Genomic DNA, 72,089 nt, shown 5'->3' with positions numbered 1-72,089 from the left:
TTGGAATGTGCCTCATGTTGAAGAACTACTTTTTAAAGCCTCAATGTGACCAAAATTGCCATTATTACAGACATTTTCTCCTATTCAGAAGCTTCTATTTCGACCAATTTCAGGCATTAAAGTGACTCTAAACACACTTGTTTTTGTTCCAAAAGTGATAATTTACATGGAATAGTCATTTGCAGTCAAAAAATTAAACATTAAAAAATTTCCATTTCTGACCATCTGGAGAAATTTCGACAGGTCACGGGTCATCGTTTTTCATCAGAAAATTGATTTTTTGGACTGTTGAAAAATTGATTCAAAATGTCATTTGGAATGTGCCTCATGTTGAAGAACTACTTTTTAAAGCCTCAATGTGACCAAAATTGCCATTATTACAGACTTTTTCTCCTATTCAGAAGCTTCTATTTCGACCAATTTAAGGCATTAAAGTGACTCTAAACACACTTGTTTTTGTTCCAAAAGTGATACTTTACATGGAATAGTCATTTGCAGTCGAAAAATTAAACATTAAAAAATTTCCATTTCTGACCATCTGGAGAAATTTCGACAGGTCACGGGTCATCGTTTTTCATCAGAAAATTGATTTTTTGGACTGTTGAAAAATTGATTCAAAATGTCATTTGGATTGTGCCTCATGTTGAAGAACTACTTTTTAAAGCCTCAATTTGACCAAAATTGCCATTATTACAGACTTTTTCTCCTATTCAGAAGCTTCTATTTCGACCAATTTAAGGCATTAAAGTGACTCTAAACACACTTGTTTTTGTTCCAAAAGTGATACTTTACATGGAATAGTCATTTGCAGTCGAAAAATTAAACATTAAAAAATTTCCATTTCTGACCATCTGGAGAAATTTCGACAGGTCACGGGTCATCGTTTTTCATCAGAAAATTGATTTTTTGGACTGTTGAAAAATTGATTCAAAATGTCATTTGGATTGTGCCTCATTTTGAATAACTACTTTTTAAAGCCTCAATGTGACCAAAATTGCCTTATTACAGACATTTTCTCCTATTCAGAAGCTTCTATTTCGACCAATTTCAGGCATTAAAGTGACTCTAAACACACTTGTTTTTGTTCCAAATTGATAATTTACATGGAATAGTCATTTGCAGTCGAAAAATTAAACATTAAAAAATTTTCATTTCTGACCATCTGGAGAAATTTCGACAGGTCACGGGTCATCATTTTTCATCAGAAAATTGATTTTTTGGACTGTTGAAAAATTGATTCAAAATGTCATTTGGAATGTGCCTCATGTTGAAGAACTACTTTTTAAAGCCTCAATGTGACCAAAATTGCCATTATTACAGACTTTTTCTCCTATTCAGAAGCTTCTATTTCGACCAATTTCAGGCATTAAAGTGACTCTAAACACACTTGTTTTTGTTCCAAAAGTGATAATTTACATGGAATAGTCATTTGCAGTCAAAAAATTAAACATTAAAAAATTTCCATTTCTGACCATCTGGAGAAATTTCGACAGGTCACGGGTCATCATTTTTCATCAGAAAATTGATTTTTTGGACTGTAGAAAAATTGATTCAAAATGTCATTTGCAATGTGCCTCATGTTGAAGAACTACTTTTTAAAGCCTCAATGTGACCAAAATTACCATTATTACAGACTTTTTCTCCTATTCAGAAGCTTCTATTTCGACAATTTCAGGCTTTAAAGTGACTCTAAACACACTTGTTTTTGTTCCAAAAGTGATAATTTACATGGAATAGTCATTTGCAGTAAAAAAATTAAACTTTAAAAAATTTCCATTTCTGATCATCTGGAGAAATTTCGACAGGTCACGGGTCATCGTTTTTCATCAGAAAATTGATTTTTTGGACTGTTGAAAAATTGATTCAAAATGTCATTTGGAATGTGCCTCATGTTGAAGAACTACTTTTTAAAGCCTCAATGTGACCAAAATTGCCATTATTACAGACTTTTTCTCCTATTCAGAAGCTTCTATTTCGACCAATTTCAGGCATTAAAGTGACTCTAAACACACTTGTTTTTGTTCCAAAAGTGATAATTTACATGGAATAGTCATTTGCAGTCGAAAAATTAAACATTAAAAAATTTCCATTTCTGACCATCTGGAGAAATTTCGACAGGTCACGGGTCATCGTTTTTCATCAGAAAATTTATTTTTTGGACTGTTGAAAAATTGATTCAAAATGTCATTTGGAATGTGCCTCATGTTGAAGAACTGCTTTTTAAAGCCCCAATGTGACGAAAATTGCCATTATTACAGACTTTTTCTCCTATTCAGAAGCTTCTATTTCGACCAATTTAAGGCATTACAGTGACTCTAAACACACTTGTTTTTGTTCCAAAAGTGATAATTTACATGGAATAGTCATTTGCAGTCAAAAAATTAAACATAAAAAAATTTCCATTTCTGACCATCTGGGGAAATTTCGACAGGTCCCGGGTCATCGTTTTTCATCAGAAAATTGATTTTTTGGACTGTAGAAAAATTGATTCAAAATGTCATTTGGATTGTGCCTCATTTTGAATAACTACTTTTTAAAGCCTCAATGTGACCAAAATTGCCTTATTACAGACATTTTCTCCTATTCAGAAGCTTCTATTTCGACCAATTTCAGGCATTAAAGTGACTCTAAACACACTTGTTTTTGTTCCAAAAGTGATAATTTACATGGAATAGTCATTTGCAGTAAAAAAATTAAACTTTAAAAAAATTCCATTTCTGACCATCTGGAGAAATTTCGACAGGTCACGGGTCATCGTTTTTCAACAGAAAATTGATTTTTTGGACTGTAGAAAAATTGATTCAAAATGTCTTTTGGAATGTGCCTCATGTTGAATAACTACTTTTTAAAGCCTCAATGTGACCAAAATTGCCATTATTACAGACATTTTCTCCTATTCAGAAGCTTCTATTTCGACCAATTTCAGGCATTAAAGTGACTCTAAACACACTTGTTTTTGTTCCAAAAGTGATAATTTACATGGAATAGTCATTTGCAGTAAAAAAATTAAACATTAAAAAATTTCCATTTCTGACCATCTGGAGAAATTTCGACAGGTCACGGGTCATCGTTTTTCATCAGAAAATTGATTTTTTTGGACTGTTGAAAAATGTATTCAAAATGTCATTTGGAATGTGCCTCATGTTGAAGAACTACTTTTTAAAGCCTCAATGTGACCAAAATTGCCATTATTACAGACTTTTTCTCCTATTCAGAAGCTTCTATTTCGACCAATTTCAGGCATTAAAGTGACTCTAAACACACTTGTTTTTGTTCCAAAAGTGATAATTTACATGGAATAGTCATTTGCAGTCGAAAAATTAAACATTAAAAAATTTCCATTTCTGACCATCTGGAGAAATTTCGACAGGTCACGGGTCATCGTTTTTCATCAGAAAATTGATTTTTTGGACTGTTGAAAAATTGATTCAAAATGTCTTTTGGAATGTGCCTCATGTTGAAGAACTACTTTTTAAAGCCTCAATGTGACCAAAATTGCCATTATTACAGACATTTTCTCCTATTCAGAAGCTTCTATTTCGACCAATTTCAGGCATTAAAGTGACTCTAAACACACTTGTTTTTGTTCCAAAAGTGATAATTTACATGGAATAGTCATTTGCAGTCAAAAAATTAAACATTAAAAAATTTCCATTTCTGACCATCTGGAGAAATTTCGACAGGTCACGGGTCATCGTTTTTCATCAGAAAATTGATTTTTTGGACTGTTGAAAAATTGATTCAAAATGTCATTTGGAATGTGCCTCATGTTGAAGAACTACTTTTTAAAGCCTCAATGTGACCAAAATTGCCATTATTACAGACTTGTTCTCCTATTCAGAAGCTTCTATTTCGACCAATTTAAGGCATTAAAGTGACTCTAAACACACTTGTTTTTGTTCCAAAAGTGATACTTTACATGGATAGTCATTTGCAGTCGAAAAATTAAACATTAAAAAATTTCCATTTCTGACCATCTGGAGAAATTTCGACAGGTCACGGGTCATCGTTTTTCATCAGAAAATTGATTTTTTGGACTGTTGAAAAATTGATTCAAAATGTCATTTGGATTGTGCCTCATTTTGAATAACTACTTTTTAAAGCCTCAATGTGACCAAAATTGCCTTATTACAGACATTTTCTCCTATTCAGAAGCTTCAATTTCGACCAATTTCAGGCATTAAAGTGACTCTAAACACACTTGTTTTTGTTCCAAAAGTGATAATTTACATGGAATAGTCATTTGCAGTCGAAAAATTAAACATTAAAAAATTTCCATTTCTGACCATCTGGAGAAATTTCGACAGGTCACGGGTCATCATTTTTCATCAGAAAATTGATTTTTTGGACTGTTGAAAAATTGATTCAAAATGTCATTTGGAATGTGCCTCATGTTGAAGAACTACTTTTTAAAGCCTCAATGTGACCAAAATTGCCATTATTACAGACTTTTTCTCCTATTCAGAAGCTTCTATTTCGACCAATTTAAGGCATTACAGTGACTCTAAACACACTCGTTTTTGTTCCAAAAGTGATAATTTACATGGAATAGTCATTTGCAGTCGAAAAATTAAACATTAAAAAATTTCCATTTCTGACCATCTGGAGAAATTTCGACAGGTCACGCACGGGTCATCGTTTTTCATCAGAAAATTGATTTTTTGGACTGTTGAAAAATTGATTCAAAATGTCATTTGCAATGTGCCTCATGTTGAAGAACTACTTTTTAAAACCTCAATGTGACCAAAATTACCATTATTACAGACTTTTTCTCCTATTCAGAAGCTTCTATTTCGACCAATTTCAGGCATTAAAGTGACTCTAAACACACTTGTTTTTGTTCCAAAAGTGATAATTTACATGGAATAGTCATTTGCAGTCGAAAAATTAAACATTAAAAAATTTCCATTTCTGACCATCTGGAGAAATTTCGACAGGTCACGGGTCATCGTTTTTCATCAGAAAATTGATTTTTTGGACTGTTGAAAAATTGATTCAAAATGTCATTTGGAATGTGCCTCATGTTGAAGAACTACTTTTTAAAGCCTCAATGTGACCAAAATTGCCATTATTACAGACTTTTTCTCCTTTTCAGAAGCTTCTATTTCGACCAATTTCAGGCATTAAAGTGACTCTAAACACACTTGTTTTTGTTCCAAAAGTGATAATTTACATGGAATAGTCATTTGCAGTCGAAAAATTTAACATTAAAAAATTTCCATTTCTGACCATCTGGAGAAATTTCGACAGGTCACGGGTCATCGTTTTTCATCAGAAAATTGATTTTTTGGACTGTTGAAAAATTGTTTCAAAATGTCATTTGGATTCTGCCTCATTTTGAATAACTACTTTTTAAAGCCTCAATGTGACCAAAATTGCCTTATTACAGACATTTTCTCCTATTCAGAAGCTTCTTTTTCGACCAATTTCAGGCATTAAAGTGACTCTAAACACACTTGTTTTTGTTCCAAAAGTGATAATTTACATGGAATAGTCATTTGCAGTCAAAAAATTAAACATTAAAAAATTTCCATTTCTGACCATCTGGAGAAATTTCGACAGGTCACGGGTCATCGTTTTTCATCAGAAAATTGATTTTTTGGACTGTTGAAAAATTGATTCAAAATGTCATTTGGATTGTGCCTCATTTTGAATAACTACTTTTTAAAGCCTCAATGTGACCAAAATTGCCTTATTACAGACATTTTCTCCTATTCAGAAGCTTCTATTTTGACCAATTTCAGGCATTAAAGTGACTCTAAACACACTTGTTTTTGTTCCAAAAGTGATAATTTACATGGAATAGTCATTTGCAGTCAAAAAATTAAACATAAAAAAAATTCCATTTCTGACCATCTGGAGAAATTTCGACAGGTCCCGGGTCATCGTTTTTCATCAGAAAATTGATTTTTTGGACTGTAGAAAAATTGATTCAAAATGTCATTTGGATTGTGCCTCATTTTGAATAACTACTTTTTAAAGCCTCAATGTGACCAAAATTCCCTTATTAGAGACATTTTCTCCTATTCAGAAGCTTCTATTTCGACCAATTTCAGGCATTAAAGTGACTCTAAACACACTTGTTTTTGTTCCAAAAGTGATAATTTACATGGAATAGTCATTTGCAGTCAAAAAATTCAACAATAAAAAATTTCCATTTCTGACCATCTGGAGAAATTTCGACAGGTCACGGGTCATCATTTTTCATCAGAAAATTGATTTTTTGGACTGTTGAAAAATTGATTCAAAATGTCATTTGGAATGTGCCTCATGTTGAAGAACTACTTTTTAAAGCCTCTATGTGACCAAAATTGCCATTATTACAGACTTTTTCTCCTATTCAGAAGCTTCTATTTTGACCAATTTCAGGCATTAAAGTGACTCTAAACACACTTGTTTTTGTCCCAAAAGTGATAATTTACATGGAATAGTCATTTGCAGTCGAAAAATTTAACATTAAAAAATTTCCATTTCTGACCATCTGGAGAAATTTCGACAGGTCACGGGTCATCGTTTTTCATCAGAAAATTGATTTTTTGGACTGTTGAAAAATTGTTTCAAAATGTCATTTGGATTCTGCCTCATTTTGAATAACTACTTTTTAAAGCCTCAATGTGACCAAAATTGCCTTATTACAGACATTTTCTCCTATTCAGAAGCTTCTTTTTCGACCAATTTCAGGCATTAAAGTGACTCTAAACACACTTGTTTTTGTTCCAAAAGTGATAATTTACATGGAATAGTCATTTGCAGTCAAAAAATTAAACATTAAAAAATTTCCATTTCTGACCATCTGGAGAAATTTCGACAGGTCACGGGTCATCATTTTTCATCAGAAAATTGATTTTTTGGACTGTAGAAAAATTGATTCAAAATGTCATTTGCAATGTGCCTCATGTTGAAGAACTACTTTTTAAAGCCTCAATGTGACCAAAATTACCATTATTACAGACTTTTTCTCCTATTCAGAAGCTTCTATTTCGACAATTTCAGGCTTTAAAGTGACTCTAAACACACTTGTTTTTGTTCCAAAAGTGATAATTTACATGGAATAGTCATTTGCAGTAAAAAAATTAAACTTTAAAAAATTTCCATTTCTGACCATCTGGAGAAATTTCGACAGGTCACGGGTCATCGTTTTTCATCAGAGGACTGTTGAAAAATTGATTCAAAATGTCATTTGGAATGTGCCTCATGTTGAAGAACTACTTTTTAAAGCCTCAATGTGACCAAAATTGCCATTATTACAGACTTTTTCTCCTATTCAGAAGCTTCTATTTCGACCAATTTCAGGCATTAAAGTGACTCTAAACACACTTGTTTTTGTTCCAAAAGTGATAATTTACATGGAATAGTCATTTGCAGTCAAAAAATTAAACATTAAAAAATTTCCATTTCTGACCATCTGGAGAAATTTCGACAGGTCACGGGTCATCGTTTTTCATCAGAAAATTGATTTTTTGGACTGTTGAAAAATTGATTCAAAATGTCATTTGGATTGTGCCTCATTTTGAATAACTACTTTTTAAAGCCTCAATGTGACCAAAATTGCCTTATTACAGACATTTTCTCCTATTCAGAAGCTTCTATTTTGACCAATTTCAGGCATTAAAGTGACTCTAAACACACTTGTTTTTGTTCCAAAAGTGATAATTTACATGGAATAGTCATTTGCAGTCAAAAAATTAAACATAAAAAAAATTCCATTTCTGACCATCTGGAGAAATTTCGACAGGTCCCGGGTCATCGTTTTTCATCAGAAAATTGATTTTTTGGACTGTAGAAAAATTGATTCAAAATGTCATTTGGATTGTGCCTCATTTTGAATAACTACTTTTTAAAGCCTCAATGTGACCAAAATTGCCTTATTAGAGACATTTTCTCCTATTCAGAAGCTTCTATTTCGACCAATTTCAGGCATTAAAGTGACTCTAAACACACTTGTTTTTGTTCCAAAAGTGATAATTTACATGGAATAGTCATTTGCAGTCAAAAAATTCAACATTAAAAAATTTCCATTTCTGACCATCTGGAGAAATTTCGACAGGTCACGGGTCATCATTTTTCATCAGAAAATTGATTTTTTGGACTGTTGAAAGATTGATTCAAAATGTCATTTGGAATGTGCCTCATGTTGAAGAACTACTTTTTAAAGCCTCAATGTGACCAAAATTGCCATTATTACAGACATTTTCTCCTATTCAGAAGCTTCTATTTTGACCAATTTCAGGCATTAAAGTGACTCTAAACACACTTGTTTTTGTTCCAAAAGTGATAATTTACATGGAATAGTCATTTGCAGTAAAAAAATTAAACATTAAAAAATTTCCATTTCTGACCATCTGGAGAAATTTCGACAGGTCCCGGGTCATCGTTTTTCATCAGAAAATTGTTTTTTTGGACTGTTGAAAAATTGATTCAAAATGTCATTTGGAATGTGCCTCATGTTGAAGAACTACTTTTTAAAGCCTCAATGTGACCAAAATTGCCATTATTACAGACTTTTTCTCCTATTCAGAAGCTTCTACTTCGACCAATTTCAGGCATTAAAGTGACTCTAAACACACTTGTTTTTGTTCCAAAAGTGATAATTTACATGGAATAGTCATTTGCAGTCAAAAAATTAAACATTAAAAAATTTCCATTTCTGACCATCTGGAGAAATTTCGACAGGTCACGGGTCATCATTTTTCATCAGAAAATTGATTTTTTGGACTGTAGAAAAATTGATTCAAAATGTCATTTGCAATGTGCCTCATGTTGAAGAACTACTTTTTAAAGCCTCAATGTGACCAAAATTACCATTATTACAGACTTTTTCTCCTATTCAGAAGCTTCTATTTCGACAATTTCAGGCTTTAAAGTGACTCTAAACACACTTGTTTTTGTTCCAAAAGTGATAATTTACATGGAATAGTCATTTGCAGTAAAAAAATTAAACTTTAAAAAATTTCCATTTCTGATCATCTGGAGAAATTTCGACAGGTCACGGGTCATCGTTTTTCATCAGAAAATTGATTTTTTGGACTGTTGAAAAATTGATTCAAAATGTCATTTGGAATGTGCCTCATGTTGAAGAACTACTTTTTAAAGCCTCAATGTGACCAAAATTGCCATTATTACAGACTTTTTCTCCTATTCAGAAGCTTCTATTTCGACCAATTTCAGGCATTAAAGTGACTCTAAACACACTTGTTTTTGTTCCAAAAGTGATAATTTACATGGAATAGTCATTTGCAGTCGAAAAATTAAACATTAAAAAATTTCCATTTCTGACCATCTGGAGAAATTTCGACAGGTCACGGGTCATCGTTTTTCATCAGAAAATTTATTTTTTGGACTGTTGAAAAATTGATTCAAAATGTCATTTGGAATGTGCCTCATGTTGAAGAACTGCTTTTTAAAGCCCCAATGTGACGAAAATTGCCATTATTACAGACTTTTTCTCCTATTCAGAAGCTTCTATTTCGACCAATTTAAGGCATTACAGTGACTCTAAACACACTTGTTTTTGTTCCAAAAGTGATAATTTACATGGAATAGTCATTTGCAGTCAAAAAATTAAACATAAAAAAATTTCCATTTCTGACCATCTGGGGAAATTTCGACAGGTCCCGGGTCATCGGTTTTCATCAGAAAATTGATTTTTTGGACTGTAGAAAAATTGATTCAAAATGTCATTTGGATTGTGCCTCATTTTGAATAACTACTTTTTAAAGCCTCAATGTGACCAAAATTGCCTTATTACAGACATTTTCTCCTATTCAGAAGCTTCTATTTCGACCAATTTCAGGCATTAAAGTGACTCTAAACACACTTGTTTTTGTTCCAAAAGTGATAATTTACATGGAATAGTCATTTGCAGTAAAAAAATTAAACATTAAAAAATTTCCATTTCTGACCATCTGGAGAAATTTCGACAGGTCACGGGTCATCGTTTTTCATCAGAAAATTGATTTTTTTGGACTGTTGAAAAATTTATTCAAAATGTCATTTGGAATGTGCCTCATGTTGAAGAACTACTTTTTAAAGCCTCAATGTGACCAAAATTGCCATTATTACAGACTTTTTCTCCTATTCAGAAGCTTCTATTTCGACCAATTTCAGGCATTAAAGTGACTCTAAACACACTTGTTTTTGTTCCAAAAGTGATAATTTACATGGAATAGTCATTTGCAGTAAAAAAATTAAACTTTAAAAAATTTCCATTTCTGACCATCTGGAGAAATTTCGACAGGTCACGGGTCATCGTTTTTCATCAGAAAATTGATTTTTTGGACTGTTGAAAAATTGATTCAAAATGTCTTTTGGAATGTGCCTCATGTTGAAGAACTACTTTTTAAAGCCTCAATGTGACCAAAATTGCCATTATTACAGACATTTTCTCCTATTCAGAAGCTTCTATTTCGACCAATTTCAGGCATTAAAGTGACTCTAAACACACTTGTTTTTGTTCCAAAAGTGATAATTTACATGGAATAGTCATTTGCAGTCAAAAAATTAAACATTAAAAAATTTCCATTTCTGACCATCTGGAGAAATTTCGACAGGTCACGGGTCATCGTTTTTCATCAGAAAATTGATTTTTTGGACTGTTGAAAAATTGATTCAAAATGTCATTTGGAATGTGCCTCATGTTGAAGAACTACTTTTTAAAGCCTCAATGTGACCAAAATTGCCATTATTACAGACTTTTTCTCCTATTCAGAAGCTTCTATTTCGACCAATTTAAGGCATTAAAGTGACTCTAAACACACTTGTTTTTGTTCCAAAAGTGATACTTTACATGGAATAGTCATTTGCAGTCGAAAAATTAAACATTAAAAAATTTCCATTTCTGACCATCTGGAGAAATTTCGACAGGTCACGGGTCATCGTTTTTCATCAGAAAATTGATTTTTTGGACTGTTGAAAAATTGATTCAAAATGTCATTTGGATTGTGCCTCATGTTGAAGAACTACTTTTTAAAGCCTCAATTTGACCAAAATTGCCATTATTACAGACTTTTTCTCCTATTCAGAAGCTTCTATTTCGACCAATTTAAGGCATTAAAGTGACTCTAAACACACTTGTTTTTGTTCCAAAAGTGATACTTTACATGGAATAGTCATTTGCAGTCGAAAAATTAAACATTAAAAAATTTCCATTTCTGACCATCTGGAGAAATTTCGACAGGTCACGGGTCATCGTTTTTCATCAGAAAATTGATTTTTTGGACTGTTGAAAAATTGATTCAAAATGTCATTTGGATTGTGCCTCATTTTGAATAACTACTTTTTAAAGCCTCAATGTGACCAAAATTGCCTTATTACAGACATTTTCTCCTATTCAGAAGCTTCTATTTCGACCAATTTCAGGCATTAAAGTGACTCTAAACACACTTGTTTTTGTTCCAAATTGATAATTTACATGGAATAGTCATTTGCAGTCGAAAAATTAAACATTAAAAAATTTTCATTTCTGACCATCTGGAGAAATTTCGACAGGTCACGGGTCATCATTTTTCATCAGAAAATTGATTTTTTGGACTGTTGAAAAATTGATTCAAAATGTCTTTTGGAATGTGCCTCATGTTGAATAACTACTTTTTAAAGCCTCAATGTGACCAAAATTGCCATTATTACAGACATTTTCTCCTATTCAGAAGCTTCTATTTCGACCAATTTCAGGCATTAAAGTGACTCTAAACACACTTGTTTTTGTTCCAAAAGTGATAATTTACATGGAATAGTCATTTGCAGTAAAAAAATTAAACATTAAAAAATTTCCATTTCTGACCATCTGGAGAAATTTCGACAGGTCACGGGTCATCGTTTTTCATCAGAAAATTGATTTTTTTGGACTGTTGAAAAATTTATTCAAAATGTCATTTGGAATGTGCCTCATGTTGAAGAACTACTTTTTAAAGCCTCAATGTGACCAAAATTGCCATTATTACAGACTTTTTCTCCTATTCAGAAGCTTCTATTTCGACCAATTTCAGGCATTAAAGTGACTCTAAACACACTTGTTTTTGTTCCAAAAGTGATAATTTACATGGAATAGTCATTTGCAGTCGAAAAATTAAACATTAAAAAATTTCCATTTCTGACCATCTGGAGAAATTTCGACAGGTCACGGGTCATCGTTTTTCATCAGAAAATTGATTTTTTGGACTGTAGAAAAATTGATTCAAAATGTCATTTGCAATGTGCCTCATGTTGAAGAACTACTTTTTAAAGCCTCAATGTGACCAAAATTACCATTATTACAGACTTTTTCTCCTATTCAGAAGCTTCTATTTCGACCAATTTCAGGCATTAAAGTGACTCTAAACACACTTGTTTTTGTTCCAAAAGTGATAATTTACATGGAATAGTCATTTGCAGTAAAAAAATTAAACTTTAAAAAATTTCCATTTCTGACCATCTGGAGAAATTTCGACAGGTCACGGGTCATCGTTTTTCATCAGAAAATTGATTTTTTGGACTGTTGAAAAATTGATTCAAAATGTCTTTTGGAATGTGCCTCATGTTGAAGAACTACTTTTTAAAGCCTCAATGTGACCAAAATTGCCATTATTACAGACATTTTCTCCTATTCAGAAGCTTCTATTTCGACCAATTTCAGGCATTAAAGTGACTCTAAACACACTTGTTTTTGTTCCAAAAGTGATAATTTACATGGAATAGTCATTTGCAGTCAAAAAATTAAACATTAAAAAATTTCCATTTCTGACCATCTGGAGAAATTTCGACAGGTCACGGGTCATCGTTTTTCATCAGAAAATTGATTTTTTGGACTGTTGAAAAATTGATTCAAAATGTCATTTGGAATGTGCCTCATGTTGAAGAACTACTTTTTAAAGCCTCAATGTGACCAAAATTGCCATTATTACAGACTTTTTCTCCTATTCAGAAGCTTCTATTTCGACCAATTTAAGGCATTAAAGTGACTCTAAACACACTTGTTTTTGTTCCAAAAGTGATACTTTACATGGATAGTCATTTGCAGTCGAAAAATTAAACATTAAAAAATTTCCATTTCTGACCATCTGGAGAAATTTCGACAGGTCACGGGTCATCGTTTTTCATCAGAAAATTGATTTTTTGGACTGTTGAAAAATTGATTCAAAATGTCATTTGGATTGTGCCTCATTTTGAATAACTACTTTTTAAAGCCTCAATGTGACCAAAATTGCCTTATTACAGACATTTTCTCCTATTCAGAAGCTTCAATTTCGACCAATTTCAGGCATTAAAGTGACTCTAAACACACTTGTTTTTGTTCCAAAAGTGATAATTTACATGGAATAGTCATTTGCAGTCGAAAAATTAAACATTAAAAAATTTCCATTTCTGACCATCTGGAGAAATTTCGACAGGTCACGGGTCATCATTTTTCATCAGAAAATTGATTTTTTGGACTGTTGAAAAATTGATTCAAAATGTCATTTGGAATGTGCCTCATGTTGAAGAACTACTTTTTAAAGCCTCAATGTGACCAAAATTGCCATTATTACAGACTTTTTCTCCTATTCAGAAGCTTCTATTTCGACCAATTTAAGGCATTACAGTGACTCTAAACACACTCGTTTTTGTTCCAAAAGTGATAATTTACATGGAATAGTCATTTGCAGTCGAAAAATTAAACATTAAAAAATTTCCATTTCTGACCATCTGGAGAAATTTCGACAGGTCACGGGTCATCGTTTTTCATCAGAAAATTGATTTTTTGGACTGTTGAAAAATTGATTCAAAATGTCATTTGCAATGTGCCTCATGTTGAAGAACTACTTTTTAAAACCTCAATGTGACCAAAATTACCATTATTACAGACTTTTTCTCCTATTCAGAAGCTTCTATTTCGACCAATTTCAGGCATTAAAGTGACTCTAAACACACTTGTTTTTGTTCCAAAAGTGATAATTTACATGGAATAGTCATTTGCAGTCGAAAAATTAAACATTAAAAAATTTCCATTTCTGACCATCTGGAGAAATTTCGACAGGTCACGGGTCATCGTTTTTCATCAGAAAATTGATTTTTTGGACTGTTGAAAAATTGATTCAAAATGTCATTTGGAATGTGCCTCATGTTGAAGAACTACTTTTTAAAGCCTCAATGTGACCAAAATTGCCATTATTACAGACTTTTTCTCCTATTCAGAAGCTTCTATTTCGACCAATTTCAGGCATTAAAGTGACTCTAAACACACTTGTTTTTGTTCCAAAAGTGATAATTTACATGGAATAGTCATTTGCAGTCGAAAAATTTAACATTAAAAAATTTCCATTTCTGACCATCTGGAGAAATTTCGACAGGTCACGGGTCATCGTTTTTCATCAGAAAATTGATTTTTTGGACTGTTGAAAAATTGTTTCAAAATGTCATTTGGATTCTGCCTCATTTTGAATAACTACTTTTTAAAGCCTCAATGTGACCAAAATTGCCTTATTACAGACATTTTCTCCTATTCAGAAGCTTCTATTTTGACCAATTTCAGGCATTAAAGTGACTCTAAACACACTTGTTTTTGTTCCAAAAGTGATAATTTACATGGAATAGTCATTTGCAGTCAAAAAATTAAACATAAAAAAAATTCCATTTCTGACCATCTGGAGAAATTTCGACAGGTCCCGGGTCATCGTTTTTCATCAGAAAATTGATTTTTTGGACTGTAGAAAAATTGATTCAAAATGTCATTTGGATTGTGCCTCATTTTGAATAACTACTTTTTAAAGCCTCAATGTGACCAAAATTGCCTTATTAGAGACATTTTCTCCTATTCAGAAGCTTCTATTTCGACCAATTTCAGGCATTAAAGTGACTCTAAACACACTTGTTTTTGTTCCAAAAGTGATAATTTACATGGAATAGTCATTTGCAGTCAAAAAATTCAACAATAAAAAATTTCCATTTCTGACCATCTGGAGAAATTTCGACAGGTCACGGGTCATCATTTTTCATCAGAAAATTGATTTTTTGGACTGTTGAAAAATTGATTCAAAATGTCATTTGGAATGTGCCTCATGTTGAAGAACTACTTTTTAAAGCCTCAATGTGACCAAAATTGCCATTATTACAGACTTTTTCTCCTATTCAGAAGCTTCTATTTTGACCAATTTCAGGCATTAAAGTGACTCTAAACACACTTGTTTTTGTCCCAAAAGTGATAATTTACATGGAATAGTCATTTGCAGTCGAAAAATTTAACATTAAAAAATTTCCATTTCTGACCATCTGGAGAAATTTCGACAGGTCACGGGTCATCGTTTTTCATCAGAAAATTGATTTTTTGGACTGTTGAAAAATTGTTTCAAAATGTCATTTGGATTCTGCCTCATTTTGAATAACTACTTTTTAAAGCCTCAATGTGACCAAAATTGCCTTATTACAGACATTTTCTCCTATTCAGAAGCTTCTTTTTCGACCAATTTCAGGCATTAAAGTGACTCTAAACACACTTGTTTTTGTTCCAAAAGTGATAATTTACATGGAATAGTCATTTGCAGTCAAAAAATTAAACATTAAAAAATTTCCATTTCTGACCATCTGGAGAAATTTCGACAGGTCACGGGTCATCATTTTTCATCAGAAAATTGATTTTTTGGACTGTAGAAAAATTGATTCAAAATGTCATTTGCAATGTGCCTCATGTTGAAGAACTACTTTTTAAAGCCTCAATGTGACCAAAATTACCATTATTACAGACTTTTTCTCCTATTCAGAAGCTTCTATTTCGACAATTTCAGGCTTTAAAGTGACTCTAAACACACTTGTTTTTGTTCCAAAAGTGATAATTTACATGGAATAGTCATTTGCAGTAAAAAAATTAAACTTTAAAAAATTTCCATTTCTGACCATCTGGAGAAATTTCGACAGGTCACGGGTCATCGTTTTTCATCAGAGGACTGTTGAAAAATTGATTCAAAATGTCATTTGGAATGTGCCTCATGTTGAAGAACTACTTTTTAAAGCCTCAATGTGACCAAAATTGCCATTATTACAGACTTTTTCTCCTATTCAGAAGCTTCTATTTCGACCAATTTCAGGCATTAAAGTGACTCTAAACACACTTGTTTTTGTTCCAAAAGTGATAATTTACATGGAATAGTCATTTGCAGTCAAAAAATTAAACATTAAAAAATTTCCATTTCTGACCATCTGGAGAAATTTCGACAGGTCACGGGTCATCGTTTTTCATCAGAAAATTGATTTTTTGGACTGTTGAAAAATTGATTCAAAATGTCATTTGGATTGTGCCTCATTTTGAATAACTACTTTTTAAAGCCTCAATGTGACCAAAATTGCCTTATTACAGACATTTTCTCCTATTCAGAAGCTTCTATTTTGACCAATTTCAGGCATTAAAGTGACTCTAAACACACTTGTTTTTGTTCCAAAAGTGATAATTTACATGGAATAGTCATTTGCAGTCAAAAAATTAAACATAAAAAAAATTCCATTTCTGACCATCTGGAGAAATTTCGACAGGTCCCGGGTCATCGTTTTTCATCAGAAAATTGATTTTTTGGACTGTAGAAAAATTGATTCAAAATGTCATTTGGATTGTGCCTCATTTTGAATAACTACTTTTTAAAGCCTCAATGTGACCAAAATTGCCTTATTAGAGACATTTTCTCCTATTCAGAAGCTTCTATTTCGACCAATTTCAGGCATTAAAGTGACTCTAAACACACTTGTTTTTGTTCCAAAAGTGATAATTTACATGGAATAGTCATTTGCAGTCAAAAAATTCAACATTAAAAAATTTCCATTTCTGACCATCTGGAGAAATTTCGACAGGTCACGGGTCATCATTTTTCATCAGAAAATTGATTTTTTGGACTGTTGAAAGATTGATTCAAAATGTCATTTGGAATGTGCCTCATGTTGAAGAACTACTTTTTAAAGCCTCAATGTGACCAAAATTGCCATTATTACAGACATTTTCTCCTATTCAGAAGCTTCTATTTTGACCAATTTCAGGCATTAAAGTGACTCTAAACACACTTGTTTTTGTTCCAAAAGTGATAATTTACATGGAATAGTCATTTGCAGTCAAAAAATTAAACATTAAAAAATTTCCATTTCTGACCATCTGGAGAAATTTCGACAGGTCACGGGTCATCATTTTTCATCAGAAAATTGATTTTTTGGACTGTAGAAAAATTGATTCAAAATGTCATTTGCAATGTGCCTCATGTTGAAGAACTACTTTTTAAAGCCTCAATGTGACCAAAATTACCATTATTACAGACTTTTTCTCCTATTCAGAAGCTTCTATTTCGACAATTTCAGGCTTTAAAGTGACTCTAAACACACTTGTTTTTGTTCCAAAAGTGATAATTTACATGGAATAGTCATTTGCAGTAAAAAAATTAAACTTTAAAAAATTTCCATTTCTGATCATCTGGAGAAATTTCGACAGGTCACGGGTCATCGTTTTTCATCAGAAAATTTATTTTTTGGACTGTTGAAAAATTGATTCAAAATGTCATTTGGAATGTGCCTCATGTTGAAGAACTGCTTTTTAAAGCCCCAATGTGACGAAAATTGCCATTATTACAGACTTTTTCTCCTATTCAGAAGCTTCTATTTCGACCAATTTAAGGCATTACAGTGACTCTAAACACACTTGTTTTTGTTCCAAAAGTGATAATTTACATGGAATAGTCATTTGCAGTCAAAAAATTAAACATAAAAAAATTTCCATTTCTGACCATCTGGGGAAATTTCGACAGGTCCCGGGTCATCGGTTTTCATCAGAAAATTGATTTTTTGGACTGTAGAAAAATTGATTCAAAATGTCATTTGGATTGTGCCTCATTTTGAATAACTACTTTTTAAAGCCTCAATGTGACCAAAATTGCCTTATTACAGACATTTTCTCCTATTCAGAAGCTTCTATTTCGACCAATTTCAGGCATTAAAGTGACTCTAAACACACTTGTTTTTGTTCCAAAAGTGATAATTTACATGGAATAGTCATTTGCAGTAAAAAAATTAAACATTAAAAAATTTCCATTTCTGACCATCTGGAGAAATTTCGACAGGTCACGGGTCATCGTTTTTCATCAGAAAATTGATTTTTTTGGACTGTTGAAAAATTTATTCAAAATGTCATTTGGAATGTGCCTCATGTTGAAGAACTACTTTTTAAAGCCTCAATGTGACCAAAATTGCCATTATTACAGACATTTTCTCCTATTCAGAAGCTTCTATTTTGACCAATTTCAGGCATTAAAGTGACTCTAAACACACTTGTTTTTGTTCCAAAAGTGATAATTTACATGGAATAGTCATTTGCAGTCAAAAAATTAAACATAAAAAAAATTCCATTTCTGACCATCTGGAGAAATTTCGACAGGTCCCGGGTCATCGTTTTTCATCAGAAAATTGATTTTTTGGACTGTAGAAAAATTGATTCAAAATGTCATTTGGATTGTGCCTCATTTTGAATAACTACTTTTTAAAGCCTCAATGTGACCAAAATTGCCTTATTAGAGACATTTTCTCCTATTCAGAAGCTTCTATTTCGACCAATTTCAGGCATTAAAGTGACTCTAAACACACTTGTTTTTGTTCCAAAAGTGATAATTTACATGGAATAGTCATTTGCAGTCAAAAAATTCAACATTAAAAAATTTCCATTTCTGACCATCTGGAGAAATTTCGACAGGTCACGGGTCATCATTTTTCATCAGAAAATTGATTTTTTGGACTGTTGAAAGATTGATTCAAAATGTCATTTGGAATGTGCCTCATGTTGAAGAACTACTTTTTAAAGCCTCAATGTGACCAAAATTGCCATTATTACAGACATTTTCTCCTATTCAGAAGCTTCTATTTTGACCAATTTCAGGCATTAAAGTGACTCTAAACACACTTGTTTTTGTTCCAAAAGTGATAATTTACATGGAATAGTCATTTGCAGTAAAAAAATTAAACATTAAAAAATTTCCATTTCTGACCATCTGGAGAAATTTCGACAGGTCCCGGGTCATCGTTTTTCATCAGAAAATTGTTTTTTTGGACTGTTGAAAAATTGATTCAAAATGTCATTTGGAATGTGCCTCATGTTGAAGAACTACTTTTTAAAGCCTCAATGTGACCAAAATTGCCATTATTACAGACTTTTTCTCCTATTCAGAAGCTTCTACTTCGACCAATTTCAGGCATTAAAGTGACTCTAAACACACTTGTTTTTGTTCCAAAAGTGATAATTTACATGGAATAGTCATTTGCAGTCAAAAAATTAAACATTAAAAAATTTCCATTTCTGACCATCTGGAGAAATTTCGACAGGTCACGGGTCATCATTTTTCATCAGAAAATTGATTTTTTGGACTGTAGAAAAATTGATTCAAAATGTCATTTGCAATGTGCCTCATGTTGAAGAACTACTTTTTAAAGCCTCAATGTGACCAAAATTACCATTATTACAGACTTTTTCTCCTATTCAGAAGCTTCTATTTCGACAATTTCAGGCTTTAAAGTGACTCTAAACACACTTGTTTTTGTTCCAAAAGTGATAATTTACATGGAATAGTCATTTGCAGTAAAAAAATTAAACTTTAAAAAATTTCCATTTCTGATCATCTGGAGAAATTTCGACAGGTCACGGGTCATCGTTTTTCATCAGAAAATTGATTTTTTGGACTGTTGAAAAATTGATTCAAAATGTCATTTGGAATGTGCCTCATGTTGAAGAACTACTTTTTAAAGCCTCAATGTGACCAAAATTGCCATTATTACAGACTTTTTCTCCTATTCAGAAGCTTCTATTTCGACCAATTTCAGGCATTAAAGTGACTCTAAACACACTTGTTTTTGTTCCAAAAGTGATAATTTACATGGAATAGTCATTTGCAGTCGAAAAATTAAACATTAAAAAATTTCCATTTCTGACCATCTGGAGAAATTTCGACAGGTCACGGGTCATCGTTTTTCATCAGAAAATTTATTTTTTGGACTGTTGAAAAATTGATTCAAAATGTCATTTGGAATGTGCCTCATGTTGAAGAACTGCTTTTTAAAGCCCCAATGTGACGAAAATTGCCATTATTACAGACTTTTTCTCCTATTCAGAAGCTTCTATTTCGACCAATTTAAGGCATTACAGTGACTCTAAACACACTTGTTTTTGTTCCAAAAGTGATAATTTACATGGAATAGTCATTTGCAGTCAAAAAATTAAACATAAAAAAATTTCCATTTCTGACCATCTGGGGAAATTTCGACAGGTCCCGGGTCATCGGTTTTCATCAGAAAATTGATTTTTTGGACTGTAGAAAAATTGATTCAAAATGTCATTTGGATTGTGCCTCATTTTGAATAACTACTTTTTAAAGCCTCAATGTGACCAAAATTGCCTTATTACAGACATTTTCTCCTATTCAGAAGCTTCTATTTCGACCAATTTCAGGCATTAAAGTGACTCTAAACACACTTGTTTTTGTTCCAAAAGTGATAATTTACATGGAATAGTCATTTGCAGTAAAAAAATTAAACATTAAAAAATTTCCATTTCTGACCATCTGGAGAAATTTCGACAGGTCACGGGTCATCGTTTTTCATCAGAAAATTGATTTTTTTGGACTGTTGAAAAATTTATTCAAAATGTCATTTGGAATGTGCCTCATGTTGAAGAACTACTTTTTAAAGCCTCAATGTGACCAAAATTGCCATTATTACAGACTTTTTCTCCTATTCAGAAGCTTCTATTTCGACCAATTTCAGGCATTAAAGTGACTCTAAACACACTTGTTTTTGTTCCAAAAGTGATAATTTACATGGAATAGTCATTTGCAGTAAAAAAATTAAACTTTAAAAAATTTCCATTTCTGACCATCTGGAGAAATTTCGACAGGTCACGGGTCATCGTTTTTCATCAGAAAATTGATTTTTTGGACTGTTGAAAAATTGATTCAAAATGTCTTTTGGAATGTGCCTCATGTTGAAGAACTACTTTTTAAAGCCTCAATGTGACCAAAATTGCCATTATTACAGACATTTTCTCCTATTCAGAAGCTTCTATTTCGACCAATTTCAGGCATTAAAGTGACTCTAAACACACTTGTTTTTGTTCCAAAAGTGATAATTTACATGGAATAGTCATTTGCAGTCAAAAAATTAAACATTAAAAAATTTCCATTTCTGACCATCTGGAGAAATTTCGACAGGTCACGGGTCATCGTTTTTCATCAGAAAATTGATTTTTTGGACTGTTGAAAAATTGATTCAAAATGTCATTTGGAATGTGCCTCATGTTGAAGAACTACTTTTTAAAGCCTCAATGTGACCAAAATTGCCATTATTACAGACTTTTTCTCCTATTCAGAAGCTTCTATTTCGACCAATTTAAGGCATTAAAGTGACTCTAAACACACTTGTTTTTGTTCCAAAAGTGATACTTTACATGGAATAGTCATTTGCAGTCGAAAAATTAAACATTAAAAAATTTCCATTTCTGACCATCTGGAGAAATTTCGACAGGTCACGGGTCATCGTTTTTCATCAGAAAATTGATTTTTTGGACTGTTGAAAAATTGATTCAAAATGTCATTTGGATTGTGCCTCATGTTGAAGAACTACTTTTTAAAGCCTCAATTTGACCAAAATTGCCATTATTACAGACTTTTTCTCCTATTCAGAAGCTTCTATTTCGACCAATTTAAGGCATTAAAGTGACTCTAAACACACTTGTTTTTGTTCCAAAAGTGATACTTTACATGGAATAGTCATTTGCAGTCGAAAAATTAAACATTAAAAAATTTCCATTTCTGACCATCTGGAGAAATTTCGACAGGTCACGGGTCATCGTTTTTCATCAGAAAATTGATTTTTTGGACTGTTGAAAAATTGATTCAAAATGTCATTTGGATTGTGCCTCATTTTGAATAACTACTTTTTAAAGCCTCAATGTGACCAAAATTGCCTTATTACAGACATTTTCTCCTATTCAGAAGCTTCTATTTCGACCAATTTCAGGCATTAAAGTGACTCTAAACACACTTGTTTTTGTTCCAAATTGATAATTTACATGGAATAGTCATTTGCAGTCGAAAAATTAAACATTAAAAAATTTTCATTTCTGACCATCTGGAGAAATTTCGACAGGTCACGGGTCATCATTTTTCATCAGAAAATTGATTTTTTGGACTGTTGAAAAATTGATTCAAAATGTCTTTTGGAATGTGCCTCATGTTGAATAACTACTTTTTAAAGCCTCAATGTGACCAAAATTGCCATTATTACAGACATTTTCTCCTATTCAGAAGCTTCTATTTCGACCAATTTCAGGCATTAAAGTGACTCTAAACACACTTGTTTTTGTTCCAAAAGTGATAATTTACATGGAATAGTCATTTGCAGTAAAAAAATTAAACATTAAAAAATTTCCATTTCTGACCATCTGGAGAAATTTCGACAGGTCACGGGTCATCGTTTTTCATCAGAAAATTGATTTTTTTGGACTGTTGAAAAATTTATTCAAAATGTCATTTGGAATGTGCCTCATGTTGAAGAACTACTTTTTAAAGCCTCAATGTGACCAAAATTGCCATTATTACAGACTTTTTCTCCTATTCAGAAGCTTCTATTTCGACCAATTTCAGGCATTAAAGTGACTCTAAACACACTTGTTTTTGTTCCAAAAGTGATAATTTACATGGAATAGTCATTTGCAGTCGAAAAATTAAACATTAAAAAATTTCCATTTCTGACCATCTGGAGAAATTTCGACAGGTCACGGGTCATCGTTTTTCATCAGAAAATTGATTTTTTGGACTGTAGAAAAATTGATTCAAAATGTCATTTGCAATGTGCCTCATGTTGAAGAACTACTTTTTAAAGCCTCAATGTGACCAAAATTACCATTATTACAGACTTTTTCTCCTATTCAGAAGCTTCTATTTCGACCAATTTCAGGCATTAAAGTGACTCTAAACACACTTGTTTTTGTTCCAAAAGTGATAATTTACATGGAATAGTCATTTGCAGTAAAAAAATTAAACTTTAAAAAATTTCCATTTCTGACCATCTGGAGAAATTTCGACAGGTCACGGGTCATCGTTTTTCATCAGAAAATTGATTTTTTGGACTGTTGAAAAATTGATTCAAAATGTCTTTTGGAATGTGCCTCATGTTGAAGAACTACTTTTTAAAGCCTCAATGTGACCAAAATTGCCATTATTACAGACATTTTCTCCTATTCAGAAGCTTCTATTTCGACCAATTTCAGGCATTAAAGTGACTCTAAACACACTTGTTTTTGTTCCAAAAGTGATAATTTACATGGAATAGTCATTTGCAGTCAAAAAATTAAACATTAAAAAATTTCCATTTCTGACCATCTGGAGAAATTTCGACAGGTCACGGGTCATCGTTTTTCATCAGAAAATTGATTTTTTGGACTGTTGAAAAATTGATTCAAAATGTCATTTGGAATGTGCCTCATGTTGAAGAACTACTTTTTAAAGCCTCAATGTGACCAAAATTGCCATTATTACAGACTTTTTCTCCTATTCAGAAGCTTCTATTTCGACCAATTTAAGGCATTAAAGTGACTCTAAACACACTTGTTTTTGTTCCAAAAGTGATACTTTACATGGATAGTCATTTGCAGTCGAAAAATTAAACATTAAAAAATTTCCATTTCTGACCATCTGGAGAAATTTCGACAGGTCACGGGTCATCGTTTTTCATCAGAAAATTGATTTTTTGGACTGTTGAAAAATTGATTCAAAATGTCATTTGGATTGTGCCTCATTTTGAATAACTACTTTTTAAAGCCTCAATGTGACCAAAATTGCCTTATTACAGACATTTTCTCCTATTCAGAAGCTTCAATTTCGACCAATTTCAGGCATTAAAGTGACTCTAAACACACTTGTTTTTGTTCCAAAAGTGATAATTTACATGGAATAGTCATTTGCAGTCGAAAAATTAAACATTAAAAAATTTCCATTTCTGACCATCTGGAGAAATTTCGACAGGTCACGGGTCATCATTTTTCATCAGAAAATTGATTTTTTGGACTGTTGAAAAATTGATTCAAAATGTCATTTGGAATGTGCCTCATGTTGAAGAACTACTTTTTAAAGCCTCAATGTGACCAAAATTGCCATTATTACAGACTTTTTCTCCTATTCAGAAGCTTCTATTTCGACCAATTTAAGGCATTACAGTGACTCTAAACACACTCGTTTTTGTTCCAAAAGTGATAATTTACATGGAATAGTCATTTGCAGTCGAAAAATTAAACATTAAAAAATTTCCATTTCTGACCATCTGGAGAAATTTCGACAGGTCACGGGTCATCGTTTTTCATCAGAAAATTGATTTTTTGGACTGTTGAAAAATTGATTCAAAATGTCATTTGCAATGTGCCTCATGTTGAAGAACTACTTTTTAAAACCTCAATGTGACCAAAATTACCATTATTACAGACTTTTTCTCCTATTCAGAAGCTTCTATTTCGACCAATTTCAGGCATTAAAGTGACTCTAAACACACTTGTTTTTGTTCCAAAAGTGATAATTTACATGGAATAGTCATTTGCAGTCGAAAAATTAAACATTAAAAAATTTCCATTTCTGACCATCTGGAGAAATTTCGACAGGTCACGGGTCATCGTTTTTCATCAGAAAATTGATTTTTTGGACTGTTGAAAAATTGATTCAAAATGTCATTTGGAATGTGCCTCATGTTGAAGAACTACTTTTTAAAGCCTCAATGTGACCAAAATTGCCATTATTACAGACTTTTTCTCCTATTCAGAAGCTTCTATTTCGACCAATTTCAGGCATTAAAGTGACTCTAAACACACTTGTTTTTGTTCCAAAAGTGATAATTTACATGGAATAGTCATTTGCAGTCGAAAAATTTAACATTAAAAAATTTCCATTTCTGACCATCTGGAGAAATTTCGACAGGTCACGGGTCATCGTTTTTCATCAGAAAATTGATTTTTTGGACTGTTGAAAAATTGTTTCAAAATGTCATTTGGATTCTGCCTCATTTTGAATAACTACTTTTTAAAGCCTCAATGTGACCAAAATTGCCTTATTACAGACATTTTCTCCTATTCAGAAGCTTCTATTTTGACCAATTTCAGGCATTAAAGTGACTCTAAACACACTTGTTTTTGTTCCAAAAGTGATAATTTACATGGAATAGTCATTTGCAGTCAAAAAATTAAACATAAAAAAAATTCCATTTCTGACCATCTGGAGAAATTTCGACAGGTCCCGGGTCATCGTTTTTCATCAGAAAATTGATTTTTTGGACTGTAGAAAAATTGATTCAAAATGTCATTTGGATTGTGCCTCATTTTGAATAACTACTTTTTAAAGCCTCAATGTGACCAAAATTGCCTTATTAGAGACATTTTCTCCTATTCAGAAGCTTCTATTTCGACCAATTTCAGGCATTAAAGTGACTCTAAACACACTTGTTTTTGTTCCAAAAGTGATAATTTACATGGAATAGTCATTTGCAGTCAAAAAATTCAACAATAAAAAATTTCCATTTCTGACCATCTGGAGAAATTTCGACAGGTCACGGGTCATCATTTTTCATCAGAAAATTGATTTTTTGGACTGTTGAAAAATTGATTCAAAATGTCATTTGGAATGTGCCTCATGTTGAAGAACTACTTTTTAAAGCCTCAATGTGACCAAAATTGCCATTATTACAGACTTTTTCTCCTATTCAGAAGCTTCTATTTTGACCAATTTCAGGCATTAAAGTGACTCTAAACACACTTGTTTTTGTCCCAAAAGTGATAATTTACATGGAATAGTCATTTGCAGTCGAAAAATTTAACATTAAAAAATTTCCATTTCTGACCATCTGGAGAAATTTCGACAGGTCACGGGTCATCGTTTTTCATCAGAAAATTGATTTTTTGGACTGTTGAAAAATTGTTTCAAAATGTCATTTGGATTCTGCCTCATTTTGAATAACTACTTTTTAAAGCCTCAATGTGACCAAAATTGCCTTATTACAGACATTTTCTCCTATTCAGAAGCTTCTTTTTCGACCAATTTCAGGCATTAAAGTGACTCTAAACACACTTGTTTTTGTTCCAAAAGTGATAATTTACATGGAATAGTCATTTGCAGTCAAAAAATTAAACATTAAAAAATTTCCATTTCTGACCATCTGGAGAAATTTCGACAGGTCACGGGTCATCATTTTTCATCAGAAAATTGATTTTTTGGACTGTAGAAAAATTGATTCAAAATGTCATTTGCAATGTGCCTCATGTTGAAGAACTACTTTTTAAAGCCTCAATGTGACCAAAATTACCATTATTACAGACTTTTTCTCCTATTCAGAAGCTTCTATTTCGACAATTTCAGGCTTTAAAGTGACTCTAAACACACTTGTTTTTGTTCCAAAAGTGATAATTTACATGGAATAGTCATTTGCAGTAAAAAAATTAAACTTTAAAAAATTTCCATTTCTGACCATCTGGAGAAATTTCGACAGGTCACGGGTCATCGTTTTTCATCAGAGGACTGTTGAAAAATTGATTCAAAATGTCATTTGGAATGTGCCTCATGTTGAAGAACTACTTTTTAAAGCCTCAATGTGACCAAAATTGCCATTATTACAGACTTTTTCTCCTATTCAGAAGCTTCTATTTCGACCAATTTCAGGCATTAAAGTGACTCTAAACACACTTGTTTTTGTTCCAAAAGTGATAATTTACATGGAATAGTCATTTGCAGTCAAAAAATTAAACATTAAAAAATTTCCATTTCTGACCATCTGGAGAAATTTCGACAGGTCACGGGTCATCGTTTTTCATCAGAAAATTGATTTTTTGGACTGTTGAAAAATTGATTCAAAATGTCATTTGGATTGTGCCTCATTTTGAATAACTACTTTTTAAAGCCTCAATGTGACCAAAATTGCCTTATTACAGACATTTTCTCCTATTCAGAAGCTTCTATTTTGACCAATTTCAGGCATTAAAGTGACTCTAAACACACTTGTTTTTGTTCCAAAAGTGATAATTTACATGGAATAGTCATTTGCAGTCAAAAAATTAAACATAAAAAAAATTCCATTTCTGACCATCTGGAGAAATTTCGACAGGTCCCGGGTCATCGTTTTTCATCAGAAAATTGATTTTTTGGACTGTAGAAAAATTGATTCAAAATGTCATTTGGATTGTGCCTCATTTTGAATAACTACTTTTTAAAGCCTCAATGTGACCAAAATTGCCTTATTAGAGACATTTTCTCCTATTCAGAAGCTTCTATTTCGACCAATTTCAGGCATTAAAGTGACTCTAAACACACTTGTTTTTGTTCCAAAAGTGATAATTTACATGGAATAGTCATTTGCAGTCAAAAAATTCAACATTAAAAAATTTCCATTTCTGACCATCTGGAGAAATTTCGACAGGTCACGGGTCATCATTTTTCATCAGAAAATTGATTTTTTGGACTGTTGAAAGATTGATTCAAAATGTCATTTGGAATGTGCCTCATGTTGAAGAACTACTTTTTAAAGCCTCAATGTGACCAAAATTGCCATTATTACAGACATTTTCTCCTATTCAGAAGCTTCTATTTTGACCAATTTCAGGCATTAAAGTGACTCTAAACACACTTGTTTTTGTTCCAAAAGTGATAATTTACATGGAATAGTCATTTGCAGTCAAAAAATTAAACATTAAAAAATTTCCATTTCTGACCATCTGGAGAAATTTCGACAGGTCACGGGTCATCATTTTTCATCAGAAAATTGATTTTTTGGACTGTAGAAAAATTGATTCAAAATGTCATTTGCAATGTGCCTCATGTTGAAGAACTACTTTTTAAAGCCTCAATGTGACCAAAATTACCATTATTACAGACTTTTTCTCCTATTCAGAAGCTTCTATTTCGACAATTTCAGGCTTTAAAGTGACTCTAAACACACTTGTTTTTGTTCCAAAAGTGATAATTTACATGGAATAGTCATTTGCAGTAAAAAAATTAAACTTTAAAAAATTTCCATTTCTGATCATCTGGAGAAATTTCGACAGGTCACGGGTCATCGTTTTTCATCAGAAAATTTATTTTTTGGACTGTTGAAAAATTGATTCAAAATGTCATTTGGAATGTGCCTCATGTTGAAGAACTGCTTTTTAAAGCCCCAATGTGACGAAAATTGCCATTATTACAGACTTTTTCTCCTATTCAGAAGCTTCTATTTCGACCAATTTAAGGCATTACAGTGACTCTAAACACACTTGTTTTTGTTCCAAAAGTGATAATTTACATGGAATAGTCATTTGCAGTCAAAAAATTAAACATAACAAAATTTCCATTTCTGACCATCTGGGGAAATTTCGACAGGTCCCGGGTCATCGGTTTTCATCAGAAAATTGATTTTTTGGACTGTAGAAAAATTGATTCAAAATGTCATTTGGATTGTGCCTCATTTTGAATAACTACTTTTTAAAGCCTCAATGTGACCAAAATTGCCTTATTACAGACATTTTCTCCTATTCAGAAGCTTCTATTTCGACCAATTTCAGGCATTAAAGTGACTCTAAACACACTTGTTTTTGTTCCAAAAGTGATAATTTACATGGAATAGTCATTTGCAGTAAAAAAATTAAACATTAAAAAATTTCCATTTCTGACCATCTGGAGAAATTTCGACAGGTCACGGGTCATCGTTTTTCATCAGAAAATTGATTTTTTTGGACTGTTGAAAAATTTATTCAAAATGTCATTTGGAATGTGCCTCATGTTGAAGAACTACTTTTTAAAGCCTCAATGTGACCAAAATTGCCATTATTACAGACTTTTTCTCCTATTCAGAAGCTTCTATTTCGACCAATTTCAGGCATTAAAGTGACTCTAAACACACTTGTTTTTGTTCCAAAAGTGATAATTTACATGGAATAGTCATTTGCAGTAAAAAAATTAAACTTTAAAAAATTTCCATTTCTGACCATCTGGAGAAATTTCGACAGGTCACGGGTCATCGTTTTTCATCAGAAAATTGATTTTTTGGACTGTTGAAAAATTGATTCAAAATGTCTTTTGGAATGTGCCTCATGTTGAAGAACTACTTTTTAAAGCCTCAATGTGACCAAAATTGCCATTATTACAGACATTTTCTCCTATTCAGAAGCTTCTATTTCGACCAATTTCAGGCATTAAAGTGACTCTAAACACACTTGTTTTTGTTCCAAAAGGGATAATTTACATGGAATAGTCATTTGCAGTCAAAAAATTAAACATTAAAAAATTTCCATTTCTGACCATCTGGAGAAATTTCGACAGGTCACGGGTCATCGTTTTTCATCAGAAAATTGATTTTTTGGACTGTTGAAAAATTGATTCAAAATGTCATTTGGAATGTGCCTCATGTTGAAGAACTACTTTTTAAAGCCTCAATGTGACCAAAATTGCCATTATTACAGACTTTTTCTCCTATTCAGAAGCTTCTATTTCGACCAATTTAAGGCATTAAAGTGACTCTAAACACACTTGTTTTTGTTCCAAAAGTGATACTTTACATGGAATAGTCATTTGCAGTCGAAAAATTAAACATTAAAAAATTTCCATTTCTGACCATCTGGAGAAATTTCGACAGGTCACGGGTCATCGTTTTTCATCAGAAAATTGATTTTTTGGACTGTTGAAAAATTGATTCAAAATGTCATTTGGATTGTGCCTCATTTTGAATAACTACTTTTTAAAGCCTCAATGTGACCAAAATTGCCTTATTACAGACATTTTCTCCTATTCAGAAGCTTCTATTTCGACCAATTTCAGGCATTAAAGTGACTCTAAACACACTTGTTTTTGTTCCAAATTGATAATTTACATGGAATAGTCATTTGCAGTCGAAAAATTAAACATTAAAAAATTTTCATTTCTGACCATCTGGAGAAATTTCGACAGGTCACGGGTCATCATTTTTCATCAGAAAATTGATTTTTTGGACTGTTGAAAAATTGATTCAAAATGTCATTTGGAATGTGCCTCATGTTGAAGAACTACTTTTTAAAGCCTCAATGTGACCAAAATTGCCATTATTACAGACTTTTTCTCCTATTCAGAAGCTTCTATTTCGACCAATTTAAGGCATTACAGTGACTCTAAACACACTCGTTTTTGTTCCAAAAGTGATAATTTACATGGAATAGTCATTTGCAGTCGAAAAATTAAACATTAAAAAATTTCCATTTCTGACCATCTGGAGAAATTTCGACAGGTCACGGGTCATCATTTTTCATCAGAAAATTGATTTTTTGGACTGTTGAAAGATTGATTCAAAATGTCATTTGGAATGTGCCTCATGTTGAAGAACTACTTTTTAAAGCCTCAATGTGACCAAAATTGCCATTATTACAGACATTTTCTCCTATTCAGAAGCTTCTATTTTGACCAATTTCAGGCATTAAAGTGACTCTAAACACACTTGTTTTTGTTCCAAAAGTGATAATTTACATGGAATAGTCATTTGCAGTAAAAAAATTAAACATTAAAAAATTTCCATTTCTGACCATCTGGAGAAATTTCGACAGGTCCCGGGTCATCGTTTTTCATCAGAAAATTGTTTTTTTGGACTGTTGAAAAATTGATTCAAAATGTCATTTGGAATGTGCCTCATGTTGAAGAACTACTTTTTAAAGCCTCAATGTGACCAAAATTGCCATTATTACAGACTTTTTCTCCTATTCAGAAGCTTCTATTTCGACCAATTTCAGGCATTAAAGTGACTCTAAACACACTTGTTTTTGTTCCAAAAGTGATAATTTACATGGAATAGTCATTTGCAGTCGAAAAATTAAACATTAAAAAATTTCCATTTCTGACCATCTGGAGAAATTTCGACAGGTCACGGGTCATCGTTTTTCATCAGAAAATTGATTTTTTGGACTGTTGAAAAATTGATTCAAAATGTCATTTGGATTGTGCCTCATTTTGAATAACTACTTTTTAAAGCCTCAATGTGACCAAAATTGCCTTATTACAGACATTTTCTCCTATTCAGAAGCTTCTATTTCGACCAATTTCAGGCATTAAAGTGACTCTAAACACACTTGTTTTTGTTCCAAATTGATAATTTACATGGAATAGTCATTTGCAGTCGAAAAATTAAACATTAAAAAATTTCCATTTCTGACCATCTGGAGAAATTTCGACAGGTCACGGGTCATCATTTTTCATCAGAAAATTGATTTTTTGGACTGTTGAAAAATTGATTCAAAATGTCATTTGGAATGTGCCTCATGTTGAAGAACTACTTTTTAAAGCCTCAATGTGACCAAAATTGCCATTATTACAGACTTTTTCTCCTATTCAGAAGCTTCTATTTCGACCAATTTAAGGCATTACAGTGACTCTAAACACACTCGTTTTTGTTCCAAAAGTGATAATTTACATGGAATAGTCATTTGCAGTCGAAAAATTAAACATTAAAAAATTTCCATTTCTGACCATCTGGAGAAATTTCGACAGGTCACGGGTCATCATTTTTCATCAGAAAATTGATTTTTTGGACTGTTGAAAGATTGATTCAAAATGTCATTTGGAATGTGCCTCATGTTGAAGAACTACTTTTTAAAGCCTCAATGTGACCAAAATTGCCATTATTACAGACATTTTCTCCTATTCAGAAGCTTCTATTTTGACCAATTTCAGGCATTAAAGTGACTCTAAACACACTTGTTTTTGTTCCAAAAGTGATAATTTACATGGAATAGTCATTTGCAGTAAAAAAATTAAACATTAAAAAATTTCCATTTCTGACCATCTGGAGAAATTTCGACAGGTCCCGGGTCATCGTTTTTCATCAGAAAATTGTTTTTTTGGACTGTTGAAAAATTGATTCAAAATGTCATTTGGAATGTGCCTCATGTTGAAGAACTACTTTTTAAAGCCTCAATGTGACCAAAATTGCCATTATTACAGACTTTTTCTCCTATTCAGAAGCTTCTATTTTGACCAATTTCAGGCATTAAAGTGACTCTAAACACACTTGTTTTTGTCCCAAAAGTGATAATTTACATGGAATAGTCATTTGCAGTCGAAAAATTTAACATTAAAAAATTTCCATTTCTGACCATCTGGAGAAATTTCGACAGGTCACGGGTCATCGTTTTTCATCAGAAAATTGATTTTTTGGACTGTTGAAAAATTGTTTCAAAATGTCATTTGGATTCTGCCTCATTTTGAATAACTACTTTTTAAAGCCTCAATGTGACCAAAATTGCCTTATTACAGACATTTTCTCCTATTCAGAAGCTTCTTTTTCGACCAATTTCAGGCATTAAAGTGACTCTAAACACACTTGTTTTTGTTCCAAAAGTGATAATTTACATGGAATAGTCATTTGCAGTCAAAAAATTAAACATTAAAAAATTTCCATTTCTGACCATCTGGAGAAATTTCGACAGGTCACGGGTCATCATTTTTCATCAGAAAATTGATTTTTTGGACTGTAGAAAAATTGATTCAAAATGTCATTTGCAATGTGCCTCATGTTGAAGAACTACTTTTTAAAGCCTCAATGTGACCAAAATTACCATTATTACAGACTTTTTCTCCTATTCAGAAGCTTCTATTTCGACAATTTCAGGCTTTAAAGTGACTCTAAACACACTTGTTTTTGTTCCAAAAGTGATAATTTACATGGAATAGTCATTTGCAGTAAAAAAATTAAACTTTAAAAAATTTCCATTTCTGACCATCTGGAGAAATTTCGACAGGTCACGGGTCATCGTTTTTCATCAGAGGACTGTTGAAAAATTGATTCAAAATGTCATTTGGAATGTGCCTCATGTTGAAGAACTACTTTTTAAAGCCTCAATGTGACCAAAATTGCCATTATTACAGACTTTTTCTCCTATTCAGAAGCTTCTATTTCGACCAATTTCAGGCATTAAAGTGACTCTAAACACACTTGTTTTTGTTCCAAAAGTGATAATTTACATGGAATAGTCATTTGCAGTCAAAAAATTAAACATTAAAAAATTTCCATTTCTGACCATCTGGAGAAATTTCGACAGGTCACGGGTCATCGTTTTTCATCAGAAAATTGATTTTTTGGACTGTTGAAAAATTGATTCAAAATGTCATTTGGATTGTGCCTCATTTTGAATAACTACTTTTTAAAGCCTCAATGTGACCAAAATTGCCTTATTACAGACATTTTCTCCTATTCAGAAGCTTCTATTTTGACCAATTTCAGGCATTAAAGTGACTCTAAACACACTTGTTTTTGTTCCAAAAGTGATAATTTACATGGAATAGTCATTTGCAGTCAAAAAATTAAACATAAAAAAAATTCCATTTCTGACCATCTGGAGAAATTTCGACAGGTCCCGGGTCATCGTTTTTCATCAGAAAATTGATTTTTTGGACTGTAGAAAAATTGATTCAAAATGTCATTTGGATTGTGCCTCATTTTGAATAACTACTTTTTAAAGCCTCAATGTGACCAAAATTGCCTTATTAGAGACATTTTCTCCTATTCAGAAGCTTCTATTTCGACCAATTTCAGGCATTAAAGTGACTCTAAACACACTTGTTTTTGTTCCAAAAGTGATAATTTACATGGAATAGTCATTTGCAGTCAAAAAATTCAACATTAAAAAATTTCCATTTCTGACCATCTGGAGAAATTTCGACAGGTCACGGGTCATCATTTTTCATCAGAAAATTGATTTTTTGGACTGTTGAAAGATTGATTCAAAATGTCATTTGGAATGTGCCTCATGTTGAAGAACTACTTTTTAAAGCCTCAATGTGACCAAAATTGCCATTATTACAGACATTTTCTCCTATTCAGAAGCTTCTATTTTGACCAATTTCAGGCATTAAAGTGACTCTAAACACACTTGTTTTTGTTCCAAAAGTGATAATTTACATGGAATAGTCATTTGCAGTCAAAAAATTAAACATTAAAAAATTTCCATTTCTGACCATCTGGAGAAATTTCGACAGGTCACGGGTCATCATTTTTCATCAGAAAATTGATTTTTTGGACTGTAGAAAAATTGATTCAAAATGTCATTTGCAATGTGCCTCATGTTGAAGAACTACTTTTTAAAGCCTCAATGTGACCAAAATTACCATTATTACAGACTTTTTCTCCTATTCAGAAGCTTCTATTTCGACAATTTCAGGCTTTAAAGTGACTCTAAACACACTTGTTTTTGTTCCAAAAGTGATAATTTACATGGAATAGTCATTTGCAGTAAAAAAATTAAACTTTAAAAAATTTCCATTTCTGATCATCTGGAGAAATTTCGACAGGTCACGGGTCATCGTTTTTCATCAGAAAATTTATTTTTTGGACTGTTGAAAAATTGATTCAAAATGTCATTTGGAATGTGCCTCATGTTGAAGAACTGCTTTTTAAAGCCCCAATGTGACGAAAATTGCCATTATTACAGACTTTTTCTCCTATTCAGAAGCTTTTATTTCGACCAATTTAAGGCATTACAGTGACTCTAAACACACTTGTTTTTGTTCCAAAAGTGATAATTTACATGGAATAGTCATTTGTAGTCAAAAAATTAAACATAAAAAAATTTCCATTTCTGACCATCTGGGGAAATTTCGACAGGTCCCGGGTCATCGGTTTTCATCAGAAAATTGATTTTTTGGACTGTAGAAAAATTGATTCAAAATGTCATTTGGATTGTGCCTCATTTTGAATAACTACTTTTTAAAGCCTCAATGTGACCAAAATTGCCTTATTACAGACATTTTCTCCTATTCAGAAGCTTCTATTTCGACCAATTTCAGGCATTAAAGTGACTCTAAACACACTTGTTTTTGTTCCAAAAGTGATAATTTACATGGAATAGTCATTTGCAGTAAAAAAATTAAACATTAAAAAATTTCCATTTCTGACCATCTGGAGAAATTTCGACAGGTCACGGGTCATCGTTTTTCATCAGAAAATTGATTTTTTTGGACTGTTGAAAAATTTATTCAAAATGTCATTTGGAATGTGCCTCATGTTGAAGAACTACTTTTTAAAGCCTCAATGTGACCAAAATTGCCATTATTACAGACTTTTTCTCCTATTCAGAAGCTTCTATTTCGACCAATTTCAGGCATTAAAGTGACTCTAAACACACTTGTTTTTGTTCCAAAAGTGATAATTTACATGGAATAGTCATTTGCAGTAAAAAAATTAAACTTTAAAAAATTTCCATTTCTGACCATCTGGAGAAATTTCGACAGGTCACGGGTCATCGTTTTTCATCAGAAAATTGATTTTTTGGACTGTTGAAAAATTGATTCAAAATGTCTTTTGGAATGTGCCTCATGTTGAAGAACTACTTTTTAAAGCCTCAATGTGACCAAAATTGCCATTATTACAGACATTTTCTCCTATTCAGAAGCTTCTATTTCGACCAATTTCAGGCATTAAAGTGACTCTAAACACACTTGTTTTTGTTCCAAAAGTGATAATTTACATGGAATAGTCATTTGCAGTCAAAAAATTAAACATTAAAAAATTTCCATTTCTGACCATCTGGAGAAATTTCGACAGGTCACGGGTCATCGTTTTTCATCAGAAAATTGATTTTTTGGACTGTTGAAAAATTGATTCAAAATGTCATTTGGAATGTGCCTCATGTTGAAGAACTACTTTTTAAAGCCTCAATGTGACCAAAATTGCCATTATTACAGACTTTTTCTCCTATTCAGAAGCTTCTATTTCGACCAATTTAAGGCATTAAAGTGACTCTAAACACACTTGTTTTTGTTCCAAAAGTGATACTTTACATGGAATAGTCATTTGCAGTCGAAAAATTAAACATTAAAAAATTTCCATTTCTGACCATCTGGAGAAATTTCGACAGGTCACGGGTCATCGTTTTTCATCAGAAAATTGATTTTTTGGACTGTTGAAAAATTGATTCAAAATGTCATTTGGATTGTGCCTCATTTTGAATAACTACTTTTTAAAGCCTCAATGTGACCAAAATTGCCTTATTACAGACATTTTCTCCTATTCAGAAGCTTCTATTTCGACCAATTTCAGGCATTAAAGTGACTCTAAACACACTTGTTTTTGTTCCAAATTGATAATTTACATGGAATAGTCATTTGCAGTCGAAAAATTAAACATTAAAAAATTTTCATTTCTGACCATCTGGAGAAATTTCGACAGGTCACGGGTCATCATTTTTCATCAGAAAATTGATTTTTTGGACTGTTGAAAAATTGATTCAAAATGTCATTTGGAATGTGCCTCATGTTGAAGAACTACTTTTTAAAGCCTCAATGTGACCAAAATTGCCATTATTACAGACTTTTTCTCCTATTCAGAAGCTTCTATTTCGACCAATTTAAGGCATTACAGTGACTCTAAACACACTCGTTTTTGTTCCAAAAGTGATAATTTACATGGAATAGTCATTTGCAGTCGAAAAATTAAACATTAAAAAATTTCCATTTCTGACCATCTGGAGAAATTTCGACAGGTCACGGGTCATCATTTTTCATCAGAAAATTGATTTTTTGGACTGTTGAAAGATTGATTCAAAATGTCATTTGGAATGTGCCTCATGTTGAAGAACTACTTTTTAAAGCCTCAATGTGACCAAAATTGCCATTATTACAGACATTTTCTCCTATTCAGAAGCTTCTATTTTGACCAATTTCAGGCATTAAAGTGACTCTAAACACACTTGTTTTTGTTCCAAAAGTGATAATTTACATGGAATAGTCATTTGCAGTAAAAAAATTAAACATTAAAAAATTTCCATTTCTGACCATCTGGAGAAATTTCGACAGGTCCCGGGTCATCGTTTTTCATCAGAAAATTGTTTTTTTGGACTGTTGAAAAATTGATTCAAAATGTCATTTGGAATGTGCCTCATGTTGAAGAACTACTTTTTAAAGCCTCAATGTGACCAAAATTGCCATTATTACAGACTTTTTCTCCTATTCAGAAGCTTCTATTTCGACCAATTTCAGGCATTAAAGTGACTCTAAACACACTTGTTTTTGTTCCAAAAGTGATAATTTACATGGAATAGTCATTTGCAGTCGAAAAATTAAACATTAAAAAATTTCCATTTCTGACCATCTGGAGAAATTTCGACAGGTCACGGGTCATCGTTTTTCATCAGAAAATTGATTTTTTGGACTGTTGAAAAATTGATTCAAAATGTCATTTGGATTGTGCCTCATTTTGAATAACTACTTTTTAAAGCCTCAATGTGACCAAAATTGCCTTATTACAGACATTTTCTCCTATTCAGAAGCTTCTATTTCGACCAATTTCAGGCATTAAAGTGACTCTAAACACACTTGTTTTTGTTCCAAATTGATAATTTACATGGAATAGTCATTTGCAGTCGAAAAATTAAACATTAAAAAATTTCCATTTCTGACCATCTGGAGAAATTTCGACAGGTCACGGGTCATCATTTTTCATCAGAAAATTGATTTTTTGGACTGTTGAAAAATTGATTCAAAATGTCATTTGGAATGTGCCTCATGTTGAAGAACTACTTTTTAAAGCCTCAATGTGACCAAAATTGCCATTATTACAGACTTTTTCTCCTATTCAGAAGCTTCTATTTCGACCAATTTAAGGCATTACAGTGACTCTAAACACACTCGTTTTTGTTCCAAAAGTGATAATTTACATGGAATAGTCATTTGCAGTCGAAAAATTAAACATTAAAAAATTTCCATTTCTGACCATCTGGAGAAATTTCGACAGGTCACGGGTCATCATTTTTCATCAGAAAATTGATTTTTTGGACTGTTGAAAGATTGATTCAAAATGTCATTTGGAATGTGCCTCATGTTGAAGAACTACTTTTTAAAGCCTCAATGTGACCAAAATTGCCATTATTACAGACATTTTCTCCTATTCAGAAGCTTCTATTTTGACCAATTTCAGGCATTAAAGTGACTCTAAACACACTTGTTTTTGTTCCAAAAGTGATAATTTACATGGAATAGTCATTTGCAGTAAAAAAATTAAACATTAAAAAATTTCCATTTCTGACCATCTGGAGAAATTTCGACAGGTCCCGGGTCATCGTTTTTCATCAGAAAATTGTTTTTTTGGACTGTTGAAAAATTGATTCAAAATGTCATTTGGAATGTGCCTCATGTTGAAGAACTACTTTTTAAAGCCTCAATGTGACCAAAATTGCCATTATTACAGACTTTTTCTCCTATTCAGAAGCTTCTATTTCGACCAATTTCAGGCATTAAAGTGACTCTAAACACACTTGTTTTTGTTCCAAAAGTGATAATTTACATGGAATAGTCATTTGCAGTCAAAAAATTAAACATTAAAAAATTTCCATTTCTGACCATCTGGAGAAATTTCGACAGGTCACGGGTCATCATTTTTCATCAGAAAATTGATTTTTTGGACTGTAGAAAAATTGATTCAAAATGTCATTTGCAATGTGCCTCATGTTGAAGAACTACTTTTTAAAGCCTCAATGTGACCAAAATTACCATTATTACAGACTTTTTCTCCTATTCAGAAGCTTCTATTTCGACCAATTTCAGGCATTAAAGTGACTCTAAACACACTTGTTTTTGTTCCAAAAGTGATAATTTACATGGAATAGTCATTTGCAGTCGAAAAATTAAACATTAAAAAATTTCCATTTCTGACCATCTGGAGAAATTTCGACAGGTCACAGGTCATCGTTTTTCATCAGAAAATTTATTTTTTGGACTGTTGAAAAATTGATTCAAAATGTCATTTGGAATGTGCCTCATGTTGAAGAACTGCTTTTTAAAGCCCCAATGTGACGAAAATTGCCATTATTACAGACTTTTTCTCCTATTCAGAAGCTTCTATTTCGACCAATTTAAGGCATTACAGTGACTCTAAACACACTTGTTTTTGTTCCAAAAGTGATAATTTACATGGAATAGTCATTTGCAGTCAAAAAATTAAACATAAAAAAATTTCCATTTCTGACCATCTGGGGAAATTTCGACAGGTCCCGGGTCATCGTTTTTCATCAGAAAATTGATTTTTTGGACTGTAGAAAAATTGATTCAAAATGTCATTTGCAATGTGCCTCATGTTGAAGAACTACTTTTTAAAGCCTCAATGTGACCAAAATTACCATTATTACAGACTTTTTCTCCTATTCAGAAGCTTCTATTTCGACCAATTTCAGGCATTAAAGTGACTCTAAACACACTTGTTTTTGTTCCAAAAGTGATAATTTACATGGAATAGTCATTTGCAGTAAAAAAATTAAACTTTAAAAAATTTCCATTTCTGACCATCTGGAGAAATTTCGACAGGTCACGGGTCATCGTTTTTCATCAGAAAATTGATTTTTTGGACTGTTGAAAAATGTATTCAAAATGTCTTTTGGAATGTGCCTCATGTTGAAGAACTACTTTTTAAAGCCTCAATGTAACCAAAATTGCCATTATTACAGACATTTTCTCCTATTCAGAAGCTTCTATTTCGACCAATTTCAGGCATTAAAGTGACTCTAAACACACTTGTTTTTGTTCCAAAAGTGATAATTTACATGGAATAGTCATTTGCAGTCAAAAAATTAAACATTAAAAAATTTCCATTTCTGACCATCTGGAGAAATTTCGACAGGTCACGGGTCATCGTTTTTCATCAGAAAATTGATTTTTTGGACTGTTGAAAAATTGATTCAAAATGTCATTTGGAATGTGCCTCATGTTGAAGAACTACTTTTTAAAGCCTCAATGTGACCAAAATTGCCATTATTACAGACTTTTTCTCCTATTCAGAAGCTTCTATTTCGACCAATTTAAGGCATTAAAGTGACTCTAAACACACTTGTTTTTGTTCCAAAAGTGATAATTTACATGGAATAGTCATTTGCAGTCGAAAAATTAAACATTAAAAAATTTCCATTTCTGACCATCTGGAGAAATTTCGACAGGTCACGGGTCATCATTTTTCATCAGAAAATTGTTTTTTTGGACTGTTGAAAAATTGATTCAAAATGTCATTTGGAATGTGCCTCATGTTGAAGAACTACTTTTTAAAGCCTCAATGTGACCAAAATTGCCATTATTACAGACTTTTTCTCCTATTCAGAAGCTTCTATTTCGACCAATTTCAGGCATTAAAGTGACTCTAAACACACTTGTTTTTGTTCCAAAAGTGATAATTTACATGGAATAGTCATTTGCAGTCGAAAAATTAAACATTAAAAAATTTCCATTTCTGACCATCTGGAGAAATTTCGACAGGTCACGGGTCATCGTTTTTCATCAGAAAATTGATTTTTTGGACTGTTGAAAAATTGATTCAAAATGTCATTTGGATTGTGCCTCATTTTGAATAACTACTTTTTAAAGCCTCAATGTGACCAAAATTGCCTTATTACAGACATTTTCTCCTATTCAGAAGCTTCTATTTCGACCAATTTCAGGCATTAAAGTGACTCTAAACACACTTGTTTTTGTTCCAAATTGATAATTTACATGGAATAGTCATTTGCAGTCGAAAAATTAAACATTAAAAAATTTCCATTTCTGACCATCTGGAGAAATTTCGACAGGTCACGGGTCATCATTTTTCATCAGAAAATTGATTTTTTGGACTGTTGAAAAATTGATTCAAAATGTCATTTGGAATGTGCCTCATGTTGAAGAACTACTTTTTAAAGCCTCAATGTGACCAAAATTGCCATTATTACAGACTTTTTCTCCTATTCAGAAGCTTCTATTTCGACCAATTTAAGGCATTACAGTGACTCTAAACACACTCGTTTTTGTTCCAAAAGTGATAATTTACATGGAATAGTCATTTGCAGTCGAAAAATTAAACATTAAAAAATTTCCATTTCTGACCATCTGGAGAAATTTCGACAGGTCACGGGTCATCATTTTTCATCAGAAAATTGATTTTTTGGACTGTTGAAAGATTGATTCAAAATGTCATTTGGAATGTGCCTCATGTTGAAGAACTACTTTTTAAAGCCTCAATGTGACCAAAATTGCCATTATTACAGACATTTTCTCCTATTCAGAAGCTTCTATTTTGACCAATTTCAGGCATTAAAGTGACTCTAAACACACTTGTTTTTGTTCCAAAAGTGATAATTTACATGGAATAGTCATTTGCAGTAAAAAAATTAAACATTAAAAAATTTCCATTTCTGACCATCTGGAGAAATTTCGACAGGTCCCGGGTCATCGTTTTTCATCAGAAAATTGTTTTTTTGGACTGTTGAAAAATTGATTCAAAATGTCATTTGGAATGTGCCTCATGTTGAAGAACTACTTTTTAAAGCCTCAATGTGACCAAAATTGCCATTATTACAGACTTTTTCTCCTATTCAGAAGCTTCTATTTCGACCAATTTCAGGCATTAAAGTGACTCTAAACACACTTGTTTTTGTTCCAAAAGTGATAATTTACATGGAATAGTCATTTGCAGTCAAAAAATTAAACATTAAAAAATTTCCATTTCTGACCATCTGGAGAAATTTCGACAGGTCACGGGTCATCATTTTTCATCAGAAAATTGATTTTTTGGACTGTAGAAAAATTGATTCAAAATGTCATTTGCAATGTGCCTCATGTTGAAGAACTACTTTTTAAAGCCTCAATGTGACCAAAATTACCATTATTACAGACTTTTTCTCCTATTCAGAAGCTTCTATTTCGACCAATTTCAGGCATTAAAGTGACTCTAAACACACTTGTTTTTGTTCCAAAAGTGATAATTTACATGGAATAGTCATTTGCAGTCGAAAAATTAAACATTAAAAAATTTCCATTTCTGACCATCTGGAGAAATTTCGACAGGTCACGGGTCATCGTTTTTCATCAGAAAATTTATTTTTTGGACTGTTGAAAAATTGATTCAAAATGTCATTTGGAATGTGCCTCATGTTGAAGAACTGCTTTTTAAAGCCCCAATGTGACGAAAATTGCCATTATTACAGACTTTTTCTCCTATTCAGAAGCTTCTATTTCGACCAATTTAAGGCATTACAGTGACTCTAAACACACTTGTTTTTGTTCCAAAAGTGATAATTTACATGGAATAGTCTAAACTAAAATTTCCATTTCTGACCATCTGGAGAAATTTCGACAGGTCCCGGGTCATCGTTTTTCATCAGAAAATTGTTTTTTTGGACTGTTGAAAAATTGATTCAAAATGTCATTTGGAATGTGCCTCATGTTGAAGAACTACTTTTTAAAGCCTCAATGTGACCAAAATTGCCATTATTACAGACTTTTTCTCCTATTCAGAAGCTTCTATTTCGACCAATTTCAGGCATTAAAGTGACTCTAAACACACTTGTTTTTGTTCCAAAAGTGATAATTTACATGGAATAGTCATTTGCAGTCAAAAAATTAAACATTAAAAAATTTCCATTTCTGACCATCTGGAGAAATTTCGACAGGTCACGGGTCATCATTTTTCATCAGAAAATTGATTTTTTGGACTGTAGAAAAATTGATTCAAAATGTCATTTGCAATGTGCCTCATGTTGAAGAACTACTTTTTAAAGCCTCAATGTGACCAAAATTACCATTATTACAGACTTTTTCTCCTATTCAGAAGCTTCTATTTCGACCAATTTCAGGCATTAAAGTGACTCTAAACACACTTGTTTTTGTTCCAAAAGTGATAATTTACATGGAATAGTCATTTGCAGTCGAAAAATTAAACATTAAAAAATTTCCATTTCTGACCATCTGGAGAAATTTCGACAGGTCACGGGTCATCGTTTTTCATCAGAAAATTTATTTTTTGGACTGTTGAAAAATTGATTCAAAATGTCATTTGGAATGTGCCTCATGTTGAAGAACTGCTTTTTAAAGCCCCAATGTGACGAAAATTGCCATTATTACAGACTTTTTCTCCTATTCAGAAGCTTCTATTTCGACCAATTTAAGGCATTACAGTGACTCTAAACACACTTGTTTTTGTTCCAAAAGTGATAATTTACATGGAATAGTCATTTGCAGTCAAAAAATTAAACATAAAAAAATTTCCATTTCTGACCATCTGGGGAAATTTCGACAGGTCCCGGGTCATCGTTTTTCATCAGAAAATTGATTTTTTGGACTGTAGAAAAATTGATTCAAAATGTCATTTGCAATGTGCCTCATGTTGAAGAACTACTTTTTAAAGCCTCAATGTGACCAAAATTACCATTATTACAGACTTTTTCTCCTATTCAGAAGCTTCTATTTCGACCAATTTCAGGCATTAAAGTGACTCTAAACACACTTGTTTTTGTTCCAAAAGTGATAATTTACATGGAATAGTCATTTGCAGTAAAAAAATTAAACTTTAAAAAATTTCCATTTCTGACCATCTGGAGAAATTTCGACAGGTCACGGGTCATCGTTTTTCATCAGAAAATTGATTTTTTGGACTGTTGAAAAATGTATTCAAAATGTCTTTTGGAATGTGCCTCATGTTGAAGAACTACTTTTTAAAGCCTCAATGTGACCAAAATTGCCATTATTACAGACATTTTCTCCTATTCAGAAGCTTCTATTTCGACCAATTTCAGGCATTAAAGTGACTCTAAACACACTTGTTTTTGTTCCAAAAGTGATAATTTACATGGAATAGTCATTTGCAGTCAAAAAATTAAACATTAAAAAATTTCCATTTCTGACCATCTGGAGAAATTTCGACAGGTCACGGGTCATCGTTTTTCATCAGAAAATTGATTTTTTGGACTGTTGAAAAATTGATTCAAAATGTCATTTGGAATGTGCCTCATGTTGAAGAACTACTTTTTAAAGCCTCAATGTGACCAAAATTGCCATTATTACAGACTTTTTCTCCTATTCAGAAGCTTCTATTTCGACCAATTTAAGGCATTAAAGTGACTCTAAACACACTTGTTTTTGTTCCAAAAGTGATAATTTACATGGAATAGTCATTTGCAGTCGAAAAATTAAACATTAAAAAATTTCCATTTCTGACCATCTGGAGAAATTTCGACAGGTCACGGGTCATCATTTTTCATCAGAAAATTGATTTTTTGGACTGTTGAAAAATTGATTCAAAATGTCATTTGGAATGTGCCTCATGTTGAAGAACTACTTTTTAAAGCCTCAATGTGACCAAAATTGCCATTATTACAGACTTTTTCTCCTATTCAGAAGCTTCTATTTCGACCAATTTAAGGCATTACAGTGACTCTAAACACACTCGTTTTTGTTCCAAAAGTGATAATTTACATGGAATAGTCATTTGCAGTCGAAAAATTAAACATTAAAAAATTTCCATTTCTGACCATCTGGAGAAATTTCGACAGGTCACGGGTCATCGTTTTTCATCAGAAAATTGATTTTTTGGACTGTTGAAAAATTGATTCAAAATGTCATTTGCAATGTGCCTCATGTTGAAGAACTACTTTTTAAAACCTCAATGTGACCAAAATTACCATTATTACAGACTTTTTCTCCTATTCAGAAGCTTCTATTTCGACCAATTTCAGGCATTAAAGTGACTCTAAACACACTTGTTTTTGTTCCAAAAGTGATAATTTACATGGAATAGTCATTTGCAGTCGAAAAATTAAACATTAAAAAATTTCCATTTCTGACCATCTGGAGAAATTTCGACAGGTCACGGGTCATCGTTTTTCATCAGAAAATTGATTTTTTGGACTGTTGAAAAATTGATTCAAAATGTCATTTGGATTGTGCCTCATTTTGAATAACTACTTTTTAAAGCCTCAATGTGACCAAAATTGCCTTATTACAGACATTTTCTCCTATTCAGAAGCTTCTATTTCGACTAATTTCAGGCATTAAAGTGACTCTAAACACACTTGTTTTTGTTCCAAAAGTGATAATTTACATGGAATAGTCATTTGCAGTCGAAAAATTAAACATTAAAAAATTTCCATTTCTGACCATCTGGAGAAATTTCGACAGGTCACGGGTCATCATTTTTCATCAGAAAATTGATTTTTTGGACTGTTGAAAAATTGATTCAAAATGTCATTTGGAATGTGCCTCATGTTGAAGAACTACTTTTTAAAGCCTCAATGTGACCAAAATTGCCATTATTAGAGACTTTTTCTCCTATTCAGAAGCTTCTATTTCGACCAATTTAAGGCATTACAGTGACTCTAAACACACTTGTTTTTGTTCCAAAAGTGATAATTTACATGGAATAGTCATTTGCAGTCGAAAAATTAAACATTAAAAAATTTCCATTTCTGACCATCTGGAGAAATTTCGACAGGTCACGGGTCATCGTTTTTCATCAGAAAATTGATTTTTTGGACTGTTGAAAAATTAAATTGATTCAAAATGTCATTTGGAATGTGCCTCATGTTGAAGAACTACTTTTTAAAGCCTCAATGTGACCAAAATTGCCATTATTACAGACTTTTTCTCCTATTCAGAAGCTTCCTATTTCGACCAATTTCAGGCATTAAAGTGACTCTAAACAACTTGTTTTTGTTCCAAAAGTGATAATTTACATGGAATAGTCATTTGCAGTCGAAAAATTCAACATTAAAAAATTTCCATTTCTGACCATCTGGAGAAATTTCGACAGGTCACGGGTCATCGTTTTTCATCAGAAAATTGATTTTTTGGACTGTTGAAAAATTGTTTCAAAATGTCATTTGGATTCTGCCTCATTTTGAATAACTACTTTTTAAAGCCTCAATGTGACCAAAATTGCCTTATTACAGACATTTTCTCCTATTCAGAAGCTTCTATTTCGACCAATTTCAGGCATTAAAGTGACTCTAAACACACTTGTTTTTGTTCCAAAAGTGATAATTTACATGGAATAGTCATTTGCAGTCAAAAAATTAAACATTAAAAAATTTCCATTTCTGACCATCTGGAGAAATTTCGACAGGTCACGGGTCATCGTTTTTCATCAGAAAATTGATTTTTTGGACTGTTGAAAAATTGATTCAAAATGTCATTTGGATTGTGCCTCATTTTGAATAACTACTTTTTAAAGCCTCAATGTGACCAAAATTGCCTTATTACAGACATTTTCTCCTATTCAGAAGCTTCTATTTTGACCAATTTCAGGCATGTAAAGTGACTCTAAACACACTTGTTTTTGTTCCAAAAGTGATAATTTACATGGAATAGTCATTTGCAGTCAAAAAAATTAAACATAAAAAAATTCCATTTCTGACCATCTGGAGAAATTTCGACAGGTCCCGGGTCATCGTTTTTCATCAGAAAATTGATTTTTTGGACTGTAGAAAAATTGATTCAAAATGTCATTTGGATTGTGCCTCATTTTGAATAACTACTTTTTAAAGCCTCAATGTGACCAAAATTGCCTTATTAGAGACATTTTCTCCTATTCAGAAGCTTCTATTTTCGACAATTTCAGGCATTAAAGTGACTCTAAACACACTTGTTTTTGTTCCAAAAGTGATAATTTACATGGAATAGTCATTTGCAGTCAAAAATTCAACATTAAAAAATTTCCATTTCTGACCATCTGGAGAAATTTCGACAGGTCACGGGTCATCATTTTCATCAGAAAATTGATTTTTTGGACTGTTGAAAGATTGATTCAAAATGTCATTTGGAATGTGCCTCATGTTGAAGAACTACTTTTTAAAGCCTCAATGTGACCAAAATTGCCATTATTACAGACATTTTCTCCTATTCAGAAGCTTCTATTTCGACCAATTTCAGGCGTTAAAGTGACTCTAAACACACTTGTTTTTGTTCCAAAAGTGATAATTTACATGGAATAGTCATTTGCAGTCGAAAAATTTAACATTAAAAAATTTCCATTTCTGACCATCTGGGAGAAATTTCGACAGGTCACGGGTCATCGTTTTTCATCAGAAATTGATTTTTTGGACTGTTGAAAAATTGTTTCAAAATGTCATTTGGATTCTGCCTCATTTTGATAACTACTTTTTAAAGCCTCAATGTGACCAAAATTGCCTTATTACAGACATTTTCTCCTATTCAGAAGCTTCTATTTCGACCAATTTCAGGCATTAAAGTGACTCTAAACACACTTGTTTTTGTTCCAAAAGTGATAATTTACATGGAATAGTCATTTGCAGTCAAAAAATTAAACATTAAAAAAATTCCATTTCTGACCATCTGGAGAAATTTCGACAGGTCACGGGTCATCGTTTTTCATCAGAAAATTGATTTTTTGGACTGTTGAAAAATTGATTCAAAAATGTCATTTGGATTGTGCCTCATTTTGAATAACTACTTTTTAAAGCCTCAATGTGACCAAAATTGCCTTATTACAGACATTTTCTCCTATTCAGAAGCTTCTATTTTGACCAATTTCAGGCATTAAAGTGACTCTAAACACACTTGTTTTTGTTCCAAAAGTGATAATTTACATGGAATAGTCATTTGCAGTCAAAAAATTAAACATAAAAAAAATTCCATTTCTGACCATCTGGAGAAATTTCGACAGGTCCCGGGTCATCGTTTTTCATCAGAAAATTGATTTTTTGGACTGTAGAAAAATTGATTCAAAATGTCATTTGGATTGTGCTCATTTTGAATAACTACTTTTTAAAGCCTCAATGTGACCAAATTGCCTTATTAGAGACATTTTCTCCTGTTCAGAAGCTTCTATTTCGACCAATTTCAGGCATTAAAGTGACTCTAAACACACTTGTTTTTGTTCCAAAAGTGATAATTTACATGGAATAGTCATTTGCAGTCAAAAAATTCAACATTAAAAAATTTCCATTTCTGACCATCTGGAGAAATTTCGACAGGTCACGGGTCATCATTTTTCATCAGAAAATTGATTTTTTTGGACTGTTGAAAGAATTGATTCAAATGTCATTTGGAATGTGCCTCATGTTGAAGAACTACTTTTTAAAGCCTCAATGTGACCAAAATTGCCATTATTACAGACATTTTCTCCTATTCAGAAGCTTCTATTTTGACCAATTTCAGGCGTTAAAGTGACTCTAAACACACTTGTTTTTGTTCCAAAAGTGATAATTTACATGGAATAGTCATTTGCAGTAAAAAATTAAACATTAAAAAATTTCCATTTCTGACCATCTGGAGAAATTTCGACAGGTCCCGGGTCATCGTTTTTCATCAGAAAATTGTTTTTTTGGACTGGTTGAAAAATTGATTCAAAATGTCATTTGGAATGTGCCTCATGTTGAAGAACTACTTTTTAAAGCCTCAATGTGACCAAAATTGCCATTATTACAGACTTTTTCTCCTATTCAGAAGCTTCTATTTCGACCAATTTCAGGCATTAAAGTGACTCTAAACACACTTGTTTTTGTTCCAAAAGTGATAATTACATGGAATAGTCATTTGCAGTCAAAAATTAAACATTAAAAAATTTCCATTTCTGACCATCTGGAGAAATTTCGACAGGTCACGGGTCATCATTTTTCATCAGAAAATGGATTTTTTGGACTGTAGAAAAATTGATTCAAAATGTCATTTGCAATGTGCCTCATGTTGAAGAACTACTTTTTAAAGCCTCAATGTGACCAAAATTACCATTATTACAGACTTTTTCTCCTATTCAGAAGCTTCTATTTCGACAATTTCAGGCTTTAAAGTGACTCTAAACACACTTGTTTTTGTTCCAAAAGTGATAATTTACATGGAATTGTCATTTGCAGTAAAAAAATTAACTTTAAAAAATTCCATTTCTGATCATCTGGAGAAATTTCGACAGGTCACGGGTCATCGTTTTTCATCAGAAAATTGATTTTTTGGACTGTAGAAAAATTGATTCAAAATGTCATTTGCAATGTGCCTCATGTTGAAGAACTACTTTTTAAAGCCTCAATGTGACCAAAATTACCATTATTACAGACTTTTTCTCCTATTCAGAAGCTTCTATTTCGACAATTTCAGGCTTTAAAGTGACTCTAAACACACTTGTTTTTGTTCCAAAAGTGATAATTTACATGGAATTGTCATTTGCAATAAAAAAATTAAACTTTAAAAAAATTCCATTTCTGATCATCTGGAGAAATTTCGACAGGTCACGGGTCATCGTTTTTCATCAGAAAATTGATTTTTTGGACTGTTGAAAAATTGATTCAAAATGTCATTTGGAATGTGCCTCATGTTGAAGAACTACTTTTTAAAGCCTCAATGTGACCAAAATTGCCATTATTACAGACTTTTTCTCCTATTCAGAAGCTTCTATTTCGACCAATTTCAGGCATTAAAGTGACTCTAAACACACTTGTTTTTGTTCCAAAAGTGATAATTTACATGGAATAGTCATTTGCAGTCGAAAAATTAAACATTAAAAAATTTCCATTTCTGACCATCTGGGGAAATTTCGACAGGTCCCGGGTCATCGTTTTTCATCAGAAAATTGATTTTTTTGGACTGTTGAAAAATTGATTCAAAATGTCATTTGGATTGTGCCTCATTTTGAATAACTACTTTTTAAAGCCTCAATGTGACCAAAATTGCCATTATTACAGACTTTTTCTCCTATTCAGAAGCTTCTATTTCGACCAATTTCAGGCATTAAAGTGACTCTAAACACACTTGTTTTGGTTCCAAAAGTGATAATTTACATGGAATAGTCATTTGCAGTCGAAAAATTAAACATTAAAAAATTTCCATTTCTGACCATCTGGAGAAATTTCGACAGGTCACGGGTCATCGTTTTTCATCAGAAAATTGATTTTTTGGACTGTTGAAAAATTGATTCAAAATGTCATTTGGATTGTGCCTCATTTTGAATAACTACTTTTTAAAGCCTCAATGTGACCAAAATTGCCTTATTACAGACATTTTCTCCTATTCAGAAGCTTCTATTTCGACCAATTTCAGGCATTAAAGTGACTCTAAACACACTTGTTTTTGTTCCAAATTGATAATTTACATGGAATAGTCATTTGCAGTCGAAAAATTAAACATTAAAAAATTTCCATTTCTGACCATCTGGAGAAATTTCGACAGGTCACGGGTCATCATTTTTCATCAGAAAATTGATTTTTTGGACTGTTGAAAAATTGATTCAAAATGTCATTTGGAATGTGCCTCATGTTGAAGAACTACTTTTTAAAGCCTCAATGTGACCAAAATTGCCATTATTACAGACTTTTTCTCCTATTCAGAAGCTTCTATTTCGACCAATTTAAGGCATTACAGTGACTCTAAACACACTCGTTTTTGTTCCAAAAGTGATAATTTACATGGAATAGTCATTTGCAGTCGAAAAATTAAACATTAAAAAATTTCCATTTCTGACCATCTGGAGAAATTTCGACAGGTCACGGGTCATCATTTTTCATCAGAAAATTGATTTTTTGGACTGTTGAAAGATTGATTCAAAATGTCATTTGGAATGTGCCTCATGTTGAAGAACTACTTTTTAAAGCCTCAATGTGACCAAAATTGCCATTATTACAGACATTTTCTCCTATTCAGAAGCTTCTATTTTGACCAATTTCAGGCATTAAAGTGACTCTAAACACACTTGTTTTTGTTCCAAAAGTGATAATTTACATGGAATAGTCATTTGCAGTAAAAAAATTAAACATTAAAAAATTTCCATTTCTGACCATCTGGAGAAATTTCGACAGGTCCCGGGTCATCGTTTTTCATCAGAAAATTGTTTTTTTGGACTGTTGAAAAATTGATTCAAAATGTCATTTGGAATGTGCCTCATGTTGAAGAACTACTTTTTAAAGCCTCAATGTGACCAAAATTGCCATTATTACAGACTTTTTCTCCTATTCAGAAGCTTCTATTTTGACCAATTTCAGGCATTAAAGTGACTCTAAACACACTTGTTTTTGTCCCAAAAGTGATAATTTACATGGAATAGTCATTTGCAGTCGAAAAATTTAACATTAAAAAATTTCCATTTCTGACCATCTGGAGAAATTTCGACAGGTCACGGGTCATCGTTTTTCATCAGAAAATTGATTTTTTGGACTGTTGAAAAATTGTTTCAAAATGTCATTTGGATTCTGCCTCATTTTGAATAACTACTTTTTAAAGCCTCAATGTGACCAAAATTGCCTTATTACAGACATTTTCTCCTATTCAGAAGCTTCTTTTTCGACCAATTTCAGGCATTAAAGTGACTCTAAACACACTTGTTTTTGTTCCAAAAGTGATAATTTACATGGAATAGTCATTTGCAGTCAAAAAATTAAACATTAAAAAATTTCCATTTCTGACCATCTGGAGAAATTTCGACAGGTCACGGGTCATCATTTTTCATCAGAAAATTGATTTTTTGGACTGTAGAAAAATTGATTCAAAATGTCATTTGCAATGTGCCTCATGTTGAAGAACTACTTTTTAAAGCCTCAATGTGACCAAAATTACCATTATTACAGACTTTTTCTCCTATTCAGAAGCTTCTATTTCGACAATTTCAGGCTTTAAAGTGACTCTAAACACACTTGTTTTTGTTCCAAAAGTGATAATTTACATGGAATAGTCATTTGCAGTAAAAAAATTAAACTTTAAAAAATTTCCATTTCTGACCATCTGGAGAAATTTCGACAGGTCACGGGTCATCGTTTTTCATCAGAGGACTGTTGAAAAATTGATTCAAAATGTCATTTGGAATGTGCCTCATGTTGAAGAACTACTTTTTAAAGCCTCAATGTGACCAAAATAGCCATTATTACAGACTTTTTCTCCTATTCAGAAGCTTCTATTTCGACCAATTTCAGGCATTAAAGTGACTCTAAACACACTTGTTTTTGTTCCAAAAGTGATAATTTACATGGAATAGTCATTTGCAGTCAAAAAATTAAACATTAAAAAATTTCCATTTCTGACCATCTGGAGAAATTTCGACAGGTCACGGGTCATCGTTTTTCATCAGAAAATTGATTTTTTGGACTGTTGAAAAATTGATTCAAAATGTCATTTGGATTGTGCCTCATTTTGAATAACTACTTTTTAAAGCCTCAATGTGACCAAAATTGCCTTATTACAGACATTTTCTCCTATTCAGAAGCTTCTATTTTGACCAATTTCAGGCATTAAAGTGACTCTAAACACACTTGTTTTTGTTCCAAAAGTGATAATTTACATGGAATAGTCATTTGCAGTCAAAAAATTAAACATAAAAAAAATTCCATTTCTGACCATCTGGAGAAATTTCGACAGGTCCCGGGTCATCGTTTTTCATCAGAAAATTGATTTTTTGGACTGTAGAAAAATTGATTCAAAATGTCATTTGGATTGTGCCTCATTTTGAATAACTACTTTTTAAAGCCTCAATGTGACCAAAATTGCCTTATTAGAGACATTTTCTCCTATTCAGAAGCTTCTATTTCGACCAATTTCAGGCATTAAAGTGACTCTAAACACACTTGTTTTTGTTCCAAAAGTGATAATTTACATGGAATAGTCATTTGCAGTCAAAAAATTCAACATTAAAAAATTTCCATTTCTGACCATCTGGAGAAATTTCGACAGGTCACGGGTCATCATTTTTCATCAGAAAATTGATTTTTTGGACTGTTGAAAGATTGATTCAAAATGTCATTTGGAATGTGCCTCATGTTGAAGAACTACTTTTTAAAGCCTCAATGTGACCAAAATTGCCATTATTACAGACATTTTCTCCTATTCAGAAGCTTCTATTTTGACCAATTTCAGGCATTAAAGTGACTCTAAACACACTTGTTTTTGTTCCAAAAGTGATAATTTACATGGAATAGTCATTTGCAGTCAAAAAATTAAACATTAAAAAATTTCCATTTCTGACCATCTGGAGAAATTTCGACAGGTCACGGGTCATCATTTTTCATCAGAAAATTGATTTTTTGGACTGTAGAAAAATTGATTCAAAATGTCATTTGCAATGTGCCTCATGTTGAAGAACTACTTTTTAAAGCCTCAATGTGACCAAAATTACCATTATTACAGACTTTTTCTCCTATTCAGAAGCTTCTATTTCGACAATTTCAGGCTTTAAAGTGACTCTAAACACACTTGTTTTTGTTCCAAAAGTGATAATTTACATGGAATAGTCATTTGCAGTAAAAAAATTAAACTTTAAAAAATTTCCATTTCTGATCATCTGGAGAAATTTCGACAGGTCACGGGTCATCGTTTTTCATCAGAAAATTTATTTTTTGGACTGTTGAAAAATTGATTCAAAATGTCATTTGGAATGTGCCTCATGTTGAAGAACTGCTTTTTAAAGCCCCAATGTGACGAAAATTGCCATTATTACAGACTTTTTCTCCTATTCAGAAGCTTCTATTTCGACCAATTTAAGGCATTACAGTGACTCTAAACACACTTGTTTTTGTTCCAAAAGTGATAATTTACATGGAATAGTCATTTGCAGTCAAAAAATTAAACATAAAAAAATTTCCATTTCTGACCATCTGGGGAAATTTCGACAGGTCCCGGGTCATCGGTTTTCATCAGAAAATTGATTTTTTGGACTGTAGAAAAATTGATTCAAAATGTCATTTGGATTGTGCCTCATTTTGAATAACTACTTTTTAAAGCCTCAATGTGACCAAAATTGCCTTATTACAGACATTTTCTCCTATTCAGAAGCTTCTATTTCGACCAATTTCAGGCATTAAAGTGACTCTAAACACACTTGTTTTTGTTCCAAAAGTGATAATTTACATGGAATAGTCATTTGCAGTAAAAAAATTAAACATTAAAAAATTTCCATTTCTGACCATCTGGAGAAATTTCGACAGGTCACGGGTCATCGTTTTTCATCAGAAAATTGATTTTTTTGGACTGTTGAAAAATTTATTCAAAATGTCATTTGGAATGTGCCTCATGTTGAAGAACTACTTTTTAAAGCCTCAATGTGACCAAAATTGCCATTATTACAGACTTTTTCTCCTATTCAGAAGCTTCTATTTCGACCAATTTCAGGCATTAAAGTGACTCTAAACACACTTGTTTTTGTTCCAAAAGTGATAATTTACATGGAATAGTCATTTGCAGTAAAAAAATTAAACTTTAAAAAATTTCCATTTCTGACCATCTGGAGAAATTTCGACAGGTCACGGGTCATCGTTTTTCATCAGAAAATTGATTTTTTGGACTGTTGAAAAATTGATTCAAAATGTCTTTTGGAATGTGCCTCATGTTGAAGAACTACTTTTTAAAGCCTCAATGTGACCAAAATTGCCATTATTACAGACATTTTCTCCTATTCAGAAGCTTCTATTTCGACCAATTTCAGGCATTAAAGTGACTCTAAACACACTTGTTTTTGTTCCAAAAGTGATAATTTACATGGAATAGTCATTTGCAGTCAAAAAATTAAACATTAAAAAATTTCCATTTCTGACCATCTGGAGAAATTTCGACAGGTCACGGGTCATCGTTTTTCATCAGAAAATTGATTTTTGGACTGTTGAAAAATTGATTCAAAATGTCATTTGGAATGTGCCTCATGTTGAAGAACTACTTTTTAAAGCCTCAATGTGACCAAAATTGCCATTATTACAGACTTTTTCTCCTATTCAGAAGCTTCTATTTCGACCAATTTAAGGCATTAAAGTGACTCTAAACACACTTGTTTTTGTTCCAAAAGTGATACTTTACATGGAATAGTCATTTGCAGTCGAAAAATTAAACATTAAAAAATTTCCATTTCTGACCATCTGGAGAAATTTCGACAGGTCACGGGTCATCGTTTTTCATCAGAAAATTGATTTTTTGGACTGTTGAAAAATTGATTCAAAATGTCATTTGGATTGTGCCTCATTTTGAATAACTACTTTTTAAAGCCTCAATGTGACCAAAATTGCCTTATTACAGACATTTTCTCCTATTCAGAAGCTTCTATTTCGACCAATTTCAGGCATTAAAGTGACTCTAAACACACTTGTTTTTGTTCCAAATTGATAATTTACATGGAATAGTCATTTGCAGTCGAAAAACTAAACATTAAAAAATTTTCATTTCTGACCATCTGGAGAAATTTCGACAGGTCACGGGTCATCATTTTTCATCAGAAAATTGATTTTTTGGACTGTTGAAAAATTGATTCAAAATGTCATTTGGAATGTGCCTCATGTTGAAGAACTACTTTTTAAAGCCTCAATGTGACCAAAATTGCCATTATTACAGACTTTTTCTCCTATTCAGAAGCTTCTATTTCGACCAATTTAAGGCATTACAGTGACTCTAAACACACTCGTTTTTGTTCCAAAAGTGATAATTTACATGGAATAGTCATTTGCAGTCGAAAAATTAAACATTAAAAAATTTCCATTTCTGACCATCTGGAGAAATTTCGACAGGTCACGGGTCATCATTTTTCATCAGAAAATTGATTTTTTGGACTGTTGAAAGATTGATTCAAAATGTCATTTGGAATGTGCCTCATGTTGAAGAACTACTTTTTAAAGCCTCAATGTGACCAAAATTGCCATTATTACAGACATTTTCTCCTATTCAGAAGCTTCTATTTTGACCAATTTCAGGCATTAAAGTGACTCTAAACACACTTGTTTTTGTTCCAAAAGTGATAATTTACATGGAATAGTCATTTGCAGTAAAAAAATTAAACATTAAAAAATTTCCATTTCTGACCATCTGGAGAAATTTCGACAGGTCCCGGGTCATCGTTTTTCATCAGAAAATTGTTTTTTTGGACTGTTGAAAAATTGATTCAAAATGTCATTTGGAATGTGCCTCATGTTGAAGAACTACTTTTTAAAGCCTCAATGTGACCAAAATTGCCATTATTACAGACTTTTTCTCCTATTCAGAAGCTTCTATTTCGACCAATTTCAGGCATTAAAGTGACTCTAAACACACTTGTTTTTGTTCCAAAAGTGATAATTTACATGGAATAGTCATTTGCAGTCGAAAAATTAAACATTAAAAAATTTCCATTTCTGACCATCTGGAGAAATTTCGACAGGTCACGGGTCATCGTTTTTCATCAGAAAATTGATTTTTTGGACTGTTGAAAAATTGATTCAAAATGTCATTTGGATTGTGCCTCATTTTGAATAACTACTTTTTAAAGCCTCAATGTGACCAAAATTGCCTTATTACAGACATTTTCTCCTATTCAGAAGCTTCTATTTCGACCAATTTCAGGCATTAAAGTGACTCTAAACACACTTGTTTTTGTTCCAAATTGATAATTTACATGGAATAGTCATTTGCAGTCGAAAAATTAAACATTAAAAAATTTCCATTTCTGACCATCTGGAGAAATTTCGACAGGTCACGGGTCATCATTTTTCATCAGAAAATTGATTTTTTGGACTGTTGAAAAATTGATTCAAAATGTCATTTGGAATGTGCCTCATGTTGAAGAACTACTTTTTAAAGCCTCAATGTGACCAAAATTGCCATTATTACAGACTTTTTCTCCTATTCAGAAGCTTCTATTTCGACCAATTTAAGGCATTACAGTGACTCTAAACACACTCGTTTTTGTTCCAAAAGTGATAATTTACATGGAATAGTCATTTGCAGTCGAAAAATTAAACATTAAAAAATTTCCATTTCTGACCATCTGGAGAAATTTCGACAGGTCACGGGTCATCATTTTTCATCAGAAAATTGATTTTTTGGACTGTTGAAAGATTGATTCAAAATGTCATTTGGAATGTGCCTCATGTTGAAGAACTACTTTTTAAAGCCTCAATGTGACCAAAATTGCCATTATTACAGACATTTTCTCCTATTCAGAAGCTTCTATTTTGACCAATTTCAGGCATTAAAGTGACTCTAAACACACTTGTTTTTGTTCCAAACGTGATAATTTACATGGAATAGTCATTTGCAGTAAAAAAATTAAACATTAAAAAATTTCCATTTCTGACCATCTGGAGAAATTTCGACAGGTCACGGGTCATCATTTTTCATCAGAAAATTGATTTTTTGGACTGTAGAAAAATTGATTCAAAATGTCATTTGCAATGTGCCTCATGTTGAAGAACTACTTTTTAAAGCCTCAATGTGACCAAAATTACCATTATTACAGACTTTTTCTCCTATTCAGAAGCTTCTATTTCGACCAATTTCAGGCATTAAAGTGACTCTAAACACACTTGTTTTTGTTCCAAAAGTGATAATTTACATGGAATAGTCATTTGCAGTCGAAAAATTAAACATTAAAAAATTTCCATTTCTGACCATCTGGAGAAATTTCGACAGGTCACAGGTCATCGTTTTTCATCAGAAAATTTATTTTTTGGACTGTTGAAAAATTGATTCAAAATGTCATTTGGAATGTGCCTCATGTTGAAGAACTGCTTTTTAAAGCCCCAATGTGACGAAAATTGCCATTATTACAGACTTTTTCTCCTATTCAGAAGCTTCTATTTCGACCAATTTAAGGCATTACAGTGACTCTAAACACACTTGTTTTTGTTCCAAAAGTGATAATTTACATGGAATAGTCATTTGCAGTCAAAAAATTAAACATAAAAAAATTTCCATTTCTGACCATCTGGGGAAATTTCGACAGGTCCCGGGTCATCGTTTTTCATCAGAAAATTGATTTTTTGGACTGTAGAAAAATTGATTCAAAATGTCATTTGCAATGTGCCTCATGTTGAAGAACTACTTTTTAAAGCCTCAATGTGACCAAAATTACCATTATTACAGACTTTTTCTCCTATTCAGAAGCTTCTATTTCGACCAATTTCAGGCATTAAAGTGACTCTAAACACACTTGTTTTTGTTCCAAAAGTGATAATTTACATGGAATAGTCATTTGCAGTAAAAAAATTAAACTTTAAAAAATTTCCATTTCTGACCATCTGGAGAAATTTCGACAGGTCACGGGTCATCGTTTTTCATCAGAAAATTGATTTTTTGGACTGTTGAAAAATGTATTCAAAATGTCTTTTGGAATGTGCCTCATGTTGAAGAACTACTTTTTAAAGCCTCAATGTAACCAAAATTGCCATTATTACAGACATTTTCTCCTATTCAGAAGCTTCTATTTCGACCAATTTCAGGCATTAAAGTGACTCTAAACACACTTGTTTTTGTTCCAAAAGTGATAATTTACATGGAATAGTCATTTGCAGTCAAAAAATTAAACATTAAAAAATTTCCATTTCTGACCATCTGGAGAAATTTCGACAGGTCACGGGTCATCGTTTTTCATCAGAAAATTGATTTTTTGGACTGTTGAAAAATTGATTCAAAATGTCATTTGGAATGTGCCTCATGTTGAAGAACTACTTTTTAAAGCCTCAATGTGACCAAAATTGCCATTATTACAGACTTTTTCTCCTATTCAGAAGCTTCTATTTCGACCAATTTAAGGCATTAAAGTGACTCTAAACACACTTGTTTTTGTTCCAAAAGTGATAATTTACATGGAATAGTCATTTGCAGTCGAAAAATTAAACATTAAAAAATTTCCATTTCTGACCATCTGGAGAAATTTCGACAGGTCACGGGTCATCATTTTTCATCAGAAAATTGTTTTTTTGGACTGTTGAAAAATTGATTCAAAATGTCATTTGGAATGTGCCTCATGTTGAAGAACTACTTTTTAAAGCCTCAATGTGACCAAAATTGCCATTATTACAGACTTTTTCTCCTATTCAGAAGCTTCTATTTCGACCAATTTCAGGCATTAAAGTGACTCTAAACACACTTGTTTTTGTTCCAAAAGTGATAATTTACATGGAATAGTCATTTGCAGTCGAAAAATTAAACATTAAAAAATTTCCATTTCTGACCATCTGGAGAAATTTCGACAGGTCACGGGTCATCGTTTTTCATCAGAAAATTGATTTTTTGGACTGTTGAAAAATTGATTCAAAATGTCATTTGGATTGTGCCTCATTTTGAATAACTACTTTTTAAAGCCTCAATGTGACCAAAATTGCCTTATTACAGACATTTTCTCCTATTCAGAAGCTTCTATTTCGACCAATTTCAGGCATTAAAGTGACTCTAAACACACTTGTTTTTGTTCCAAATTGATAATTTACATGGAATAGTCATTTGCAGTCGAAAAATTAAACATTAAAAAATTTCCATTTCTGACCATCTGGAGAAATTTCGACAGGTCACGGGTCATCATTTTTCATCAGAAAATTGATTTTTTGGACTGTTGAAAAATTGATTCAAAATGTCATTTGGAATGTGCCTCATGTTGAAGAACTACTTTTTAAAGCCTCAATGTGACCAAAATTGCCATTATTACAGACTTTTTCTCCTATTCAGAAGCTTCTATTTCGACCAATTTAAGGCATTACAGTGACTCTAAACACACTCGTTTTTGTTCCAAAAGTGATAATTTACATGGAATAGTCATTTGCAGTCGAAAAATTAAACATTAAAAAATTTCCATTTCTGACCATCTGGAGAAATTTCGACAGGTCACGGGTCATCATTTTTCATCAGAAAATTGATTTTTTGGACTGTTGAAAGATTGATTCAAAATGTCATTTGGAATGTGCCTCATGTTGAAGAACTACTTTTTAAAGCCTCAATGTGACCAAAATTGCCATTATTACAGACATTTTCTCCTATTCAGAAGCTTCTATTTTGACCAATTTCAGGCATTAAAGTGACTCTAAACACACTTGTTTTTGTTCCAAAAGTGATAATTTACATGGAATAGTCATTTGCAGTAAAAAAATTAAACATTAAAAAATTTCCATTTCTGACCATCTGGAGAAATTTCGACAGGTCCCGGGTCATCGTTTTTCATCAGAAAATTGTTTTTTTGGACTGTTGAAAAATTGATTCAAAATGTCATTTGGAATGTGCCTCATGTTGAAGAACTACTTTTTAAAGCCTCAATGTGACCAAAATTGCCATTATTACAGACTTTTTCTCCTATTCAGAAGCTTCTATTTCGACCAATTTCAGGCATTAAAGTGACTCTAAACACACTTGTTTTTGTTCCAAAAGTGATAATTTACATGGAATAGTCATTTGCAGTCAAAAAATTAAACATTAAAAAATTTCCATTTCTGACCATCTGGAGAAATTTCGACAGGTCACGGGTCATCATTTTTCATCAGAAAATTGATTTTTTGGACTGTAGAAAAATTGATTCAAAATGTCATTTGCAATGTGCCTCATGTTGAAGAACTACTTTTTAAAGCCTCAATGTGACCAAAATTACCATTATTACAGACTTTTTCTCCTATTCAGAAGCTTCTATTTCGACCAATTTCAGGCATTAAAGTGACTCTAAACACACTTGTTTTTGTTCCAAAAGTGATAATTTACATGGAATAGTCATTTGCAGTCGAAAAATTAAACATTAAAAAATTTCCATTTCTGACCATCTGGAGAAATTTCGACAGGTCACGGGTCATCGTTTTTCATCAGAAAATTTATTTTTTGGACTGTTGAAAAATTGATTCAAAATGTCATTTGGAATGTGCCTCATGTTGAAGAACTGCTTTTTAAAGCCCCAATGTGACGAAAATTGCCATTATTACAGACTTTTTCTCCTATTCAGAAGCTTCTATTTCGACCAATTTAAGGCATTACAGTGACTCTAAACACACTTGTTTTTGTTCCAAAAGTGATAATTTACATGGAATAGTCTAAACTAAAATTTCCATTTCTGACCATCTGGAGAAATTTCGACAGGTCCCGGGTCATCGTTTTTCATCAGAAAATTGTTTTTTTGGACTGTTGAAAAATTGATTCAAAATGTCATTTGGAATGTGCCTCATGTTGAAGAACTACTTTTTAAAGCCTCAATGTGACCAAAATTGCCATTATTACAGACTTTTTCTCCTATTCAGAAGCTTCTATTTCGACCAATTTCAGGCATTAAAGTGACTCTAAACACACTTGTTTTTGTTCCAAAAGTGATAATTTACATGGAATAGTCATTTGCAGTCAAAAAATTAAACATTAAAAAATTTCCATTTCTGACCATCTGGAGAAATTTCGACAGGTCACGGGTCATCATTTTTCATCAGAAAATTGATTTTTTGGACTGTAGAAAAATTGATTCAAAATGTCATTTGCAATGTGCCTCATGTTGAAGAACTACTTTTTAAAGCCTCAATGTGACCAAAATTACCATTATTACAGACTTTTTCTCCTATTCAGAAGCTTCTATTTCGACCAATTTCAGGCATTAAAGTGACTCTAAACACACTTGTTTTTGTTCCAAAAGTGATAATTTACATGGAATAGTCATTTGCAGTCGAAAAATTAAACATTAAAAAATTTCCATTTCTGACCATCTGGAGAAATTTCGACAGGTCACGGGTCATCGTTTTTCATCAGAAAATTTATTTTTTGGACTGTTGAAAAATTGATTCAAAATGTCATTTGGAATGTGCCTCATGTTGAAGAACTGCTTTTTAAAGCCCCAATGTGACGAAAATTGCCATTATTACAGACTTTTTCTCCTATTCAGAAGCTTCTATTTCGACCAATTTAAGGCATTACAGTGACTCTAAACACACTTGTTTTTGTTCCAAAAGTGATAATTTACATGGAATAGTCATTTGCAGTCAAAAAATTAAACATAAAAAAATTTCCATTTCTGACCATCTGGGGAAATTTCGACAGGTCCCGGGTCATCGTTTTTCATCAGAAAATTGATTTTTTGGACTGTAGAAAAATTGATTCAAAATGTCATTTGCAATGTGCCTCATGTTGAAGAACTACTTTTTAAAGCCTCAATGTGACCAAAATTACCATTATTACAGACTTTTTCTCCTATTCAGAAGCTTCTATTTCGACCAATTTCAGGCATTAAAGTGACTCTAAACACACTTGTTTTTGTTCCAAAAGTGATAATTTACATGGAATAGTCATTTGCAGTAAAAAAATTAAACTTTAAAAAATTTCCATTTCTGACCATCTGGAGAAATTTCGACAGGTCACGGGTCATCGTTTTTCATCAGAAAATTGATTTTTTGGACTGTTGAAAAATGTATTCAAAATGTCTTTTGGAATGTGCCTCATGTTGAAGAACTACTTTTTAAAGCCTCAATGTGACCAAAATTGCCATTATTACAGACATTTTCTCCTATTCAGAAGCTTCTATTTCGACCAATTTCAGGCATTAAAGTGACTCTAAACACACTTGTTTTTGTTCCAAAAGTGATAATTTACATGGAATAGTCATTTGCAGTCAAAAAATTAAACATTAAAAAATTTCCATTTCTGACCATCTGGAGAAATTTCGACAGGTCACGGGTCATCGTTTTTCATCAGAAAATTGATTTTTTGGACTGTTGAAAAATTGATTCAAAATGTCATTTGGAATGTGCCTCATGTTGAAGAACTACTTTTTAAAGCCTCAATGTGACCAAAATTGCCATTATTACAGACTTTTTCTCCTATTCAGAAGCTTCTATTTCGACCAATTTAAGGCATTAAAGTGACTCTAAACACACTTGTTTTTGTTCCAAAAGTGATAATTTACATGGAATAGTCATTTGCAGTCGAAAAATTAAACATTAAAAAATTTCCATTTCTGACCATCTGGAGAAATTTCGACAGGTCACGGGTCATCATTTTTCATCAGAAAATTGATTTTTTGGACTGTTGAAAAATTGATTCAAAATGTCATTTGGAATGTGCCTCATGTTGAAGAACTACTTTTTAAAGCCTCAATGTGACCAAAATTGCCATTATTACAGACTTTTTCTCCTATTCAGAAGCTTCTATTTCGACCAATTTAAGGCATTACAGTGACTCTAAACACACTCGTTTTTGTTCCAAAAGTGATAATTTACATGGAATAGTCATTTGCAGTCGAAAAATTAAACATTAAAAAATTTCCATTTCTGACCATCTGGAGAAATTTCGACAGGTCACGGGTCATCGTTTTTCATCAGAAAATTGATTTTTTGGACTGTTGAAAAATTGATTCAAAATGTCATTTGCAATGTGCCTCATGTTGAAGAACTACTTTTTAAAACCTCAATGTGACCAAAATTACCATTATTACAGACTTTTTCTCCTATTCAGAAGCTTCTATTTCGACCAATTTCAGGCATTAAAGTGACTCTAAACACACTTGTTTTTGTTCCAAAAGTGATAATTTACATGGAATAGTCATTTGCAGTCGAAAAATTAAACATTAAAAAATTTCCATTTCTGACCATCTGGAGAAATTTCGACAGGTCACGGGTCATCGTTTTTCATCAGAAAATTGATTTTTTGGACTGTTGAAAAATTGATTCAAAATGTCATTTGGATTGTGCCTCATTTTGAATAACTACTTTTTAAAGCCTCAATGTGACCAAAATTGCCTTATTACAGACATTTTCTCCTATTCAGAAGCTTCTATTTCGACTAATTTCAGGCATTAAAGTGACTCTAAACACACTTGTTTTTGTTCCAAAAGTGATAATTTACATGGAATAGTCATTTGCAGTCGAAAAATTAAACATTAAAAAATTTCCATTTCTGACCATCTGGAGAAATTTCGACAGGTCACGGGTCATCATTTTTCATCAGAAAATTGATTTTTTGGACTGTTGAAAAATTGATTCAAAATGTCATTTGGAATGTGCCTCATGTTGAAGAACTACTTTTTAAAGCCTCAATGTGACCAAAATTGCCATTATTAGAGACTTTTTCTCCTATTCAGAAGCTTCTATTTCGACCAATTTAAGGCATTACAGTGACTCTAAACACACTTGTTTTTGTTCCAAAAGTGATAATTTACATGGAATAGTCATTTGCAGTCGAAAAATTAAACATTAAAAAATTTCCATTTCTGACCATCTGGAGAAATTTCGACAGGTCACGGGTCATCGTTTTTCATCAGAAAATTGATTTTTTGGACTGTTGAAAAATTGATTCAAAATGTCATTTGGAATGTGCCTCATGTTGAAGAACTACTTTTTAAAGCCTCAATGTGACCAAAATTGCCATTATTACAGACTTTTTCTCCTATTCAGAAGCTTCTATTTCGACCAATTTCAGGCATTAAAGTGACTCTAAACACACTTGTTTTTGTTCCAAAAGTGATAATTTACATGGAATAGTCATTTGCAGTCGAAAAATTCAACATTAAAAAATTTCCATTTCTGACCATCTGGAGAAATTTCGACAGGTCACGGGTCATCGTTTTTCATCAGAAAATTGATTTTTTGGACTGTTGAAAAATTGTTTCAAAATGTCATTTGGATTCTGCCTCATTTTGAATAACTACTTTTTAAAGCCTCAATGTGACCAAAATTGCCTTATTACAGACATTTTCTCCTATTCAGAAGCTTCTATTTCGACCAATTTCAGGCATTAAAGTGACTCTAAACACACTTGTTTTTGTTCCAAAAGTGATAATTTACATGGAATAGTCATTTGCAGTCAAAAAATTAAACATTAAAAAATTTCCATTTCTGACCATCTGGAGAAATTTCGACAGGTCACGGGTCATCGTTTTTCATCAGAAAATTGATTTTTTGGACTGTTGAAAAATTGATTCAAAATGTCATTTGGATTGTGCCTCATTTTGAATAACTACTTTTTAAAGCCTCAATGTGACCAAAATTGCCTTATTACAGACATTTTCTCCTATTCAGAAGCTTCTATTTTGACCAATTTCAGGCATTAAAGTGACTCTAAACACACTTGTTTTTGTTCCAAAAGTGATAATTTACATGGAATAGTCATTTGCAGTCAAAAAATTAAACATAAAAAAAATTCCATTTCTGACCATCTGGAGAAATTTCGACAGGTCCCGGGTCATCGTTTTTCATCAGAAAATTGATTTTTTGGACTGTAGAAAAATTGATTCAAAATGTCATTTGGATTGTGCCTCATTTTGAATAACTACTTTTTAAAGCCTCAATGTGACCAAAATTGCCTTATTAGAGACATTTTCTCCTATTCAGAAGCTTCTATTTCGACCAATTTCAGGCATTAAAGTGACTCTAAACACACTTGTTTTTGTTCCAAAAGTGATAATTTACATGGAATAGTCATTTGCAGTCAAAAAATTCAACATTAAAAAATTTGCATTTCTGACCATCTGGAGAAATTTCGACAGGTCACGGGTCATCATTTTTCATCAGAAAATTGATTTTTTGGACTGTTGAAAGATTGATTCAAAATGTCATTTGGAATGTGCCTCATGTTGAAGAACTACTTTTTAAAGCCTCAATGTGACCAAAATTGCCATTATTACAGACATTTTCTCCTATTCAGAAGCTTCTATTTCGACCAATTTCAGGCGTTAAAGTGACTCTAAACACACTTGTTTTTGTTCCAAAAGTGATAATTTACATGGAATAGTCATTTGCAGTCGAAAAATTTAACATTAAAAAATTTCCATTTCTGACCATCTGGAGAAATTTCGACAGGTCACGGGTCATCGTTTTTCATCAGAAAATTGATTTTTTGGACTGTTGAAAAATTGTTTCAAAATGTCATTTGGATTCTGCCTCATTTTGAATAACTACTTTTTAAAGCCTCAATGTGACCAAAATTGCCTTATTACAGACATTTTCTCCTATTCAGAAGCTTCTATTTCGACCAATTTCAGGCATTAAAGTGACTCTAAACACACTTGTTTTTGTTCCAAAAGTGATAATTTACATGGAATAGTCATTTGCAGTCAAAAAATTAAACATTAAAAAAATTCCATTTCTGACCATCTGGAGAAATTTCGACAGGTCACGGGTCATCGTTTTTCATCGGAAAATTGATTTTTTGGACTGTTGAAAAATTGATTCAAAATGTCATTTGGATTGTGCCTCATTTTGAATAACTACTTTTTAAAGCCTCAATGTGACCAAAATTGCCTTATTACAGACATTTTCTCCTATTCAGAAGCTTCTATTTTGACCAATTTCAGGCATTAAAGTGACTCTAAACACACTTGTTTTTGTTCCAAAAGTGATAATTTACATGGAATAGTCATTTGCAGTCAAAAAATTAAACATAAAAAAAATTCCATTTCTGACCATCTGGAGAAATTTCGACAGGTCCCGGGTCATCGTTTTTCATCAGAAAATTGATTTTTTGGACTGTAGAAAAATTGATTCAAAATGTCATTTGGATTGTGCCTCATTTTGAATAACTACTTTTTAAAGCCTCAATGTGACCAAAATTGCCTTATTAGAGACATTTTCTCCTGTTCAGAAGCTTCTATTTCGACCAATTTCAGGCATTAAAGTGACTCTAAACACACTTGTTTTTGTTCCAAAAGTGATAATTTACATGGAATAGTCATTTGCAGTCAAAAAATTCAACATTAAAAAATTTCCATTTCTGACCATCTGGAGAAATTTCGACAGGTCACGGGTCATCATTTTTCATCAGAAAATTGATTTTTTTGGACTGTTGAAAGATTGATTCAAAATGTCATTTGGAATGTGCCTCATGTTGAAGAACTACTTTTTAAAGCCTCAATGTGACCAAAATTGCCATTATTACAGACATTTTCTCCTATTCAGAAGCTTCTATTTTGACCAATTTCAGGCGTTAAAGTGACTCTAAACACACTTGTTTTTGTTCCAAAAGTGATAATTTACATGGAATAGTCATTTGCAGTAAAAAAATTAAACATTAAAAAATTTCCATTTCTGACCATCTGGAGAAATTTCGACAGGTCCCGGGTCATCGTTTTTCATCAGAAAATTGTTTTTTTGGACTGTTGAAAAATTGATTCAAAATGTCATTTGGAATGTGCCTCATGTTGAAGAACTACTTTTTAAAGCCTCAATGTGACCAAAATTGCCATTATTACAGACTTTTTCTCCTATTCAGAAGCTTCTATTTCGACCAATTTCAGGCATTAAAGTGACTCTAAACACACTTGTTTTTGTTCCAAAAGTGATAATTTACATGGAATAGTCATTTGCAGTCAAAAAATTAAACATTAAAAAATTTCCATTTCTGACCATCTGGAGAAATTTCGACAGGTCACGGGTCATCATTTTTCATCAGAAAATGGATTTTTTGGACTGTAGAAAAATTGATTCAAAATGTCATTTGCAATGTGCCTCATGTTGAAGAACTACTTTTTAAAGCCTCAATGTGACCAAAATTACCATTATTACAGACTTTTTCTCCTATTCAGAAGCTTCTATTTCGACAATTTCAGGCTTTAAAGTGACTCTAAACACACTTGTTTTTGTTCCAAAAGTGATAATTTACATGGAATTGTCATTTGCAGTAAAAAAATTAAACTTTAAAAAAATTCCATTTCTGATCATCTGGAGAAATTTCGACAGGTCACGGGTCATCGTTTTTCATCAGAAAATTGATTTTTTGGACTGTAGAAAAATTGATTCAAAATGTCATTTGCAATGTGCCTCATGTTGAAGAACTACTTTTTAAAGCCTCAATGTGACCAAAATTACCATTATTACAGACTTTTTCTCCTATTCAGAAGCTTCTATTTCGACAATTTCAGGCTTTAAAGTGACTCTAAACACACTTGTTTTTGTTCCAAAAGTGATAATTTACATGGAATTGTCATTTGCAATAAAAAAATTAAACTTTAAAAAAATTCCATTTCTGATCATCTGGAGAAATTTCGACAGGTCACGGGTCATCGTTTTTCATCAGAAAATTGATTTTTTGGACTGTTGAAAAATTGATTCAAAATGTCATTTGGAATGTGCCTCATGTTGAAGAACTACTTTTTAAAGCCTCAATGTGACCAAAATTGCCATTATTACAGACTTTTTCTCCTATTCAGAAGCTTCTATTTCGACCAATTTCAGGCATTAAAGTGACTCTAAACACACTTGTTTTTGTTCCAAAAGTGATAATTTACATGGAATAGTCATTTGCAGTCGAAAAATTAAACATTAAAAAATTTCCATTTCTGACCATCTGGGGAAATTTCGACAGGTCCCGGGTCATCGTTTTTCATCAGAAAATTGATTTTTTTGGACTGTTGAAAAATTGATTCAAAATGTCATTTGGATTGTGCCTCATTTTGAATAACTACTTTTTAAAGCCTCAATGTGACCAAAATTGCCATTATTACAGACTTTTTCTCCTATTCAGAAGCTTCTATTTCGACCAATTTCAGGCATTAAAGTGACTCTAAACACACTTGTTTTGGTTCCAAAAGTGATAATTTACATGGAATAGTCATTTGCAGTCGAAAAATTAAACATTAAAAAATTTCCATTTCTGACCATCTGGAGAAATTTCGACAGGTCACGGGTCATCGTTTTTCATCAGAAAATTGATTTTTTGGACTGTAGAAAAATTGATTCAAAATGTCATTTGCAATGTGCCTCATGTTGAAGAACTACTTTTTAAAGCCTCAATGTGACCAAAATTACCATTATTACAGACTTTTTCTCCTATTCAGAAGCTTCTATTTCGACAATTTCAGGCTTTAAAGTGACTCTAAACACACTTGTTTTTGTTCCAAAAGTGATAATTTACATGGAATAGTCATTTGCAGTAAAAAAATTAAACTTTAAAAAATTTCCATTTCTGATCATCTGGAGAAATTTCGACAGGTCACGGGTCATCGCTTTTGATCAGAAAATTGATTTTTTGGACTGTTGAAAAATTGATTCAAAATGTCATTTGGAATGTGCCTCATGTTGAAGAACTACTTTTTAAAGCCTCAATGTGACCAAAATTGCCATTATTACAGACTTTTTCTCCTATTCAGAAGCTTCTATTTCGACCAATTTCAGGCATTAAAGTGACTCTAAACACACTTGTTTTTGTTCCAAAAGTGATAATTTACATGGAATAGTCATTTGCAGTCAAAAAATTCAACATTAAAAAATTTCCATTTCTGACCATCTGGAGAAATTTCGACAGGTCACGGGTCATCATTTTTCATCAGAAAATTGATTTTTTTGGACTGTTGAAAGATTGATTCAAAATGTCATTTGGAATGTGCCTCATGTTGAAGAACTACTTTTTAAAGCCTCAATGTGACCAAAATTGCCATTATTACAGACATTTTCTCCTATTCAGAAGCTTCTATTTTGACCAATTTCAGGCGTTAAAGTGACTCTAAACACACTTGTTTTTGTTCCAAAAGTGATAATTTACATGGAATAGTCATTTGCAGTAAAAAAATTAAACATTAAAAAATTTCCATTTCTGACCATCTGGAGAAATTTCGACAGGTCCCGGGTCATCGTTTTTCATCAGAAAATTGTTTTTTTGGACTGTTGAAAAATTGATTCAAAATGTCATTTGGAATGTGCCTCATGTTGAAGAACTACTTTTTAAAGCCTCAATGTGACCAAAATTGCCATTATTACAGACTTTTTCTCCTATTCAGAAGCTTCTATTTCGACCAATTTCAGGCATTAAAGTGACTCTAAACACACTTGTTTTTGTTCCAAAAGTGATAATTTACATGGAATAGTCATTTGCAGTCAAAAAATTAAACATTAAAAAATTTCCATTTCTGACCATCTGGAGAAATTTCGACAGGTCACGGGTCATCATTTTTCATCAGAAAATGGATTTTTTGGACTGTAGAAAAATTGATTCAAAATGTCATTTGCAATGTGCCTCATGTTGAAGAACTACTTTTTAAAGCCTCAATGTGACCAAAATTACCATTATTACAGACTTTTTCTCCTATTCAGAAGCTTCTATTTCGACAATTTCAGGCTTTAAAGTGACTCTAAACACACTTGTTTTTGTTCCAAAAGTGATAATTTACATGGAATTGTCATTTGCAGTAAAAAATTAAACTTTAAAAAAATTCCATTTCTGATCATCTGGAGAAATTTCGACAGGTCACGGGTCATCGTTTTTCATCAGAAAATTGATTTTTTGGACTGTAGAAAAATTGATTCAAAATGTCATTTGCAATGTGCCTCATGTTGAAGAACTACTTTTTAAAGCCTCAATGTGACCAAAATTACCATTATTACAGACTTTTTCTCCTATTCAGAAGCTTCTATTTCGACAATTTCAGGCTTTAAAGTGACTCTAAACACACTTGTTTTTGTTCCAAAAGTGATAATTTACATGGAATTGTCATTTGCAGTAAAAAAATTAAACTTTAAAAAAATTCCATTTCTGATCATCTGGAGAAATTTCGACAGGTCACGGGTCATCGTTTTTCATCAGAAAATTGATTTTTTGGACTGTTGAAAAATTGATTCAAAATGTCATTTGGAATGTGCCTCATGTTGAAGAACTACTTTTTAAAGCCTCAATGTGACCAAAATTGCCATTATTACAGACTTTTTCTCCTATTCAGAAGCTTCTATTTCGACCAATTTCAGGCATTAAAGTGACTCTAAACACACTTGTTTTTGTTCCAAAAGTGATAATTTACATGGAATAGTCATTTGCAGTCGAAAAATTAAACATTAAAAAATTTCCATTTCTGACCATCTGGGGAAATTTCGACAGGTCCCGGGTCATCGTTTTTCATCAGAAAATTGATTTTTTTGGACTGTTGAAAAATTGATTCAAAATGTCATTTGGATTGTGCCTCATTTTGAATAACTACTTTTTAAAGCCTCAATGTGACCAAAATTGCCATTATTACAGACTTTTTCTCCTATTCAGAAGCTTCTATTTCGACCAATTTCAGGCATTAAAGTGACTCTAAACACACTTGTTTTGGTTCCAAAAGTGATAATTTACATGGAATAGTCATTTGCAGTCGAAAAATTAAACATTAAAAAATTTCCATTTCTGACCATCTGGAGAAATTTCGACAGGTCACGGGTCATCGTTTTTCATCAGAAAATTGATTTTTTGGACTGTAGAAAAATTGATTCAAAATGTCATTTGCAATGTGCCTCATGTTGAAGAACTACTTTTTAAAGCCTCAATGTGACCAAAATTACCATTATTACAGACTTTTTCTCCTATTCAGAAGCTTCTATTTCGACAATTTCAGGCTTTAAAGTGACTCTAAACACACTTGTTTTTGTTCCAAAAGTGATAATTTACATGGAATAGTCATTTGCAGTAAAAAAATTAAACTTTAAAAAATTTCCATTTCTGATCATCTGGAGAAATTTCGACAGGTCACGGGTCATCGTTTTTCATCAGAAAATTGATTTTTTGGACTGTTGAAAAATTGATTCAAAATGTCATTTGGAATGTGCCTCATGTTGAAGAACTACTTTTTAAAGCCTCAATGTGACCAAAATTGCCATTATTACAGACTTTTTCTCCTATTCAGAAGCTTCTATTTCGACCAATTTCAGGCATTAAAGTGACTCTAAACACACTTGTTTTTGTTCCAAAAGTGATAATTTACATGGAATAGTCATTTGCAGTCGAAAAATTAAACATTTAAAAATTTCCATTTCTGACCATCTGGAGAAATTTCGACAGGTCACGGGTCATCGTTTTTCATCAGAAAATGTATTTTTTGGACTGTTGAAAAATTGATTCAAAATGTCATTTGGAATGTGCCTCATGTTGAAGAACTGCTTTTAAAAGCCCCAATGTGACGAAAATTGCCATTATTACAGACTTTTTCTCCTATTCAGAAGCTTCTATTTCGACCAATTTAAGGCATTACAGTGACTCTAAACACACTTGTTTTTGTTCCAAAAGTGATAATTTACATGGAATAGTCATTTGCAGTCAAAAAATTAAACATAAAAAAATTTCCATTTCTGACCATCTGGGGAAATTTCGACAGGTCCCGGGTCATCGTTTTTCATCAGAAAATTGATTTTTTTGGACTGTTGAAAAATTGATTCAAAATGTCATTTGGATTGTGCCTCATTTTGAATAACTACTTTTTAAAGCCTCAATGTGACCAAAATTGCCATTATTACAGACTTTTTCTTCTATTCAGAAGCTTCTATTTCGACCTATTTCAGGCATTAAAGTGACTCTAAACACACTTGTTTTGGTTCCAAAAGTGATAATTTACATGGAATAGTCATTTGCAGTCGAAAAATTAAACATTAAAAAATTTCCATTTCTGACCATCTGGAGAAATTTCGACAGGTCACGGGTCATCGTTTTTCATCAGAAAATTGATTTTTTGGACTGTAGAAAAATTGATTCAAAATGTCATTTGCAATGTGCCTCATGTTGAAGAACTACTTTTTAAAGCCTCAATGTGACCAAAATTACCATTATTACAGACTTTTTCTCCTATTCAGAAGCTTCTATTTCGACCAATTTCAGGCATTAAAGTGACTCTAAACACACTTGTTTTTGTTCCAAAAGTGATAATTTACATGGAATAGTCATTTGCAGTAAAAAAATTAAACTTTAAAAAATTTCCATTTCTGACCATCTGGAGAAATTTCGACAGGTCACGGGTCATCGTTTTTCATCAGAAAATTGATTTTTTGG

Source organism: Triturus cristatus, chromosome 10 (genome assembly GCF_964204655.1).
Source record: "Triturus cristatus chromosome 10, aTriCri1.1, whole genome shotgun sequence".
Lineage (NCBI taxonomy): Eukaryota > Metazoa > Chordata > Amphibia > Caudata > Salamandridae > Triturus > Triturus cristatus.
The sequence above is the reverse complement of the archived record's forward strand: the minus strand, read 5'-3'. Positions refer to the sequence as shown.